General features: G+C 40.6%; 1 protein-coding gene and 1 long non-coding RNA gene across 2 annotated transcripts; one reads left to right on the top strand and one right to left on the bottom strand.

Annotated features, from left to right (window-relative positions):
• Window positions 1-342: 342 nt before the first annotated feature.
• LOC125083362 (uncharacterized) lies at window positions 343-1,053 on the top strand. Its single transcript, XR_007122251.1, has 2 exons — window positions 343-439; window positions 470-1,053. It is a non-coding gene; the product is annotated as an uncharacterized LOC125083362 (long non-coding RNA).
• UGCG (UDP-glucose ceramide glucosyltransferase) lies at window positions 550-40,645 on the bottom strand. The gene is made up of 9 exons (XM_047699766.1): window positions 40,513-40,645; window positions 20,526-20,667; window positions 12,933-13,035; window positions 11,855-11,956; window positions 9,967-10,079; window positions 6,191-6,369; window positions 4,860-4,946; window positions 3,618-3,807; window positions 550-3,112 (listed from the first exon to the last, which is right to left on the bottom strand). The coding sequence occupies exons 1-9, from the start codon at window positions 40,608-40,610 to the stop codon at window positions 2,942-2,944; spliced, it is 1,185 nt and encodes a 394-aa protein (XP_047555722.1). The 5' UTR covers window positions 40,611-40,645; the 3' UTR covers window positions 550-2,941.
• Window positions 40,646-50,584: the final 9,939 nt, after the last annotated feature.

The raw sequence follows: 50,584 nt of genomic DNA, 5'->3' as shown, positions 1-50,584 counted from the left end.
CCAGTGCTTCTCAGGTCTGCCTGCTCAGAACAAGGACAGCTCAGGCCTCACCCCAGAATAACCAGAATCTCTGTGGGCAGGGCCCAGGCATTTTTTTTTTTTTTAAAGTTCTCCAGGTGGTTCTAATGTGCAATCAATGTAGAAAAGCCCCATGTTGGGGCACCTGGGTGGCTCAGTGGGTTAAAGCCTCTGCCTTTGGCTCAAGGTCCTGGAATCGAGCCCCATATCGGGCTCTCTGCTCGGCAGGGAGCCTGCTTCCCTCTCTCTCTCTGCCTGCCTCTCTGCCTACTTGTGATCTCTGTCTGTCAAATAAATAAATAAAATCTTAAAAACAACAACAACAACTACAAAGAAAAGCCCCATGTTATGCCAAAGCATGACTGTAGCACAGGTAAAGAGGAAGATTTCAGAATCATCACTTGACAGAATTCTCCCAGTAGTTCTTTTTTTTTTTTTTTTCTCCCAGTAGTTCTGATGTGAATGGTGGAACATGTTATTTGTAAAAATACAAAAAAAAAAAAAAAAAAAAGGAACGACAGTAAACAATACATTGTTAATGTTTTGATTGTATTCAAATTTTTATTTTGAACAAAAAACTTAATACAATGATTTTAAATAATAAAACGTGGTATATTCTAGACACTTGTTGGTTTCTTTTTTAAACAGTTTATTAAATTTGGACTCCTACAGTTCTGTTGTGATGCTTTCTTCAACATTTATAGTATTTACCATATTATCACCACTCTAAACTTGCTAAACAAAGAATCACTCTAAGTGAAGCCTGAAGCTTCACTTTATCACATAAAACACACATACAGAACAGTCATTTTTTATATTTACAAAACACAAGAAGTCTGTCCAGCCATTTGGATTTGTTGTTACATTGCCCAGACTGAGATTAGCAAAAAGCTAAGGAATAAGCAAGATTTCACTACAGCCGCACAAAAGATGGCCTCAACCAGACTTCATCAAACAAACCAACAAATTACAAACATAGTCAGCAAAATTCAACTTGTGTAATAGAGATAAAAAACAAACAAAAAAAAACACAAAGTGGGTCACAACTAGACTGGTTTTCACTGTGCAACTTTCCTCAGGGAACAATACTACCCATTTCACATAGAAAGGAGTATGCATCAAAGCCTTTGTTCATGAAGAAAATGCCCTCCAAACAAATTCGTCATAAGGCGCAAAAAAAGAAAAAAAAAATTTTTTTTTAATGAAGCAGTTTGGCCCAGAGAAAAGCTTATACATAATGTGTACACATAGTATATACACATTAATAGATACATTACAATGGAAACCATGTATGTTAGTCATTAGACAAATGAACTGGCTCAGTGTAGTGAAAATGTGTCCATTTTCTAGAAATACGTAATTATTGCTGATAGGCTACACATTATGCTCGGACACGGAAACTGTAGAAACTTAGACTTTAAAGTGGCCGTATTGCCAGCGTCAGCCCTGCAGCAGGCGTTCATGAGGACAACATGCCATCCAATCCTGAAGAAAAAGCAAAAATTCCACTACAGAAAAAAGGAAAAAAAAAAAAAGGCTTATGCACTGTCCCTTACATTTTTGCCTATTAAAAAAAAAAAAAAAAAAAAAAAAAAAACTAGTCCAGTTCACCACAAGTTAAGCACAACCTGACAAGCAAGTTTAGCGGCAGGATGGGGAGAGGAGAGTAAAAGACAGCATGCATTTACAACTAGCGCTGATCTAGTCTATTCTGTCATACAAACTGGAATACAAAAATCCAATTTAAATAAGACTAGACTAACTGTAAGAGTTTAAAAAAAAAAAAAACACACACAGTAGACTTAGTTTGATACTGATTAATTTTAAGAGTAAAACTCATTCCCGTCCCCATTTAATACTCTACTGCAATTTATTTGATGGCTAGAATATTCACTTACTTAAAAAAGATATTAAATACCTGTATCATGAAATTACATTCTTTTTAACAATAAGACATACTGTGTAAGAAAATAGCTCATGTGTGAAATGTGTCTGAAATGCATTTTTCCTCACAACTATCAAAACACCCACTCACACTAAAACAAAACCACCCCAGCCCCCCCACCCCCCGGAAAAAAAAAAAGTTCGGAAAGATGGGGTGGGGCCGGGTGAGGAGCAGGGAAGGAAAGGTTTACCAGCACAGTGATTAACAATGGTTCAAGACAGAACCAACAAGAGTTGGTCAAAAGGATGCCTTCAATACATGGCTACAATTAAAAACCAAACTCAGCCACTTTTGGTTCATTGCAGTGAGACCAAAAAAATATCTCTCACAGATTCATATAAATACTAGACTCCAGCTCTTTTATTATTATTATTTTTAAAGTCTTCCCATTTGTTTTTGCAAGGCCTAGCTACCTTATTACAATTTATATTTGCTCTGCAACAACTACAAGAGGTAGGCATAGAGCATGAAAAAGTTTCTTAGTTAGTACCTCACTGTGGGCTGTTCACCGCACACCTTTCACTTTAGACGCGTAAAGGGATTACTTTCCGGTCTTTCCTAAACCCCAAAGCAAAGCTGCTGCCGTCCTGTAAATGTTCTACCAGAGTGTACTCACAAATAAGAAACTTTCTCTACTGAAGGATACTGTCATAGTGTTTGTTGCAGAGCATTCATATAGTCATATATATATATTTATTTATTTTTAAAAAATAAACGACAAAAACCAAACCCAGGTTCCTAGAACCAGTTCTCTTGATTCACTACTTCCACAAAATAAAGTGTACCATTTGGCCAAGACTACAGATGTGGTTTTTTTTTTTTTCTTCACAGATGCAATTGCCATGCAAAATAAATTAAAGAACAGATATCAAACATACATGTGATAAAACTACGGAAGGTAGATCTTTAAAAGCATTTATATAAACATAATTTATAATACTTCTCTTCTTTCCTTTATGTACAGTCACAAAGCTGTCGTTATACATCGAGAATTTCCTCCGCCGTGCCCCCACAGCGCAATCTGTAGCGACCAGTTCTCCAGCTTATGGTAGGGTCCCATAATGCCGACAAAAAAATGTATATTGTCATGGATTCACGGATGAACCAGGCTACTGCATAATCAAGTTTTGAGAAACACAGTGTGCCACCCTGGGGATTGGAAAAAAAGAAAACACACAGAACTGACTGACCAACTGTCGAACTAGACACGGTTAAAAAAAATGAAACTCTTCAATTTCACTCTTAATATAGACACTATATAAAATCAAGCCTGCTTCTTGATATAATTTAACTGGCAAGCTATAGCCATTAAAAAGTGTTAACGATGAGTAGAACAGGCACTAAAATCATGGCTAGTCTGACATAGTTTAGTTTGAATACTCGATTTTGGGGGGAGACTTAATGAGAGTCATTTTATTAACATGATTTTGGGGGGAGCCTTAAAAAAAGTCATAGTGTAACTACCAACAGAAAGTTGAAAATTATGTCAAGTTCTGCATCTGCATTCTACTAAGGGAAGTAATGTTTAAACCTGATTATTAACCTCTGGTGGGAAGCCACAGAATGGCTCAGGAAGATTGCTTCAACCCTTTCTAAATGAAAATAGTTTTAGTTCTCCAAATGACTGCCAACCTTTTCATGCCTATCCACATACCTGGACACCCCTGAGTTGAATGTAGTCAAATATAAACCATGCCAGGCAATGACACATGAAAAATACCATAATATCCCATCTGAATACATGGTGGGCCGCCCATCCGATAATTAAACTGGCAACAAAGCATTCTGAAATTGGCTCACAAATTATTGTAGCAGGAAGCATGTTAATTCGCAATTTGGTCCACCTAAAAATTTAAAAAAAAAAAAAAAAAAAAAAAAATTTTCCTTAACAGCCTGGTTACAAGACTAATCAATTTTCCCCCCCAAATGATCAGCTCTTTATCCTGTTATATAAAGGCCCTCCTCTTTAAAGAGTATTTAATGAATCTCTTTTCTGTTTGTATTTAGTATTATCAAAGAAAAAAGCCTATAAATTTATTTGTATGGCCTACACTCTACCGAATAAAAAAGTCAAAATATAGGGGTGCCTGGGTGGCTCAGAGGGTTAAGCCTCTGCCTTCAGCTCAGGTCATGATCTCGGGGTCCTGGGATCAAGACCCGCAACGGGCTCTCTGCCAGGTGGGGAGCCTGCTCCCCCACACCCTGGTCTGCCTGCTTGTGATCTCTCTCTCTCTCTCTCTAATAAATAAAGTTAGAAAATAGAGATCAGCACATTAAAGAATCAAATTCTCAACATCTCTTTATTTTTTTTTTTAAGATTTTATTTATTTATTTGACAGAGAGAGATCACAAGTAGACGGAGAGGAAGGCAGAGAGAGAGAGAGAGAGAGAGAGGGAAGCAGGCTTCTTGGTGAGCAGAGAGCCCGATGTGGGACTCGATCCCAGGACCCTGAGATCATGACCTGAGCCGAAGGCAGCGGCTTAACCCACTGAGCCACCCAGGCGCCCCTCAACATCTCTTTAATTTTTTATTTAAAATTCAATCTAGTTAACATGTACTGTATTACTGGTTTCAGGTGTAGAATTTAGTGATTCATCAGTTGCATATAATACCTGGTGCTCATTACATCATGTGCCCTCGTTAATGCCCGTCACCCAGCTACCCCACCCCCACCCACCTCAACAGCTCTTTACTGAATGCTTTCAGGGTTACACAGCAAAGAAAATAGAAAATATATTTAGACAATACATTTAATAAAGATGCTAAACTCTCTTTTCTAGAACTAAGCAAAATTTGACTTTTAGATATTTTAAATACCGAGTCAGACCATGTAAAAATCACACCCTCCCCCACCCTTTTCTTTTAGCCAAAAAAGAAGAAAACCAGCTGATTTACCTGATCATTCTGGACTGAAACTGGGAAATTGAGTAAGAGCCGGAGTTTTGCATTGCAACCTGCGTGGACATCGCAAACCTCCAGCCTCTGAAAATTAAGACAATTATAAAATGTACCAAGACGATGAACACATGCAGGCATGACTGACTATGCATTTACTCATCACTATAAAGTGAAAGCAAATGCTGGTGTTCGGCGGGAGCCTAGTTCTCAGGATTAGCACCCTTCTTGGTGTGTATCATCCTTACAGATGTTTTAGCAATTACACAGCCCGTGACAGTACCCTCTACTGCTGGAAAAACTACCACCCCTCAGTCTACAGTTTAAGAAACTTAAAACACAGACATTCTGGAAGTACTAGGTGACGTGGGTTCTGTATTTCATAGCTTAGTCCCTGATCACTACTCAACAAAACCAAAACCAAAAACCACCAACTCAATCGTGGGCTGGGGGTATGTGTGACACGTGGGCATCGACAAGGCTATTCAGTAAGAAATGAAACAGAAAGCATCCTGTAGCTCATGGGAAACACTAAGGAACTATGAGCCACGTTGAATAATATCATTTAAGAATTTTAAAAGCACACCTCAATTTTTAAAATCTTATCTTTAGTAAATTATCACACAAGGCAATGAACCCCTTTAAAAGCAAACGGTTATCTTGTAACAGAGAGATGGTGTAAGTCATTCTGTGAATTGTTAGGTGGCTTCTTAGCAAAGCATCACATAATCTACCAAGAAATTCCAAAATGTGAAATCATATTCTTTCAATTTTCACCTGCTGGCTTATGACCACACTATTATTTTCAATTCTTCTAAAACACATAGAAATTCACATCTATAATAATGTAAATTTATAATCACAGAGAAGCTTCCTTTTAATGTCAAGCCACACTAAAGAATGTGAAAGAAGGGGCCCCTGGGTGGCTCAGTGGGTTAAGCCGCTGCCTTCGGCTCAGGTCATGATCTCAGGGTCCTGGGATCGAGTCCCGCATCGGGCTCGCTGCTCAGCAGGGAGCCTGCTTCCCTCTCTCTCTCTCTCTCTCTCTGCCTGCCTCTCCATCTACTTGTGATCTCTCTGTCAAATAAATAAATAAAATCTAAAAAAAAAAAAAAAGAATGTGAAAGAATCAGAACACTTATTTTCCTCACTCATTTCTTTCATAACGTATCTATGAATAATAGGAATCACTTCCTAAAAATATTAACCTATTCTGTACTCACTAGCAAGAAATGAAACAGCCCCTTAACCCATAAGTTTAACAAATACAATAAACCAACATAAGTCAGGTACTAAAAATACTACAGCCTGATGTAATTTAGTTTGCTTACCGGTCAGCTATGGCCTTGGCCATAAAGTAATCTTCAGCAATGTACTGGGCAAAAGCTATAAGCCCTCCTGCTTGATCTAACACATCCTTTCTCATTAAACAAGACATCCCCGTCACACATTTGAAGCCAGTTACATTGGCAGAGATATACGACCTTGGATGAGAAGTCCCAAAATATACCTGCCAAAACAAAAGCAAAAACATATATGTATAATTAGAATGTTATGTTAAAAGTATGGTAGCTATAAACTTTTTTTTTCCTAACGAACTTCCTTTAAGTATGACTGAGTATCTTATTATTCTTATATAAACTACATGAATAAAAGTTATTACAAAATAATGTTTACATGTAGAGGACAATCAGTAATTTCTTACTTGATGGACTATTCCTTTTTTTTTTAAGATTTATTTGTTTATTTTAGAGAGAGCGAGCGAGAGCAAGAGAGAGAGCATGTGAGCAGGGGGCAGTGGCAGAGGGAGAGAGTATCTCAGCGCACTTCGCACAGAGCAAGGAGCCCAATGTGAGGCTTGATCCCACCACCCTGAGATCATGACCTGAGCCGAAACCAAGAGCAGAGGCTCAACCGACCGCGCCACCCAGGTGCCCCTAGACTGACTATTCTTACTAGGACCGTTACGAAGAAAAATACACTTCTGGGGAAAAAAATTGTATTCTATTCTCAAATAAACACTGTGTTCTGTAAAGCTGCAAGATTCAAAGATTTATCCAAATAAAACTTCAATGGGATATAAAGTCAGATAGAAGTATCACTCATTGACATGTCAAATGTTAACAACTATCTGATACAGATGTAACTACACACACACACACCTACACATACAGGTATATGTATGTGACTGTATGTCATGTGTACTCACACATGCACACACACATGCAAACACCACCCGTAAGTATATCGACCTACAGGACAATCCTATTTTAATTCCTTTCATAGCTAGCTGCTTTCTGCCCGAGTCACCGAGCTTTTTCCCAGCTCCCCCAGTGTTATTTTTCAATGAATTTTCCATAAACAGGGTGGAGACCAAAATTCTTTCTCCCATTTTACTCCCCCTTTCCCTAGATATGCTTTGAAGTCATGAGCTATGCAAGTTGCTAAACCAGTGGTAGAATAAAATGGTCATCACCCTAATTATGAGACATAAAACCCTATTATTTACATCTGAGATATGCTGCCTTTTCTAATTAGCTTGAAAGGAGAAGGGTGATTTTTCTCAATGGCAGTAGCTATGCGCACAGTGTGGAACAAGGGAATTATCAGGAGTAATGAAGATGATGATTCTTGCTACCTACCCTATGTCCAGACTACAATGAACCTTTGGTGTTTGTGGGACTGAACTGAACCAAGTAAGAAAGACCAGAAGCCCATATCTTAATTCCTTAAGCAGTTACTATGTGGGGCTTTAAGAATGAGGTGGAAACAGGAACTATGTCAATGGCTCGCAGGATTTCTTTACAGACTGGAATAATCCTTCTACTTCCCTTCACTCTGAGTAAGGCGAAAGGGCCCTTTAAGGATTAAATTTAACCTAAGGGACTGACCGTGATCTGGGAGAGGATTACCACTGCCATACACATCAACTTGGATATTTCTTTCTTTTTTTTTTTTAATTTTTTTATTTTTTTCAGCATAACAGTATTCATTATTTTTGCACCACACCCAGTGCTCCATGCAATCCGTGCCCTCTACAATACCCACCACCTGGTGCCCCCAACCTCCCACCCCCCACCCTCAACTTGGATATTTCTAAAACAAAAATACAATGTAGCATATAAGAATAGAAACTATTTTATTTTAAAGTACCTACTCAGAGTTTCTCTCACTAAACAAAAATTCTGGTATTTAAAGACTTAACAATTTCTTACAATAGGACAAATATATTCATGGGCAATATTAAGAGCTCCTGGGTCCAATTGCCAGAGGTTAAATTCCACTCACAATGTACTTTTACCCTCTCAGATCTGTGGTAATCACAAGACTCCAATACAAAATAATGTAAGTGCAGATATGCTTAAAAGCAAGTTGATACGTTTAAAAGACTATAACAGTATATCCTTCCCTGATGACATTAAGGCAAGCTTTTCATCCTAAACGTGTAACAACCCAGGAATGGTTAAATCAGGCACAGAACATATGTATGATAGACTGTGATACAGTAAATAAAAATCACTTTTATAAGAAGTTACTAACGATATGGAGAAAAAGCTAATGATGTGACAAAAGTCAGATACACATTGCTTTTGGAGTACCATCTCAAACTGTTTTTAAAAATGCACATAAGAGGGGCGCCTGGGTGGCTCAGTGGGTTAAGCCGCTGCCTTCGGCTCAGGTCATGATCCCAGGTCCTGGGTTCGAGCCCCACATCGGGCTTTCTGCTCAGCAGGGAGCCTGCTTCCTCCTCTCTCTCTGCCTGCTTCTCTGCCTACTTGTGATTTCTCTCTGTCAAATAAATAAATAAAATCTTAAAAAAAAAAATGCACATAAGAAAAAAAAACAGAAACTTCCTCTAACTGGTAGGGTCATGGGTTGTTTTTTATTTCTTGTTTCTTGTATTTGTCCACAATCTATAGTTTCTGTTATAGGGTGAAGAGGGGGGAAAAAAAGGAAAATGCAAAGTAAGTTTCTCATGTAACTTTTAGAAATCTCTTTAAAAGAAAATCAAATAAGGGTGTCTGGGTAGCTCAGTAGGTTAAGCACCTGTCTTTGGTTCAGATCATGACCTCAGGGTCCTGTGATCCAGGACCACCCCCATGTCACGCTTTCTAGTCAGCCGGGAGTCTGCTTCTCCCTCTTTCTCTCCTTCTGTGCCACCCCCCCCCCCCCCCCGCGCCCACTAAGTTCCAGCACGCTCTCTTCTCTCAAATTTAAAAAAAAAAAAAAAAAGGTAGGACATCAAATGGATTTTATAATGATTTGTACAAATAATTTTCCCTTTTTTGTCTATTTAAAATACTCTGGGGACGCCTTGGGTGGCTCAGTCGTTAAGCATCTGCCTTCAGTTCAGGTCATGATCCCAGGGTCCTGGGATCGAGTCCCACATCCGGTTCCCTGCTCAGTGGGGAGTCTGCTTCTCCCTCTGCCTGCTGTTTCCCCTGCCTGTGCTCTCTTTGACAACTCAATAAATAAAGTCTTTAAAAACTAAAATATTCTGTGATATTTAAAAAAAGATGATTTTCATATTGGATCTCTGAAAGGACCACAGGCCATGTGCTTTTATGTAAGTCAGTAGTCTAGAACCTGACTCTAGAACTGAGGGAGATCCGTAAGGAGAAAGAATATACTGTGTTCAGCTGGTTATGAGACCACAAGGATGCTTCCCGTGCACATCCACTCACTGCCAGAGGGCAGTAACTTCAGCTGTGATTCCAGGCGCCCAAAGAGGTCTTCATTAATAAAACAACTGCTCTCGGGGTGCCGGGGTGGCTCAGTGGGTTAAAGCCCCTGCCTTCGGCTCAGGTCCTGATCCCAGGGTCCTGGGATCGAGCCCCACATCGGGCTCTCTGCTCAGCAGGGAGCCTGCTTCCTCCTCTCTCTCTCTATTTGTGATCTCTGTCAAATAAATAAATAAAATCTTTTTTAAAAAAAAGAAAGAAAGAAAACTACTACTCTCATCTTGAGGATGCCAGCAGGTTAAAACAGACTTAATTACAGTTAACTTCAGGAAGCTCATCCCAACTCTCACACTTAAACTAGTCTCAGGTTTCTGGTAGATGAGGGATGCGACAGTAAGAATATGACACATGACCATGATACTTACCTGTTCTAATGTGGCGGCAAAGCCCTGTCTGTCTGCCACATAAGGCAGACCATGAACCAGGCCTACTTTCTCCGTCATTTGGTTAACCATGTCAGTGAGTGTGTCTGGAATTACTACAAGACAAAAAGGTGACAAGGGAAAAAGAAAAAAAAAATTCCTTTTAGTAAAGCATCCACTAACGTGAAATGTATTTGTGAGATATTACTAAAGTCTTTTTTTATATTTGGATATAATAGAACTATTCTCCATCACTTTTCTAATTAGAATACAAAATCTCAAAAAAGGCATTAACACATGATAAGCTAATTTACATGATACATTTTCAGTCTAATATATACCTAACATGTATCAGAAACAGGCTATACCCTAAAAATGTTACTCCCCCTATTTAAGAACCTCCAAACCGGACTAGAGATAATGTGTCCTAACAGAAAAGGAACAGGAGCAAAGGTCAAAGGACCTCAGTCCTCATGCTGGTTCCTGCATTCTCTAACCACAGGAAATGAGCCTCCACTTTTCGTAGAGGGTATGAGATGTCCTATCTTGTCAAACTGCTAGCGGGAACTGAACGAGATGATACTCCACAGAGATGCATACATATGTTATGAAAACGTAATATATGATAAAAATAATTTAGGATAGCAAACACGAAGAATGACTGAGTGATCTGTAACAGTCCTGATGAATCAGGCAGGACACACTTCCATTAATTTTCAAATCTGCTTTTTAAAACTAATAAAAAGAAATTAAATCATGGTCCCCTCTTCAAATAGCAAACACCTCCTGTCTTTTTACATGACTTTACTTCCCTGAAGTCTTCACCAATGAAATCTACTCTATGAAAGTGTATCTGGACCTTCAATACACATCTTCTAGAGCCTTGGTTCTCCACGGCTGCCCTGCAGCGAACAGTTAGCCATGCTTAGAGCCAGTGTTTGGTGCTCCCAGCATTCAGTGTGTACAGGCCAGGGCTGCTGGCTCACCATCCCACACGGCAGCCTCCACAGCGGAATTACCCGGCCCCGAATGCCAAGGTTGAGAAACTGGTGGTGATTGGAATATAAATGTTTAGGGGCGCCTGGGTGGCTCAGTGGGTTAAAGCCTCTGCTTTCGGCTCACGTCACGATCCCAGGGTCCTGGGATCGAGCCCCACATTGGGCTCTCTGCTCAACAGGGAGCCTCCTTACCCATCTCTCTCTGCCTGCCTCTCTGCCTACTTGTGATCTCTGTCAAATAAATTAAAAAAAAAAAAATTAGAATATAAATGTTTAAAAATGCAAAGATGCAAATTATAATTTCAGCATGTAAACACCTTCCTACTAAAATAAGCCATGTACATATCCTGGTAATCTATTCACCTATTAATTTTGTCCCTTTGTGTGAGAGAGTATATTGTTGGTGCCAAACATATTAAAGCAGAAGATAAGGGTAGCATGAACAAGGCAAAATTGACAACTACGAAAAATCTTGTAAAAGGGACTGTAAAATGGACCATAACTTTTTTTTTAATAGCTGGAATTTTCTCTTCAAAGCAAAGATATTTTTATACATCTAACAGTCTAGGTTAGCATTAAAAAGTTCCTAATCTTAGGGTGCCTGGGTGGCTCAGTGGGTTAAGCCTCTGCCTTCGGCTCAGGTCATGATTTCAGCGTCCTGGGATCGAGCCCCGCATCGGGCTCTCTGCTCAGTGGGGAGCCTGCTTCCTTCATAAAAAAAAAAAAAAAAGTTCCTAATCTTACTAAGTATAACTTGACATTTTACCATAAATTAGAAGAAATAAATTACTTCATGAGGCAAACAAAAAGGACTGATAAATATATTTTCAGATTGCTTTTGGCATTTTATCATCGAAGGAATAGTTTTATGAAATAAGTAAAAAGAGGCTCACCTCGTATTCCACTATCACAAATCCATATCAGATCATACTTTGCAACTTCATACCCTGGCATTAAATTATTAATTTTAGGGTTAATGCCAACTTTTTTGCCACCTAGAAATGTAAAGTGCAACAGTGAAAGATTCATGAAACACTGAGAATATTTTCTAGAATACAAATACAGGGTAGAGAGAAGTGAAAAGTACTTTCATACATAATAATTTAAACAAACATACTTGTAACATTATGCTGTACGTTCCTTATTATTCACAGTATGTTTAGAAAGAAATTGTTCATTCTCAAAGGGAACTAATTTCTTTGAAAATGTATTAGGTTCAGTTTTTTAATTCTTAAATTAATGCATCAGTAGTATGAATCAATGTTTAATAGCAAGTATCTCTCTACAAGTCCTCAGAATAAGCCTATAGGCTTTTGAAAAAATCCTTTATACATAATATGTATGTATATTCTTTTTGTCATATCATAAAAGCAAATTCTCTCACTCACTCTCAATTACAGTGAATAAGATATAGAAAGGCCCAGGGGGCGCCTGGGTGGCTCAGTGGGTTAAGCCGCTGCCTTCGGCTCAGGTCATGATCTCAGGGTCCTGGGATCAAGCCCCGCATCGGGCTCTCTGCTCGGCGGGGAGCCTGCTTCCCTCTCTCTCTCTCTCTCTGCCTGCCTCTCTGTCTACTTGTGATCTCTCTCTGTCAAATAAATAAATAAAATCTTAAAAAAAAAAAAAAAAGATATAGAAAGGCCCACAGGTTGAAAATATTAAAGAAACAACAACAACAAGAAAAACCAGACTCTCATATCTGACTGAGAAAAACATTAACAGGGTAATGGCAGTGGGGGTGGGGGGTGAGGCAGTAGGGTTTTTGTTGTTGTTTTGTTAATTCCAGATATGAAAAAAAACCTGTGTTTTTAGAACTTAAGTTTTTTCAAAAGGATATAAACACATCCTACTGCTACTCTTAACATGCATAAAGCAAACATGCTAGTAACTTCACTCTAGTTTAATGCAAAGATTAATGATACTTAATACTATTAAAGCAAAAGGGTTGTTGCAGAATTAATTTTTACCTACCAATAAACAATCTAGCATCAACATTTGGATATTTCCCAAGAAGCTTCTTACATACATCAATGGCAGGATCATCGTGATCTTGTACACAAAGGAGGACTTCATACTAGTCAAAGAACACATTTTATGTAAATTAGTCTCTTACCAAAATAAGCACATTATTAGTATTTACTGACTGATAAAAAGGCATGAGGAAAAACAAGCAATGGTACACACAGAGTTTAGAAGTTAAGAGAGTACTCATAGTGGATGCAAACGCTTAAGACGTCAAGTGCTGCTTTAACAGAGAGCAGCTTCCCCCTGAACAGGGGCCTATTTGCAAGCAGAAGAGATAAGGAAAGGCCCGGCAGCCCTGACAGCTGAAGTCTTGACATTCCCAGATAGGCAGGACCTCAGAATTAAACTGCATCTCGAGCTTCTCCGTGGCCTCCATCACTGCAGCTTTACCAAATACTCACAGGGTGCCCAGGAGTGTAAAAGCAACATGGAAAGCAAACAAAATAAACACCCACTCTGTTCTCCAGAAGCTCGGTCTCTGAATTTATTATTTCATGAAGGTGTTATAAATTACATATCAACTCCCATTATGATTTAAAGGGTTTCCCCAAACTCTTCACATGAAAAGGACAAAGGGAGATTCGATTTTTGCTGTATAGTGAGTTTTGAAATAAAGTAGAATTTGATTGAAAATCTATCATCCTGGGGCGCCTGGGTGGCTCGGTGGGTTAAAGCCTCTGTCTTCAGCTCCAGTCATGACCCCAGAGTCCTGGGATTGAGCCCCACATCAGGCTCTCTACTCAGCAGGGAGCCTGCTTCCCCCTCTCTCTGTCTCTGCCTGCCTCTCTGCCTACTTGTGATCAGTCTGTCAAATACATAAATAAAATCTTAAAAAAAAAAAAAAAAAAAGGAAAGAAAATCTATCATCCTGAAAAGCATGGTTAGCCTTCTAACAATGGAAATACCCACGGTTCTATTCTGCTCAGTAGGTTAGGGAGTCATTTCTTTGCACTTAGACTGCCTATGTCTGTTACCCTGGGATATTTACTTAAAGTAGAGAATACTGGGCCCCACTCTAACTTTTGAATTAGAACTCGGGGATGATTCTGACATGTAGCCAGGTTTATCAAATCTTGAGCATTTAACCTTTAAGCTACCATTTAGTAAACTACTAAGTTTTTAAAAAGTATTTGCTTGGGGCACCTGGGTGGTTCAGTGGGTTAAAGCCTCTGCCTTCGGCTCAGGTCATAATCCCAGGGTCCTGGGATGGAGCTCCGCATCGGGCTATCAGCGGGGAGCCTGCTTCCCCCCTCTCTCTCTGCCTGCTTCTCTGCCTACTTGTGATCTGTCAAATAAATAAATAAAATCTTTAAAAAAAATAAAAATAAATTTAAAAAAAAGTATTTGCTTTCACATACAAAGATGCTACTATAATATTTTATGGGCTAAGTATTCTAAGCAGTAATTTTTTTTTTTCAAGAGTGCTGCTAAATTCATGCTGACTCTGACAAATTTCCTACCAATTCTCTTTGTAATATGGGGTGGGCATTTTTAAGCAGAGGAGGGAGGTTAATTATGTCCACACACACAAAAAAATCTATGTGTCCTAAAAAATAAAAAGAGCTAAGGACATAACTTTTTAAGTGTCTAACATACAGGGACTAGCTCAGGTAAATGGGAAACCCAGCAAAAACTGGCAATATAGAAATTAGTGACTGAGTATGAAAAGGGCCAGGACTAAAGTCAAAGAAGGTAACACGATTTTTTAAGTGAAAGAAAGAAAATGTTTTCTCAATAATTAAGTAGGGGGGAAAACAATTTATACTTCCCTCATACTTTCTACCTACTATTATTATACATTCTATCAACTACCTACCTACCGGCTGATGATGACGGACCAGAACTGCCACTCAGGAGGTACTGAAAATAACTTTACAACTACCCAGTCTCCAGGGACCAGATAAAAATCTGAGTATGGGAAGGACACCACTCTGGCCACACCCTTGAACTTCCCAAAGGGTTGACTCTTAAGTCCTATAAAGCATCAGTCATCCTCCCAGCCCGACTCTCAAAACAATGTCTGGCTGAACCTCCCTAAAGACATTGACCTTAACAATGAAGATCAGAAAGATTAAGTGAACTTCCAAAGGGTAAACGTAACTATTGGCTTTCGTACTAGAGCAAGCTGTTCAGCCAGGCTCGCAGTAACGAATTCCTCGTTTTTCCAAACACCACATGGTTTCTTTAATGCTTTTATAATTTATGCTGTTTTGCAGATACGAGCGAATGCAGTGAAAGGAAATGTTCGTAAGTGATATAATTCCATAAAATATAATCAAAAAGTTAGTCTTAGCTTTTTTCCCCTAGCAAAAGAAAACTTTGAAGAATATAGTTCTAGAAATGATTTCAAAGGAGGCAGAGTTGACCTTTCTTCAAATGCAAGATTTAAAGTTTTTATTTTAGGGGCACCTGGGTGGCTCAGTCAGTTAGGTGTCAGCTCAGGTCATGACCTCAGGGTCCTGAGAGCAGGAGTTCTACACGGGGCTCCGTGCTCACGGGGAGTCCACTTGAGATTCTCTCTCTCTCCCTCTGTCCCTACACCCCCACATGCACTCTCTAAAATAAGTATCTTTAAAAAATTGAAGTTTTTATTTTTACTGATTATACCTCTTAAAATGAAAATCAAAAACCTCCTGATTAGCCAGAGTGCAAATAAAACTCAATTCACATTATCTAAGAAATGTTCAGATTCTTACTAAACATGTAACTTTTGCTTGTTTCTGATACTGAAAATCGTACCAAATAAGAGGTAAGCATTTCACATATTTTCTAAAGTATTCGATTTTAACCTGGAGTTCATTTTTCAGCTATGATAATCACCTGTGCCTTCAGTCTGATCGAACATTTATTTGCTAGGAATCTCTGTAATTGAATACTTAAGTCACTCCAACTACCCTGCAACTGGCCAGACAGAACGTATCAAATTGGTTAAAGGCTTTTTTAAAGGATACAAAAAATTTCTTCTGAAATTATTTTTAAAAGACTATCTATTTAATTTAGACAGAGAGAAGGGTGCGTGAGATGGGGGTGGGGGAGAGGAACACAGGGAGAGGGACAAAGTAGACTCTGCACGAAGAGCCTGACATGGGCTCGATCTCATGACCCCAAGATCATGACCGAGTTGAAATCAAGAGGCAGAAAGGCTTAGCTGACTGAGCCACCCAGGCGCTCTTGGATATTTTTGTATTATCTAAAGGATTGGGCAGAAGTATGTATGTTCAAAAACATGTTTATTAAAAATATTATACTTTAGGGGTGCCTGGGTGGCTCAGTGAGTTAAGCCTCTGCCTTCAGCTCAGGTCATGATCTCAGGGTTCTGGGACTGAGGCTCCACGGTGGGCTCTCTGCTCAGTGGGAAGCCTGCTTCCCCCTCTGTCTCTGCCTGCCTCTCTACCTACTTGTGATCTCTGTCAAAATAAATAAATAAAAAAATCTTAAAAATATTACTCTTTAAAAATATCTCAAGAAAACACTTACTTTATGGATTTGAAAGGGCTGTAAGATATAGTGAATTCCATTATAAATCAGTATAGTATGAATACATAAAGCCTAGTAATAAACCCCAGAGTAGTTTAAATGAGAAGGTTAGTGTTCGACAACCCTTTACTAAGGTTACTATACATATAGCTAAAGTGGCTAATTTTCCGTTTTCTTTCTCAAACAGTGCAACAACTAAAAGGCTGAGGACAGGAGAGGTGTAGGAAATCCACAAACAGGGATTCAGCCCTTTGATATTTAAGAATTGAGTATCTGAAAACAGCAATAATTATGAATGCTACTTTTCAGCTTTTACGAATAAATTCATATGCATGAATAAATTACGATGCAGGTATATAAGTAACATTAGAAAAACCCCACTGATTCAGCCCTGTAGACATTAGGAATATAAACTGTGTACTACAGCAAACAAGATAAAACATTCTCTTAACATAGAAAACTGTTTGGGGCGCCTGGGTGGCTCAGTGGTTTAAGGCCTCTGCCTTCGGCTCAGGTCATGATCCCGGGGTCCTGGGATCAAGCCCCGCATTGGGCTCTCTGCTCAGCGGGGAGCCTGCTTCCTCCTCTCTCTCTGCCTGCCTCTCTGCCTACTTGTGATCTCTGTCAAATAAAAAAAGAAAAGAAAAGAAAACTGTTTTAATGACATTAATTATATTGCATATCAAGTAGGAATATCTTGAATTGTTCTACAAATAACTACACATCTTTTTTTTTCATAAGATTTTATTTATTTATTTGACAGACAGAGATCACAAGTAGGCAGAGAGGCAGGCAGAGAGAGAGAGGAGGAAGCAGGCTCCCTGCTGAGCAGAGAGCCAGAAGCTCGATTCCAGGACCCTAAGACCATGACCTGAGCCGAAGGCAGAGGCTTAACCCACTGACTCACCCAGGTGCCCCACTACACATCACTTTTACAGAAAAATTTTATGATGCTATTTGGATGACAGCAGAATATGAATTTTCTGACATAACATATTTAGACCCCAAATGCCTCGAACATTCTCTGGCATAGAGTGATTAATACACTTATTAAGTTAATGCATTCATCCTTAGGATAACTTCTGAGTGAAAGACAGATGCCAGGAAGGAGATGTTTTGTAAGAACACAGCTCTGAATTCAAAGTCTAGACAGGTAACGTTATATACTTCTTTATTTTCAAGAAATTGTCTCTACAGTTTTCCAAATTTACTTGGCAAATTCCTATCTTGCAGATTTACTAGTTTCACCAAGTATGTTGTGCTTGGTCTTCTGAAAATGGATTTGCTTTTCTGTCTTCTCTAATTCTTTGTTTAGAAGACCATTCAGTAAGAAATAATTCCTGTTAAGGATAACTACACCACCGGCAACAAAGAGTCCAAACATGGCACCAGACTTGTAACATTTTAAACCAATTCTATATTTGCAAAAAGAAGGGGAAAAAAAAACCACCACTATTACCACAGCCTCATTCTTGTAATAACTCTGATCATTTAATTTAAAAACTCTTCATATGGCCAGAATTTACTAACGTAAAGCTGGCTGCTGCTTCTTCCCTCTGTGGCTAAATCTACCCCCAAAATGCAGTCTATACTGAGCCAAGCTAAGTGCTCAGTTTTGCAGAAAATCAATTATATGACTTTTTCATTCTTATTTTTTTTTTTTACCCCCCAAGGAATAAATATCCAAAAAAGTGGATTGGGGCTCCTGAGTGTCCCAACTCTTGGTTTTGGCTCAGGTCATGATCTCAGGGTCCTGGGATGGGGCCCCAAGTCAGGCTTCGCACTCAGTGCAGAGTCTCCTTAAGGTCCCTGCCCCCACCCCATTGATGCGTTCTCTCTCTCAAATAAATAAAATCTTAAAACAAAACAACCCGAAATAGTGGACTGACAAGATATGTCAAGTACAGAAATGTTTCAGGGCAATTAGTACAGTAACGATTCTCACCAAAATTTAAGCCCAAAAATTCAGGGCAAGTACCAGTAGTAAATCTTCTTGCACGTACCCCAAATTAAATAAAAGTTATGAACTTCAACATGTTCTTTTTCTAGAGTGGTCTATAATGTTCTGAATCAAATTAGCAGGAAAATTGTATGTCCGGACTGAAACCAGACATACTTCTGGAAAACAACGTTCGCCCTCGACAAAAAGCCAATAGTAAAGTGTGCTGGGCCTGGCAGTCACACAAATATTCGTTTCAGGACTACATGCCTCCTGGGTGACACAGCCACTTGCCTGTTCACACTCAGATTTGTGGGATTTCAGTGGTTTAACTTCAGTTTCCTGTGGAACATTTGCCACTGGGCTTGGTCTTTTTAAAAAGCCAATAAAAATGCCATGAGGTCCAAGTTTTCCTTTAGATTACAGGTCCTTAGCACTTTCCCTCCACTTTCTTTATTTTCTATTTACACAGCTAACAAACAGTACTTTTATAATTAATAAAGTTCTGAAAAAAAGAATAAAAACGATCTCTTATATATGTGGCTCTTCATTTTATAGTACGTATCAAAACCATTTTCTCCATGATCAATTTAAATACCTCAATGACAAAAATAGGAAAAGCAAAAACTAGAGCTCTTGAGATAATATCAAATTGTAATTAAAAACAAACAAACACTTCATTCAGAAGAAGAAATCAACTATTGACTTATCCCAAATGTTCAGGATTAATGGATACTATATTCCTGGGTTATTCTTAGACACTCTTTCTACAACTAAAGCCCACACTAACTTCCATGACCAATTCAATTCCATGACTATCATCTCCCAAGGACCCGAAATAAAAGGTCCATAACCAAATTCTGAGAGTGGGTGAATGGGGGAAAAGGGTGGGATGATGATTAAACAACTGAAATGTGACATTAAATTTCACAAGGACAAATATATGATTCTAGCTTATAATCAATAAAATATTTAATAATAATGAATATTTTTCAGTAGAAAAATTCTCTTTGCATTTACTTACATAAGGTTTAAAAACCTTGCATTTTTCTTATTGTAAAACTTATTTTGCAATTAATTTATTTGTATCATTCTTTCTAAATTACAAAAGGACACTTTCTCTACTTTTAGTTTGAAAAAATCAAGTATGAATCTTATTTTTAAAAAATTACATATTCAATTTATTGGATAGGTACTGCATGCATGAATCAGAGCTCTAAAATTATTAAATACATACACACACACACACACACACAAACTAGAAGAAATAACCATTTTGCTTCAAATTAGCTTCAAATACCTAGACTTCCAAAATTTAAAAGCACTAATATAAAAAACAATACTAAAAAATTAACCAAATTATACTCATGTCTACATACTTAATAAGAGTTATATTAAGGCTACATCACATCTGTGTCTTCTCTATTCTTTTTCATTGATGCTACCGAGAAAAGTACAAGCTAAAAGGAAAGAAATGAGTGTGAAAACCTGTCACCATGAGAAGTGTGGTGTGTGTATTATTTTCCTTCTCACAATTTCAGATGTCCTAAAGAAATAGGAGGGGAAGAGCCTCCACATGGCAAAAACTATGGACAAACTGAGACACTGAGGGTCAAAACAGACACAAGCAAATAGGGACCAAGGAGGAAAATTCACATGGACCGAAAAATCAAGCAGCTACCTGCTTGAAAGGTAAAGACACATTCAAAAGCAGTGTTTCAAGCAATTTTAAAAGCTGCAATAAAGCTAGATACATAATCTCTTGACTTAGTAAGTTGTCCTAAGAAACTACAGGTTGAATATTAAAGGGAAGAGATTAAAAAGAGGGAGCACCTGGGTGGCTCAGTGGGTTAAGCCTCTGCCTTTGGCTCGTTCATGATCTCAGGGTCCTGGGATCGAGCCCCGAATTGGGCTCTCTGCTCAGCAGGGAGCCTGCTTCCGCCATCTCTCTGTCTCTGCCTGCCTCTCTGCCTACTTGTGATCTCTGTCTGCCAAATAAATAAATAAAATCTTAAAAAAAAAAAAAAAAGATGCCTCTCTAAGCATTTACCACAAGAGAAAAGCCCCCCCCCCAAAAAAAAAGAGGTCTCACCCATACCTAATGAGTACAAGGTTGTACTTACTTTGGGGTAATCCAATTCGAAGAAGGTCTCCAAGTTGTTGATTAGGTTAGGATCTACTCCTTTCAGTGGCTTTAGAAGAGACACGCCTGGGAGCTTGCTGTATGGCTGTTTGTCTGTTGCCTTCTTGTTGAGGTGTAATCGGCTAAAAAGCAAAGAAAGGATGTATACATCATTTCTGGAGAACACATTAGTGCTAATTCAGCCTATCAAGCAATTACTAAATTCGGGTGTCTGGGTGGCTCAGTGGGTTAAGCCACTGCCTTCGGCTCAGGTCATAATCTCAGGGTCCTGGGATCGAGTCCCGCCGCATCAGGCTCTCTGCTCAGCAGGGAGTCTGCTTCCCGCCCCCCCCCCCCCCCCCCGTCTCTCTGTGCCGGCCTCTGTGCCTACTTGTGATCTCTGTCAAATAAATAAAATCTTTAAAAAAAAAAAAAAAAAGAAGAAGAAGAAATTACTAAATTCTCAGTTTTAAAAAGCTATCTGAAAATGAAGGAAAGTAACCAGATAAATGTCTAGTTTAGGAAAACCGGAACTAAGCAGAATGAATGTTCAGATGAAGCCTGGAGCTTAAGACTGTGGTTTATGCTTCGAGAACTATGCCCAGCAGAGAGTACGCAGCCAATAAATAAATACATGGTGAAGAAATGAATTATAGTTAGCCCACATATTAACTGCCCTTCCTCCCAGCCTGCCATCTATGTGGACCAAGAACTGCAACAGTAGTGGGGGGGGGTCCTTATCTTCCCCAGAAAGAGGGAGAAATGTAACCAGAAAAATCTGAGAAATATTTGTAAGAAGCAGTCCACACAACACACAACTGAAAGAAGCACGACACTGCCAGCATGGCAAGCTGGGATAACTAGCAGACCTCCTGATATTCACAAGATCAGAACGGCAGGAGTGGAATAGAGTGAATTTCAAAGTTAAGGGGAAAAAAAATCTCTATGGGCAAAATGTCTCTTAATGACATTGGGAGATATATCGGTGCCACCAAAACACAAGTCAGTTGGCCAAGGTTCTCTGAGCTGGTCCATCCCCAGGGTACGACAGCACAGGGCTCCTAAGGAGGGAAGCCATGCCGCTTAATGAGAGAATGTGCCCTGGTTAATGTTCGTGGCGTGAAAACAAAGAGAAGAGATGCCTTTCGGCAGAGTGGTGATGTTTCTAAAGGAAGTCACTGAAGTCTTTCCTCTTTCTTATAAGCAAGTCTCCAAGCACTCAACAGTAATTAGAGGTTAGAACAATCACGGGACCATGCGCTAGATATTTTAAGAACACGTTCTTCCACATTTTAACATCTCTGAAATCGAAGGCATCTTAACAATTGGTGGCAGCCAGATGGCAGTCCTAAATTAGTAGCATGAAAACCAACCAACGAAACCTTCTTGAAGATCAAGAAAACGCCAGCATCAATGCATCTCTGATTTGATGAAATACACTATTAATCCATGAATGACTTCTGAAAGTACACCACTAACGTCAGGCAGAGCAGTGAGCCATGTGCTCATGCTCAGCTAATTGAAGGGCAGGGATGTGCCACAGAGAACATCTGATGATTCAGATAAGGCCACAAGACATTTCACAGAAAGAAAACAGGTTACCTACAATGGAAAACATTTAAAGCAGTAAGAGATTTTTTTAAAGAACAAGATGGTATCACCATCAGATCTACAGCCCCCAAAAGCTGGAAAATAATGGGGCACCATTTTCAATAGTGCTACACGGTACAGTTAGTGCGCAAGTTGTTTTACTGGTCTGCCATGAGAAGAAATGGAAAGAAAGCGTTTAGAAACATTTACAGCAATCTGACATTTACATGCCATCCAAGCACGTGATCAGTTTTTTTTTTTTAAAGATTTTATTTATTTATTTGTCAGGGACAGAGGGAGAGAGAGCGAGCGAGCACAGGCAGACAGAGAGAGAGGCAGAGGGAGAAGCAGGTTCCCTGCCGAGCAAGGAGCCCGATGTGGGACTCGATCCCAGGACACTGGGATCATGACCTGAGCCGAAGGCAGCCGCTTAACCAACTGAGCCACCCAGGCGTCCCTCAGTATTTATTTTTATTGTAGTTTATCGAAGTATCAGTCCGTGCCAGACTGGAAAAATTTTAAAGAGCTGATCCTCTGCCATAGATAGTTTGGAAAATATTCACCTAGCAAGTTCATCGAGAGGCTGGACAGAGGTAAAAACCACGATCTAAAATTTATACAACGACTGGGGCACCTGGATGGCTCTGTTGGTTAAGCGTCCGAATCTTGATTTCAGCTCAGAGGTCATGATCTCAGGGTCATGGGATTGAGCCTGTGCTCATGAATATGGAGCCTGCTTAGGATTCTCTCTCTCCCTCCTCTAACCCCACACACATGCATGTACTCTCTTTCTCTCTCTCTCTCTAAAAAGATAAAATAAGGGGTGCCTAAGCAGCTCAGCTGGCTAAAAATCCAACTCTTGATTTTGACTCAGGTCATGATCTCAGGTTATGAGATGGAGCCTGCTTCAGATTCTCTCTCTTCCCCCTCCCCAACGCTGCCACTCTCACATGCATGCATTCTCTCTCCAAAAAAACAATAAAAATAAATAAAACGAAATTTATATAACCACAAAAATGACCACTATTCCATACCTAACAAAATGGCAGACTGGAGATATTTGGAGAAACCTATCCAATACAGAACATACAGACTGCTGGAGAAAAAAAAGTTCTATATATTTAATTGATTGACAGTAATATTCACACAGTTCAAATCACTGAAGATATTATAACAGGTCACATGAAAGAAGTCTCCCTGTCACCCCTGCCCCCCAGGCTCAGCATTATTAGTTTCTTACTCATCTTTCCACAAACTTTAAAAAACAATTGCATATACAAGCCAACACACACATACAAATTCTTCCATAATATTTATAATGTTTAACATAGATGCATTAAAAGCATGTTTTAAAATACGTAACAGAACTGTTAGGAAAATAAAGGAATCTCCCAGGTCGGAAATGAGGAGAAATCTCTGAGGGAGAGCTGGCTGCTTGGCCCAGGGCCATCTGTTGGTCCGTGATGATCCAGAGGTGGAGATAAGCCTGAGACAAGAATGAGGGAACTCTGTTCTGTCCACCTTGTGGTAATATGGAATCTCTGAAAGGCAAAGTAGAAAAATGCTGGCCCACAGTAGGAAGATGGGGATGTTGCCTTCTTAGATTCACTCCTGAATAAAGTGGAATAAAAGGAAAAAGTCTTCCAAGAGAACACCCAACCACATGGGTTTGGAACCCATAAGACAAACTACCTGCGCTGCTTGAACAAAACCCGAGAAATAAAAATTATAATCACTGACACTAGAAACTCAACAGACAGGACAGAAGAATGCATATACAGTTCAAAAGAGAACTGGAGAACTGGAATCTAGAGTCAAAGAAATTATTCAGGATGGGCCACATCCTGAAGGCACAAAGAGAATGGGACCCAAAGACACTGAAATCATGGAACAGTTTGAGACATGGAGGATAAAATAAAAAGGCCTGAAATCCCAGGAATTTTTCATCTCTTCCCACTGCATGATCATTAAGTGCTATTAAATTCATCAAAACATGCACGAGTTCATGACCGATACAGAGAAACCCAGCCTACTAACCCACTGAATTTGGCAAGTCTTCAGATTAAAAACAACAAAGGTAACTTAAACAGTGTTAAATAGTCTAGAATTGATTCCATTTCCCCTTTCCCTTCTTCTTAAGACATTTTACTTTAAATGCTAATACAGATATACCTTCTATCCTTTGGAAATCTTTTCATATCAAGAATGCAATATTTTATCAGACACATTCTGACTCACCCAACAGCAATGAAGCTGTTTCCAGGTTTATGATGAAGAGAACTGGTTAATACTGTATCAGAAATTTCTACTCAAAATAACGATAACCCAGACTGTATCATGGGACCTTTAAAAAAAATCCCCATTTGTGTTTCTCCCATATCTATCTCTCCTCTCCCACCCCCCAGTATTTCATACCCCAAGGCGTCATCTCATGGAGTGTATCCTAGGACACAGGAATCCTACTTTGGAGAATACTGTTTCGATTTACGTAACACAACTGACAAAGCCCCTTGTTACAAATTAGGTGAAATGTTTATCAAAAACAGTAAAATACCCATTAAGTCACACACAAAATCACTCGGCACTGTGCTTACCACACAGTGGTGTTCCACGACTACTTAGCAATTCCCCCTCCTGAACAATCACTTTTGAACCCCAAATGTACACCAGCCATCATCCTGTGCACTGGTGATAATGGCAATGAACAGGGGAATTCCTGACTGTCCAGGGGCTGCAGTCGTATGGGGGAGTCGCACACGTACAGAAGCTCTTCCCCATATAAAACTGTTATAGTCAACCAAGCTATGTTCTAAAGCAAGAAATAGATTAACTTGGCCTGCCACCTGGAGAAATGATGCTGGTGGGTGCCTTGGCCATAGCCAGTGTTTTGTAAACCAATCAGTATTTTTCAAAATATGATCAATAGCCTGTCTGCCCAGAGTCTCAACAAGTGGCCTGAGTGGTGGAGTCCTCCAAGTGGGGTGGCTCTGACAGGATCTACAAGGGTTACTGGTTTCAAACCAGTGTTAACTTTGGTATCTCAGGGCAGGGGGTCCGGATCACTCAGAACTGAACTTGAGCCCAACGCATCCACACGCCGGCCACGGCTTTACCATGGGTGCCCATTGCCACCACTGGCCTAAAGCAGGTGACTTGCTTTCTGTCAGGATCCTTCAGGTTCTACACTGGGAATCCAGTTCTTCCTCCCCATCATGCATTTGGCTTGCGGGCCTGTCCTTCTTTTAGAAGGTGGAGGACAGTATTTTTTATTGATGGATAACACACATACAGCAAAGACCACATGTAAGTATACAGCACAATGAATCTCCTCAGAGTGAAACACGCATGTAACCAGTGTACCCAGATCAAGAAGCAGAATATTCCCAGAACCCCAAAAGCCCTTGGCATGTCCCCAACTAACTACCCTCCTCCTCAAGGGTAACCACTATCCTGACTTCCAACACACTAATTCTACCAGCATTAAAATTTTATCTAAATGGAATCCCACAGGATGTACTCATTTGTGTCTGGTTTCTTTGACTTCAATGTTTGTGAGACTCATCTTTGCTGTTACATTTAGTTATAATTGATTCACTTTTTAAAAAAGATTTATTTATTTTCAAGAGGGAGCGTGGGCAGCGGGAGAGGGATAAAGAACCTCAAGCCAACTTTGCAGAGCATGGGGCCTGACACAGGGCTCGAGATTACGACCCCGAGATCATGACTTGAACCCAAACCAAGAGTCCGACGCTCAACCGACTGTTTCACTCAGGTGCCCCTAGTTCTTTCATTCTTATTACAGCACGTATTCCTTATATTAATACACCACACTTTATTTAGTTACCTTCCGTTGGTGGGCGTTTGGGTTATTTCCAATTTGGGCCTAATACACACATAGTCTGCAGCCTTGTCTCTGTCCTTACAAAAGTATCAAAAACCCTGGCCTAAACCCCACCCCACCCCTGGACTTAAAATTTTGGACAAGATGAAGAAACAGGGACTGGATTTGCTTGCCCACCTGAAGCAATTTTTTAAAAATCAGACGTTTGGTTTTTTTTAAGATTTTTTATTTATTTGACAGAGATCACAAGTAAGCAGAGAGGCAGGCAGAGAGAGAGGAGGAAGCAGGCCCCAATCGGAGCAGAGAGCCCAGTGTGGGGCTCAATCTCAGGACTCTGAGATCATGACTTGAGCCGAAGGCAGAGGCTTAACCCACTGAGCCACCCAGGCGCCCCTGGAAAACAATGTTTTTTTTTAGATAACTGGACATAAGTGAAGGAAGACACGGGCTCCTACGACATGGAAAACAAATGAAGTAAGCTCTCCAATTGCCCCAGCTTACTGCCTAGAAACAATTTCCAGGCCAGGGGACAAGTGTTTTTCAAAATTTACATATATAATGTCCAGAGGTAAAAGCTGCAGCTTAATGGACCAGTTGCAGAACTGCAGAATCTGTATTTTCACAAGCATCCCAAATGATTCTGACGCAGGCCAGCAGTGAGCCACATTACAGTAGACTACAAATTCTCCAGGCTCCAGCAAAAAAATAATAAACAGTACATGTATCTCAATTAAGAAAAAAAACACCTACTAAATAAGAGTAAATAAACATATACAGAGCTCAGAAGGTAAGGATAGTTCAGAGATAAAAATATGGAGCGCTCCAGAGTTTGTTAAATACATGAGCTCTCGCGGGCAGAGCGTGCCATCAGCAGTTAGCCACAGATCAATGTAGCAGAGAGAGGGCCGGTCATGCACAAAGGGGACTATAAGTGAGTAACCCAAGAAGCAGAAAGGCAGGAAGAAAGGATTTAGTAAAGAAGGCTTTATTTGACTAAGCTGTTTCTCTTTTTGAAAGTGTTCAAGGGGGGCACCTGGGTGGCTCAGTGGGTTCAGCCTCTGCCTTTGGCAGGTCATGATCTCAGGGTCCTGGGATCGAGCCCCGCATTGGGCTCTCTGCTCAGCAGGTAGCCTGCTTTCCCCTCTCTCTCTGCCTGCCTCTCTGCCTACTTGTGATCGCTCTCTCTCTTCCCCTGTCAAATAAATAAATAAAATCTTAAAAAAAAAAAAAAAAGTGTTCAAGGAAGAGCAACAGTGAATGCAGCTGAGAGGTCAAGACAAGAACTGGAATTTTCCCCTGACTGTGTGGACTTGGGGCCCTTGGAGCACCGTGGGCAGGGGCAGGTCATTGAAAACAGGCTGAGAAGCAAATGAATGAGAAGTGCAATGTGGTAACAGTTTCTCCTGAGATCTGATCTGAGTAAGTTACTCTGGCCAAAGGAACTAGATGGAGAAAGGTTTTTCAGTTTAATTTTGGAAAAATAATTTTCTTCTTTTTATTTTTTTAAAGATTTTATTTATTTATTTGAGAGAGAGAGACAGTGAGAGAGAGCATGAGCTAGGAGAAGGTCAGAGAGAGAAGCAGACTCCCCGTGGAGCTGGGAGCCCGATGCGGGACTCGATCCCGGGACTCCAGGATCATGACCTGAGCCAAAGGCAGTCGTCCAACCAACTGAGCCACCCAGGCGTCCCTAATTTTCTTCTTTAATACCTGAGCACACAGAGTAAGGGGAACAAGCCAGTCAAAGGTAAAGAGAGAGCATTTAAAATAATTCATGGCACGCTGGGACCCACGGTGTGGAGCAGGAGTCAGGAAAATCTGACAAGACTGAGGTAGAAGGGTGAAGAGTTTGAGGAGGTTCTGCCAGTAATGGGTGACAGGGGCTAAATAAAGAAAGAAAGCTCTGCCAGACAGCGCTGAAGGCTCGGCGGAGATCTGAGACCATGAATGTGTCATAGTACTAACCCACGTGGCTGTGTGCTTGCCCTCTGCGGGATTTTGAAAGTTGAGAAGCTATAAATTGTAAGATGGGCTCAGGATAACAAGGCAGACTGATAGGAGGGAAGGCGAGGGGCAAGCTGATGGAGTGATGAACTCTGAGCTCTGGCGAGAGGGAGAATCCAACAAAACCAAGAGATAACAGGTGGAGGCCGCAACTGCGGACAGACAGCCTAGGGCGGTTGTTCTCAGCCTCGACTGCACAAGAAAATCACCTGAGGCTTTATTTAAAAAAAAAAAAAAAAAAAAGCCTGCTGCTCAGACCGTTAAATCAGAATGTCTAGGGCTAAGACCCAGGTAAGCAGTTTGTTTTTTAAGGCCTCCCCTGGGGACTCCAAAGGGAAGGCCGAGCTGAGAACCATGGACCTGGGAAGACTAGGTAACTGTGCGAAGAGAAGGACGCAAGAAGGGCTGGAAGCGAAGGAAGATCAGAAGTTCCAGGACGGCGGAGAACAAGGCAGCGGCAAAGCAGCAGTTCAAGCGGCGTGAGAATGGGAAAAGCTGCAGAAAAGGAGTAGGGGGTCCCTCCACAGAACTCTCAGTGTCGCCAGTTATCAGAACCTCGAGACAAAGTCCCGCGCAGATACTCTATCCCTGTGGATTACTTCCCGGGTTATTTTTAGGTTATCACTGGCCATACAGAGCAGCACGCTGGTTTCAGAGACCGGGCTGGAGCAGGTCGCCTGGATTTTTATGCGAGTTTCACAGCAAAGTAACTGAGTATTCTTGGGTAAAATACTTATCTCATTTTTTTTTAAAGTGTGGACAATTAGTAGTGAGAAATAGAGGAGACTGAGCCACAGAGTAAGCATTCAGTGATAGCTAGTACTGTCAATTTTTTTTAAAACAGCTAATTTCAAGGACATTTCCCACTTCTCGGAGTTACCATAGTTCACTTCTCTGAGTTACCATAATTCTAGTAAGAGATTTAGAATTGTCAAACATTGATGAGGCTTATATACCAGAATGGAAGAACTGGAAACTCATATATATATTTAAAGATTCTTTCATAGATATTTAAATATTAAGCCATTATGTTGCGGTTTTTAAATATATTTTTATTTTTTTAAGATTTTGTTTTTAATTCATCTCTATACCCAATGTGGGGATCAAACTCACAACCCCAAGATCAAGACTGTCAGGCTCCATGGACTGAGCCAGCCAGGTGCCCCCATGTTGGTGTCTGGTTTTTTTTTTTTTTTTCCTTTGAGAGCGAGCGAGAGAGCATGAGCACTTGAGGGGTGTGGTGGAGACAGGTGGAGAGAGAGAGACACTCTTAAGCAGGCTCCGTGTAGCACTGAATCTTGTGACCCTGAGATCATGACCTGAGCTGAAGTCGAGTTGGACGCTTAACTGACTGAGCCACCCAAGCTCTCGGGGTGGGGTTGGGAGGGTTAAAACATAAAACAGGGCGCCTGGGTGGCTCAGTGGGTTAAGCCGCTGCCTTCGGCTCAGGTCATGATCTCAGGGTCCTGGGATCGAGTCCCGCATCGGGCTCTCTGCTCAGCAGGGAGCCTGCTTCCCTCTCTCTCTCTCTCTCTCTCTCTGCCTGCCTCTCCATCTACTTGTGATCTCTCTCTGTCAAATAAATAAATAAAATCTTTAAAAAAAAAAATAAAACATAAAACAATCCTTGTGTATTAAGAAAGATGAAAGGGGAAAGGAGAATCATCAAAAGTCCCAAATCATGGTTAAAACAAAGTAGAAAGAGGGCATAAGACAGATTTAATGCAAAGTTTAAATTATATGCAGCATTTAGGCTAAAATTATATTCAAAGTTAAAATTGTGCCCAATATTTAGGAACCAATTTAAAGTTCTACAGATGATCCAAAAGCACAGAGACAACGGAAGTACAACAGAGAACATTAAATATCACCAATGAGCCACTGAGAGTGGCCTGAGCTCTCCTTTTAAACCGCTGGAAACGTTCTCCACTGGGCAGAGGTGCTGCACAGTCCTGACTTCTCTGAATTCCTCTACCCTCAGAGCCTCACTGGAAATGTGGGATTCCAGTGCTACAAGAACCCTTCCCTTGGCTCTGCGAGAGGGAGAGCTTGCCACGCTCAGAGCAGAGAGAAGGCCAGACACAATGAGCAGAGTAACTCCCAGTTACTATGTAATCCGAGCACACTGCCTTCTAGGACGGAGACATTCTGAGGGATTCCAGATGACAGTGTTTTGTTGACCATAAAATCACCATGCCCAGGGCGGTACCCAGAGCAAACGCTACAAGGCACCCTTCTCCTGCTAGTCCAGGTCAGGGGGAGGCCCCTCCCCACCACCCCTAACACCTGGAAAGCCCTCAATCCAATGGCAGCATGTCCCAGGCCTCGGGCCCAGCAGAACCATTAATTTGGGACTTCGATAATAATCTTAGTTCTTTAAGAAACAGAATCTCCCCTAACACCTATGTCCATTTGATTTTCAGAAATTTGATTGTATTATATTTTCAGTAACACACTGGATATAAAAGGAATGCACCTCCTCTACATCCAGTAATGTTTTTGATTTATTTCATTTTTAAAGACTAAAATGATCCTGAAATGTGACTAAGCAACGCTGGGGAGAGAGAAAACACAGGAAAAGTTCCTTATGTCACTCCCGAGGAATGATTTCTGAATTAAAGTCTCAATCAGAAGGTAGTCACTCTGTCACAAAACTCGCATTCCTGTAATTAAGACCCATCACCATGGGGGGGGGGGGTGCTCACAGCAGGCACCAGCACCTGCAGGGGTGCCCCTGCCACCAGGGTGCCGGGAGCAGGGGTGCTTCCTCAGAGTAAGTGAAGTCCGAAAGGTCGTGAGGGATGAATCACAGGCAAAAAAGAGAGAGGCCTTCAGGGCCCTGCTTTCCACTGTGAGCTAGAAGGACATCTATTCAGGGAACACTTCAAAGAACGCCAAGCGCCTGTTAAGAAATATTCAAATATTCGGAGGTTCTGCTGGATTTTATAGCAGCTTTAGCTTGATGAGATCTAATCACCTCTTGGCACTAGGGTTTTCAACTTCTGAGCTGCTGGAATGGCCTTCTTTTATCTTAGGTGATTTTTATTTCCAAAGAGCTCAGTCTCTAAAATTGTTACTCTTTCTATGGCTTACTGTTTCATCCGTCTAAGCTTGTAGTTCCCCCTCCCTGCTTCCTCTCAAGTTTTTGATTTGATAGGGCGTACCATTTCAAATGATTTATTTTACCGGCTCCTATTCTAATTTCATTCAGGAGGCAAGCCTGGTGCGAAGGGAAAGTCCCTGGAGGGAGGGCAGACTGTGCCCCTTCCGTGGGTGGGCAGAGCGTCTACAGCAAAGCAACACCTCCGGGAGAGGCAGCCCAAGATCCTCCCACAAGGCTTCCAAGGAAAACGTGGATTCCTTGAGAGCAAAGTTCACCTTGCTTACCAGCCCCATACAGTTCTGCTCGGTGGCTCCCATGAACCACTTTATCTGATTCTCAGAATTTATCTTCTCTGCTCCAAGCTTGCTAATATGTGAAATGAGGCTGACTGCTGTATCAGCAGGTCCCCTACTTCAGAGTCCCTGCCTGCGATTTCCCATGATTAAAGGTTTCTGTTGTTGTTACTTGTGACTGTGCCCTGCAAGGCTGTTACCGTGTGTTTATGATCAGTATGTGTCATGACTCATGGTACTTCCGTAATGCACCGATCTTTTCAACAACAGCACTGCATCAAAATGGGATTCTTCAGCAACATAAAGCACACCTTCTGGTACAACCTGAACTCGGCAGACACAAGCTTCCCCACGGAACACATCACAGCCAACAGTGAGTTAGTGTTACGGGAAAACACAAACTATTTCCACTGGACAGGAGACTTACAAAACACAGAATACAAAAGATTCCGTTACCACTGAAAACAAGTAACAGATCTTTATTAATTTTACCCAAAACACCCCAACTCACTAATTCTTTTTTTTTTTTTTTTAAGATTTTACTTATTTATTTGTGAGAGAAAGCGCACAAGTGGCAGGCAGAGGCAGAGAGAGAAGCAGGCCCCCTGTCGAGCAAGGAGCCCATGCGGGACTCGATCCCAGGACCCTGGAGTCATGACCTGAGCCAAAGGCAGAGGCTTAACCCACTGAGCCACCCAGGCGCCCCACTAATTCTTTTTTTTTTTTTTAAGATTTTATTTATTTATTTTAAAAACAGAGATCACAAGTAGGCAGAAAGGCAGACAGACAGAGAGAGAGAGGTGAGGAAGCAGGCTCCCCGCTGAGCAGAGAGTCCAATGCAGGGTTTGATCCCAGGACCCTGGAGTCATGACCTGAGCCGAAGGCAGAGGTTTTAACCCACTGAGCCACCCAGGTGCCCCCCCCAACTCACTAATTCTTTGGGGACAAAAGAGCTGGCCCTAGTGTAGGGAAAATAGGTAAGAGCACAGAGCTTTGCTAATAGTAACTAAGCAAGCCAGGAGCCCAGCAGAAGCTATGGTCCCAGTACACAGTGCTCAGAAACACAGGAGACCCTCAAACATACCATATGCTTACACTCTTTTCAAATAAAAGGAAACTAATGGGACTATCCCAAAGCTCTTCTACAAAATTCCCTAAAGCAGAATGTGATGTTTGAATTATTCTGTATATAAAATAAAATTCTGTGGATGGAGGAAAAGCGGGAGCACATATGATTTGCACACCAACTGAGGAGAGCACTGGGTTCTGCACCCTCTGAAAGTCAGATCTTAGCGTAAAGATTATTTATCACCAGACAGGCATTCCCATAGGAAAACCCTGGGGAGGGGGAGGGATTCAGATTTGTAAGTAAACATTAACAGAACCCTGTTTCCTATTTTAACGTGCTATTCATTAGAAATAGTGAAATAAAGATTCCATTTGGTCCAATAAATTTCACTGAAGCCCATCACCGCTGAAAACATCCCCACATCTGACCATCTACCTCAGATCACAAGGACCAAATGACACTAAACTAATGACACTGAAAAATCCACCATTACTACTGGAAAAAATTCAGAGTTCATTCATTCAACCAGCAGTAACTGAGTGCCTAGTACACACTGGACACATAACAGTTAATAAGACACTGCCCCTACCCTCAAGAGCTTACAACCTAATTGAGAAAAAGAGACAACTGAGCACACATTTCCAATTTAGATGCGTAAATTCAAAACACTAAAATATCAGAAGAGGTGCCTGGGACGCCTGAGTGGCTCAGTCGTTTGAGTATCTGCCTTTGGCTCCAGTCATGATCCGGGGGGTCCTGGGATGGAGTCCCACATCAGGCTCCCTACTCAGCAGGGAGTGTGCTTCTCCCTCTCCCTCTGCCTGCTGCTCCCCCTGCTTGCCCACACTTCCCCTCTCAGTCTCTGATTACTAAAATCTTAAAAAAGAAGAAGAAAAAGAAGAGGAGGAGGAGGAGAAGGAAGAAGAGCCACTTAACACAGTAAAAAGCTAAAGCCTAGGGGCGCCTGGGTGGCTCAGTGAGTTAAAGCCTCTGCCTTTGGCTCAGGTCATGATCCCAGTGTCCTGGAATCCATCCCTGCATCAGGCTCTCTGCTCAGCAGGGAGCCTGCTTCCTCCTCTCTCTCTCTGCCTTGCCTGTGATCTCTGTCAAATAAAAAATAAAAATTTAAAAAAAAAAAAGCTAAAGTGTAAACAAACTTGAATGAGTAGAAGTTAAACAAAAAAGGCGGGGAGAGGAAAGAACAGAAAGAGAATTCTAAAGAAAACACACAGCATATTCAGGGGAATTTCAGTAATTCAATATTGCTAAAGAATTGGGGCACCTGTGTGGCTCAGTGGGTTAAGCCTCTGCCTTCGGCTCAGGTCTCAGGATCTCAGGATCCTGGGATGGAGCCCCGCATTGGGCTCTCTGCTCAGCAGGAAGCCTGCTTCCCCCTCTCTCTGCCAGCCTCTCTGCCTACTTGTGATCTCTCTCTGTCAAATAAATAAATAAAATCTTAAAACACACACACACACATACACCTAGGTACAAGGGCTCAGTTCTCAAAGAACTATGCATGTCTCTTGTTAAGGAGCCTAAATGTTAATCTGAAGGCAGTGGGGGAACCATGGTAAAATTTTAAGCACATGGTCTAATATTAGTGCTCCAGGAGGATAAGGCTGCATTAAGAAAAATAAAGTAGAAACAGAGCATGGCTGTGGATAGATATACCAGTGAATAGAGACAGTTTCACTTATCTAGAGTAGAAATAAAGGGTACTGCACTCCTCATGTAGGAAAACGGTGGGATGATGGAGTTAACAGAACCATCACGGAATATTAATCACTGAATTACAACTGTCATTTTGCTTTTTAAAGTGATCACACTATCGTCTAAATTTGGTATCTTCCCAGGCTCAGGTTAAAGGGGTTCAAGCGCCAACGTGGATGGAACTAGAGGGTATTATGCTTAGCAAAATAAGTCAATTGTAGGAAGACAGCTATCATATCATCTCCCTGATATGAGGAAGTGGAGATGCAACATGGGGGGGTTTGAGGGGTAGGAAAAGAATAAATGAAACAAGATGGGATCGGGAGGGAGACAAACCATAAGAGACTCTCAATGTCACAAACCAAACTGAGGGTGGAGGGGGGGGGGTAGGGAAAGGGAGGTGGGGTAATGGCCATTGGGGAGGGTGTGTGCTGTGAAGTGTGTAAACCTGGCGATTCACAGACCTGTATCCCTGGGGCTAATAATACATTATATGTTTATAAAATAATTTTTAAAAAGTGGGGGGTGGGGGTTTGCTTCATTCATTCTCCCACAAGTTGTCCTGGCAGCAATGACCCTGACAGAGCACATGACCAGAAGTCCAAGAGCATCCTCAGAACTGAACCTAGAAAAGAAACTCTCAACACAGGTTCCACTATGGCTCAGAACACCAATGTATTAATGAATTTAAGGCAAAGATCATACTATCTAAAAATAACATTTGAAATGCTAAAATTTACATTAAAAACAATTAGTTTCTGATAGGATGTTCACAGACAACCTGATACAATAACTATTTAAATTCCACTAAAAAGCTAGGCAGCAAGTATAAAAGCTGCTGTGCTAAGAAGGTTTGAAAAGGTAGTATGAACTTGAAAGGAAACTCCAGGGAAAGACCTCTGCTCTACTAGAGGGCAGTTAATATTTACAGATACAAGAAGTATTTCCACACTAGCCTGGCACCTCCTGTCACTTAAAAGATAAAGCCTAGCACTGACCATTAGAACTTTACAAACAGAGAACAAAAAATTATAATCCAATGAGAAGGAGAAATGGAAAGAGAGGGAGAAAAGAAAAAATAGGGAAAAAGGCAAGGTGCCTCGCTCAGATACTCTTATCATGAAGCAATATGGCTCCCAAGAGCTAAAAAGAGAAGAAAATTACTGGTTCCAGACTTCTGTAGGACTTCACTGATGCTCCCAAGCTATCAAACCACACTAGCTCTCAAAAAGGAAAAAACTCAAAGATCACTTAACCAACTCTGCCTGAGGTTAGAATCATTAGTTATTTTTAGGGGAAAAAAAAATCTTGGGAATAAGAGCCCTGAATTTTAGGCTCTAATCTGACTATTATCTTGAATGCTATAGGCAGTAATCCCACAAAAATCTGTCATCTAGAATATATTACAAAATGACTAAGCATCAGTTCAATATGAAAATTGGAAAGGAAGGCTGCCTCAGTGGACTGGCAACCCACTCTTGATTTTGGCTCAGGTCATGATTTCAGGGTAATGGGATGGAACCCCACATTGGGTTCCCTGATCAGCAAGAAGTTTGCTTCCTTCTCTCCCTCTGCCCTACCCCCGCCACTCATGGTCGCATTTCTCAAATAAATAAAATCTTTTTTTAGAAAGAAAAGAGTGGTTTTCTAGCTTATAAATTATCTCAATTTAAACTTTTTTTTTTTTTATTTAAGATTTTACTTATACAACAGAAACAGAGAGGACGAGGCGGCAAAATGGCAGGCAGACAGAGAGGGAGAAGCAGGCTTCCCGTGGAGGAGGAGCCCCAAGAAAGGCTTGATCCCAGAAGTCCTAGGATCATAACCTGAACCAAAGGCAGAGGCTTAACCAACTAAGCCACCAGGGCGCCCCTCATTTTTTTTTTTTTTAAATTGCAGGCTTACAGAAATTGTGAGACATTTGTGAAATCTGAGTAACTTGAGCAAGAACTATTTATTGTATTAATCATATTGAGCTCCTTTTTTTTTTTAAGTTTCTTTTTTTTTTTTTTTTTTTAGTAATCTGTACACTCAATATGGGGCTCAAATTCTCAACTCTGACATCAAGAGTTGCATGCTTGGGGCGCCTGGGTGGCTCAGTGGTTAAAGCCTCTGCCTTCGGCTCAGGTCATGATCCCAGGGTCCTGGGATCGAGCCTCACATCGGGCTCTCTGCTCAGCAGGGAGCCTGCCTCCTCCTCCTCTCTCTCTCTGCCTGCCTCTCTGCCTACTTGTGATCTGTCTGTCAAATAAATAAAAATATTTAAAAAAAAAAAAAAAAAAAAGAGTTGCATGCTCTACCAACAGAGCCAGCCAGGTGCCCCTGAACTCCATTTTTTAACACAGGCCAATACTTAGCTCTGTCTCTTTCTAAGGGGACACAATTCAATAGAACGCTGAATCTAAATTAACTAGATACCATTAAACACTGTATTTAATTTTATTAACCAATTCATTTTTTAAAGTTTTTAGCTTTCCTTAGCCATCTACTATAATATTTCCATGACTTAATAGCTTTTAACAATTAGGGGTCCGTGATTCATCTCTTTAATGTGACAACCAGATAATGGTGCAATGTAAGTTTTTGAAATAGGTTCCATTTCCACCAGTTACAAGCGCAAAGTAGAAGAGTTTCAATATTTGCTTATTTTATGTATACTTTACCTTATTTCAAAAAAGATTTGAGACAAGGAACACGTGTTCAGAAAATATATTTTTCAATAAAATACAGAATGTCGGCACACTGTTTTAACCAAAATATTGTTGCCAGCGTTCTTTAGCTTTCCTCATCAAAATGTTAAGCTAACTACTTTGCAATTTCACTTAAGACATTTTGGGGGGTGGGCCACAAACCGTACTTCTCTGCCGAAAATAACTCATTAAACTGGGATGTATTTTTATTTCAGTAAGAAAGTAATCAGACCAAACACCTAAGTAATTTTGAAGGTGGTACCTGAAGAAAGGAACCTATCCAAAAAAAGGAGGGGGGGATCAGGATTTAATTTATACATAAATTAAGCTGCTATTTGCTCTATGTTGAATTACCCATTTCAGAAAGGTATTCACAAGACTCCTTTAATTAGCTGTTCACCATAATCTCTTATAAACTAATTGCATTTTCTTCTTCTGTTTTCAGGATCCTGTTACTATCAGTCACGAAGGTAACTACATGAGGTATTAGAAAATAAATACAAAGCCTCTCTATAGTATTTTAACTACCTAGGTGTTTGCACTATTCTCAAACAAAAAATATTTAAAGAAAACTCTGCTGTGCATCATTAGGCACAAAATAAATAAAACAACTATGGAGTTGTCTCAGTCTAACAGCACAGGTTACTTGGAATATTAGGCTACATCGCTAGCGTTCATTTTAATTAAAGAAGTATGACTTTATCATTATGTATATATAATTGAGGAAGGGATATACAATAGTCCTATGTTGAAAGAAGTCAAATTTTCCCAAACTGAGCTGTAAATTTAACAATTCCAATTTAAAAACAAGATTTAAAAATTGCAGTTAAAAAAACAAGATTACTTAGGGTCTTGAAAAAAATTTTAAACTATACCTTTAAGTAAAAAATGTGTAAAAGCCAATAAAGTTTGGAAAAGAATGAGAGGTGTGCCTCACCAGTAGTAAGATAATAAACTTAATTAAAACAGTGGATACTAGTACAGGAACAGATCAATGAAATAGCACTGGGAGCACTAGGAGCCTTGAGACATATGTAAGTATACAGAAGAATTTAGTCTATAATAAAAACAGTATTTCAAAACCATGGAACAAATAATCATCAATCAAATAATAATCAAATAATAATCCACTAAGTGATTTGAGGACAAGTGCTAAATATTTAGGTGAACCTAAAATTAAGGGTCTGGCTCTCATCATACCACGAAGTAAAATGAGTACATCACATGATAAAATGCAAAAACAATACAAAGAAAATGCAAGAAAAAACAGATGTTAACTATATAATAATTGGAGAAATAGATATAAAATTACACAAATCATAAACATTTTTTAAAAAGCCCTGCAAACCCAAAACACAGGCACACATATTTTTCTCCATGTTAAATATATGAACATAGTTGAGAGACCAAAAAAAAAAAAAAAAAGCTAGGGAAAAAAACTTGCAACCTATCACAGAAAAACAATCTTCATATCAAGATTAATGGGGCAATGGATTGCAGCACAAAGGATTATGAGTATATAATTTACAACTAAATGTAACTAGCATGACAATATATGAAAAACATTCAATGGAACCAGTAATTAAAGGAATGAAAATAAAAGACAGAAAACAGCGAGGAGCCTGATATTTTAGTAAGGGGAAATGGGTACCATCATACATTGTTACCAGGACTATGAACAGATACAACTTTCTAGAGGGCAGTATGTATCAAAGTTTAAAATGCACAGGCTTCTGGCCCAGTAATTCCTCCTCAGGGACATAAACTAAGGACATCCTCTCTCAAAATATACACAAATGAATCCACCACAGTGTTGTTTGTAATCTCTATGAATTGACAACCTACATGCCAACTAATAACAACAAATACATATTAGTACCTCCTAAACAAAAATGTCACCATCTATTTAAAATGATGCAGAGATCATACATTTATTGACATGGGAAAAAATGGTCATAACACTTTACATGAAAACTCCATGTGAACAGGTTGGGCAAACCCTGGATGTCTTGTTCTGCAACCTTACTTCAAATACCTAAACAGTGCCTTGTACAAAAGAGCTTCCCAAAAAGCATTTACCAAATAGATTAATTTTAAAAGCAAGCTAAAGAACAATAATCATGTCGACTCCCCTTTCTTCTCTCTCCCTCCCTTCTCTCTCTCTCTACAGGCGCGTGCACATAGACACACACAAACACACACACACACACACACACACACACACGGAAGGGCAGTCACAAAAGGTTAACAAGGTAATGGAGTTTTGGTGTGTGTGTTTAACTTTCTTCTTTATTCCCCTCTGTATTGTCTAAATTCCTTACATAGTAAGCATTTTTTTTTTTAATTTTTATGATTGGAAAAAAAGTAACAAAATTGATTTTTAAGAACTCATACATTAAAAAAGAACTCCACAAAGTGTCCAGCGACAACAGCTCACAAACTACAAAAACTAGTATCAGCAATATCCAAATTGATGTCTTCTACAATGTAGCATGTTTTCTCTAATACCAGGAAATGCCACTCCGTACTAACAAAATGCAGAATTTCCAAAAGAAAAAGCACATTTTTTTCTGTAGTAAGAAAGGGGGGTAAAGCAACAAATTTCTTAAACTTCCTTCCATCCCCTCTATTAACACATACCCTCTTCTAGTTGGTGATAAAGATTACTACGTACAGTCATTTTTTTTCTTTTTCAGGATAAAATGCCAGTAAGTCCACATCAAAAAAGTGCTCTATGCAATTCTTCCATTTCTTCAGAAAAACAGATTTTAAAGACATTTAAAAAACTGAAATATCAAACCAGCTACATACCCTCTGTCATTATTCATCCCACCACCCTGTTTTATATTATTCACAGACTTTATCACGATATGAAATAACCTTTTTCGAATTTTTATTATCTTTCTCTCCCTTCTAGAATGTAAGCTCTATGAGGCCAAGAATTCTCTCCTCCTCACCACTGTGTCCCCAGTGAATGGCATCTAGTAGGCCTCAGGAGTTATTTGTTGAATAACGAAAAAGGGGTGTGTGTGCGGAGGGGACAAATTAAATAACACTATAAATAAGGAATTGGAGGAAAGGAAAGAAAACCACAATGAAATGTACAAGCTGACATGACTCAAGGCTGTAACATCAGCCTGGAGGTTTGGTGGACATTTTTAAGCTGGACAGGTGCTCCACACCTTATCTAAAAGCATAGCGCTCTTCCAGGAAGAAGAAAATCCACAGGGAGGTCTCCGGGTAGCTCTGTGCAGCTCCCAGTAGAGTGGGAACGATCATCATCGTAATAGAAATGTCGTCCAGGTCGAAAAAACACCAACAGCAACAACATACTATACATCTTGGCCCAGATGAAAAATCAAACGAATCCCAACACAATGAAACCAAGCAAGCAACCTTCCGCCCGACACGTAGAAAGAGCACAGTCTCCTTCCCCCCTGGCCGTGCAGTCTCCCGCAGCCCAGCAAAACGTTTGTCTCACTCATCACTTTTCCCCCTCAAGGACCCCCGCCCCAGCTGGTCCAAGGGGAAAGGGAATGGAGGGAACCGTAGGAGAATTGGCTTTCTCCACCCCCACCCGAACCCAATGCTCTCCAAAGCTCAATGCTTCCCACCTTCCCACCCTCCCACCCCGTGGCCCTGGCCCCGGCCCCCGGGCCAACGGCTCCTCCAGCAGCCCCTCACTCACGTGTAGATGATGGCCATGAAATGCATCAGCCACAGCACCAAGAAGAGGATGAACCCGAAGACGGCCATTCCCTCCAAGGCCAGGTCCAGCAGCGCCATCCCCCGGCCCGGCCCGGCCCGCTCCGGCCGCCGCCGCGGACCGCGCTCCCGCAGGAAGACAGGGTGGGCGCCCGGCGCGGGGGCGCAGGAGGGGAGAGGAAGGTGGGGAAAGGAAGGGGCGGAGGGGGGTGGGGACGGAAGGGGCGGGCAGGGCCTGCGCGCCCCGCCCGCGCGCACTCGTTCGCGCTCGGTCCTGGGCGCGCTCGCGACTGCGGGCGCTGCGGTGGCCGGGCTCCGTGGTCAGAGCGGCCGCGGCCCGCGCTCAGGTTCGCCTCTCCACACCCTCGCGGTCGCCGGCCGGACCCTGCGCGCCTGCGCCCCCGATGCCAACGCCCCGCCGCCTCGCCGCCTCGCCGTCCGGCCCCGGGCCGCACAACTCCGCACCCTGCTCCGCCGCCGCAGCTCCGCGCACTAATCGAAACCGGCGGCCAGCGCTCGGACTCCCCGGCGCGCCCCGCCCCGCCTCCGCCCACCGGAACGGCGGCGCCCGTCCCTCTAAGGGGCGGTGCGCGCCGCGGCTCCCCGCCCACCCCGGCCGCCCGCGCGCCCGCTGCGTCACCGTCACTGTCGGGAGCGCGCCCCCGGGAGGCTTCTGCTGGACGCGAGCCTGCTTTCCCCGCGGGCTCCAGTCTCCGGCCGCGCCTAACCTTCGGAGTCGGGCGGCGGCGCCCCGGGGCGGCCAGCACTGCGGCGCCGCGCCGGCCTCCCTCGGCGGTGGCTGCACGTGACCCTGTGTCCGGCCCGAAGGCTGCTTGCCCTCTGTCGGGCTCCACTGTTTCCGGGCGCCCCGCAGAAAGACACGGAGTTCTAGGCGGCCGCCCCAGTTGTCTCGAAATGCAGCTTCGAAAGCTGTGTCTGCCGCTTCTCCGGCCCGCACTGCTCGGAGAGGCTTCGGCCGTCCTCCAAGCCACGTTCCTGGGCGCTTGGCTGTCCCATTGCCTTCCTCCCTCACTGCTTTTAATGCTGTGTTGTCTTGGATCGCAACCGACCCGAGAGCACAGATCTGTAAGCACCATGGAGACAGTGTGTGGTGTAAGAGAAATTCTCAACTCGGAATGTAAGGAATCAGTTAATATCAAAGTCCCCTAAGGCTACTGTCCTATACGGTTGCCATACGGGGCTATTGAGCCCCTGAAGTGTGGCCGGTAGGTATTGAGGCGCCCTGTGCGTCTAAACCATACACAGGATGTCAAAGACCACCTCCTGAATAAATTTTGTTTTGATGACATGTCGAAACAATATTTTTGATATATTGGGTTAAATTAAAAAGTATTAATTTCAGTTTTTGTTGTTTTACTTCTTAAATGCGGCTAGTTACAGAAAATTTTAAATTACACATGTGGACAGCTCTGCTCTAAAATGTAAAGAAGCGGTGGCGCTTTGGATAGAAAGTTAACTTAGCCTTTATCTTAATTTTAAATCAGTTCAGGGAGATGTTTTAATCTCGTACTAAATGTTTCTGTTTGTTTCTTTAGCCTGGATGAGTTTATATTGTTTCTTGATTGTTTTATGTTTAGACAGTGTTTATTATTTCAAGTGATTTCCTTTAAATAATCCATGACCTCCCTTGAGAGATTTCAGAATTGAATTCAATTTTGAAAAGAAGTTGGTTACTTTATCCTTGCTATTTATTGTGTTTGATATTGATTAAATGAACTACCTTAATTTACAGTTAAACAGTAAGCTAGAATCAGAGAAGAGTTTAAATTAATGTCTGTACTGAGAAATATACTGCATTCACTATACTCTGTTTTACTGGGGTAAAGTCAGTAAGAAAGAACAATGTTTACAAATGAAACTTCTGTTCAGAGTTACTGGTTAATGAACTAAAGTTACAGCAGGATAGAATGCTACCAGCAAACTAACTACAAATGGAAATTTTCAAAACATCAGCATTGTAGTTCATTAATTCTAGGATGCACTTTAAAAAGAAAAAGATGTTAGTTAGTTAGTTATGTATGTATGTATGTATGTATGAGAGAGAGAGTGCCCATGCCAGTAGGGGGAGGGACAGAAGGGGAAGAGAGAATCTCAAGCAGACCCCACAATGAGTGCAGCAGACTCCTACCCCCTATGCAGGGCCTTGATCCCACAACCCTAAAATCTGAAGCTTAATCTGAATTTGAAGCTTAACCACTGAGCAACCCACATATCCCTAGGGCTCACTTTAAAAAATACTTTAGCATAGGGCACCTGAATGGCTCAATTGATTATGTCCCACTTTTGGTTTCAGCTCAGGTCATGATCTCAGGGTTGTGAGATTGAGCACCACCTCCTTAAGATTCTCTCTCCCTCCTCCCCTCTCCCTTCTTAAAAAAAAAAAAAAAAGCAAAAAACACCACTTTAGGGGTACCTGGGTGGCTCAGTCAGTTAAGAGTCTGCCTTTGGCTCAGGTCATGATCTCAGGGTCCTGGGATCAAGCCCAGCATCGGGCTTCTCCCTCTGTCCATGCCCCCCAACCTACGCTCGTTCACTCTCTCTCAAAGAAATAAATAATTTTTGAAAAAAGAAAAAAACCAATTTAACACATTTTAACATTTCTTTTTTCTTTTTAAGATTTTATTTATTTGACAGACAGATCACAAATAGGCAGAGAGGCAGGTTGAGAGAGAGGGGGAAGCAGGCTCCCCACTCAGCAGAGAACCCAATGCAGGGCTCAATCCCAGGACCCTGAGACCATGACCTGAGTCTAAGGCAGAGGGTTAACCCACTGAGCCACCCAGGTGCCCCTATTTTAACATTTCTGAAAAGGAAATGTATCTCATAGTAACACTAACTGGTGGATGTTTTTTTCTTGATCATATGTAAATAACAATGCCTCTTACAATGAATGCCCTCTTAGATTCAGTGAACTGTATCAATTTGGTCAATTAAAGCATTGTGTTATATTCTGCTTTTCTCCAAAATGTTTCTTTTGGAAACTTACAACAAAAGATTTTATACAGTATGAATAACATGGAAAATGAAGCCAAGAAAGGCGAAAGCAGCACATATTCTTATGACTTAACACAACTGGTATGCTTGAGTATAATCAGTAGATTAAAGATCAGCTATATTGTACTTAGGCCTAGTTAAACTCTGTCTTATTCAAATCATTCTATAGTATCTATAGAATATTAGGATTACGTATTCTAAAATGAATATGCATGAATATGTAACCCTAACAGTCCACAGATACTGTAAAGGTGTACATTTCTTCCACATAGCTCAGCAGCATAGGAATCTAACAAAGACCCTGTCCAATGGTCTTACTTTTTGGCAGTTAACTTTTTTCTTTTTTTTTGGTCGTCTAAAGAGTCCTCCTCTCTTTTAGAAAACTAATTTCACCAAGGTCAGGGCTTCTGATTCTCTCCAGGGACAAACCAGTAGCATTAGCATGTATTAGAATTCACGTACTTTGAGGAGCAATATTTTCAGAGACAAAATTCAAATATGACTGTCATTTAATGGCCCTAGATATTTTAGTTTATAAAACCTTAACAAGAAAAGAATTCAAAATAGCTCGTTAAAACCAAGTACTTAGAACACATTTTTGGCTTGAACCAAACCCAAACCAAAATATTTAGCTGATTAGAAACTGAAACTGAAATGAAATTGTATTGGTTCTAGCTCCATGTCCCAGAAGAGATAGTGCAGAAGGCTGGGAGAACACAGGTACACAAATTACTCCAGAGAAACAAAACAGTTTATCTTTGGCAAGTTGATACTTAGTTACATTTTATCCCCACAGCCTGTATTTAAAAGTTGGTGTTACATTTTTTTTAAGTTACATTTTCAACAATCAGGATTCCTGGTTTGGGTTGTATCTAAGAAAACACCATCTTTGGTGAGACTCTAGATAAATCAAGTGTAAAATGTGGCACTGAAATGCTATGCACAAAAAAAAAAAAGACAAAGAAATCACACCAGACGATTATAAGTATTTGTCTTTGAAGAATGAAACGTGTTAATATTTTTACCTGTCTTTTTATGTTGTTGATTTCCTATAATGAGCATTATTGATTTTATGGTGAAAAATGGCCATTTTTCTGTTTTACAAAGGAGTTGATAAAAACCAAGTAGAAATTTCTCTCTCTCTCTCTCTCTCTTTTTTTTTTTTTTCAAATTATGAGTGGCACAGTCACTTTGGAAGATAGTTTGGCAGTTACTTACAAAACTAAACATACTCTTACCCTACGATCCAGCAATCACATCCTTGGTATTTACCCAAATGAGCTGAAAACATAACCACACGAAAACCTGATCACAAATGTTTATAACAGCTTTAGTCATAATGGACAAAATGTGGCAGGAGCCATGTCCTTTGGTAGATGAATGGATAAACTGTGTTATGTCCAAACAATGGAATATCACTCAGCACCAAGAAGAAATGAGCTATCAAGCCATGAAAGACATGAAGAAAGCTTAACTGTTTATGACTAAGTGAAAGAATCTTTCTAATTATATGACATTTTGGGAAAGGCAAACCTATGAAGACAGTAAAAAGATCAATGGTTGTCCAGGGAGGAGGCTAGGGATAAAGAGGCAGATCACAGAAGATTTTTAAAGCAGTGAAACTATTCTGTACAATTCTGTAATGGTAGATACACGCATTATACATTTGTCAAAACCCACAGAATTTACAACACCAGGAGTGAATTCTAATATAAACTGTGGACTTTGGGTGATAATGATGTGTCAGTGGAGGTTCATCAGCTGTAACAAATGCACCATTCTGGTGGTGGTGTTGATAGTGGCGGAGATGGTGCATGTGTTCGGGCAGGGAGTATATGAGAACTGTCTGTAATTTCTGCTCAATTTTTTTTTTAAGATTTTATTTATTGATTTGACAGAGAGAGATCACAAGTAGACAGAGAGGCAGGCAGAGAGAGAGAGAGAGAAGCAGGCTCCCTGCTGAGCAGAGAGCCCGACTCAGGACTCGATCCCAGGACCCTGAGATCATGACCTGAGCCTAAGGCAGCGGCTTAACCCACTGAGCCAACCAGGCACCCCCTGCTCAATTTTGTTGTAAGCCTAAAACTCCAGTAAATAAAATCTATCTTCTAAAAAATCACTAAGTACTCTGCTTCTCCCGCTGACCTCTCTCCTCCCTCTCTCTCTCTCAAATAAATGAATAAAATCTTTAAAAAAAATTCTTTGTGGAAAAAATACACCTGTACACATTAACTACTGTAACCCCTCCTTCATATTATACAATTAGATCACAGAGTGAGAGTAACTACCCATTAATTTCCCTAATCACAACCTGAAGACCTATTCCAGCGCCCATGCTCTACTTGACAGTCAACAGCATGATTTTATGTCAGCATTGGACATATTTTCCATCTTTGTCATTATTACAAAGAATCTTTCATAGAAACATTTTTAAAATCACAATTCGGTTCCCTATGGTTAATGTGTTATTTTTAAAGGACAGATATACTGTAAATTTTCAGCCTTGTTAAAAAAAAAGTTTTTAAATAAGATTAATTGAAACAAACAAAAAAAGGTGATCCTCCAGAAATTGAGTAAATCTGAAGTTTCAAAAACAAAGTTAGAATCAATTGGTTTGAGATTTGTGGTGCTAATAACAAAAGAAACAATTTAATTCTTGTTCCTTTTTCCCCCCCTAAGCATGTTTGCAATTAGTTAGAAAAATGCCTTATCTACTTATTAGCTCAGGTGCTAAACTTACGCTGGTTTTGTTACCCATGAAATGGGTAGCAACAAATCCTGAGATTCTATACATTATTGTGAATAGCCTTCAAACGCACAAAGGTTCTAGGCAAACTCTCAGTTCGGAGCCTGATCCTGCCAATGCACAGGTTGAGTGTGTTTGTATGTATGGGTGTGGTCGGGGGAGTGCCCAGAGGGCACTAGAGTTCATTTCATTCACAGGTGTTTTGCTAACTTATATCCAAACGGCTAATTAAAAAGATTTACCTCATACTCATTTTTCTTTTCTTTTCAAATTTTGTATCTGATTTTTAATCCATAGTGTGCTAGTGTGCTAGGTTGCAGAGTTAATGTTTATTCTTAAAGGAGGCTAAATTTAAAATATTTGCAAAAATGTCTCTATACGAGACATTTTAAAACATTATGAAAGACAATTGTTGACATTTATACAATGTCAACAATTGTCTTTTTCATAATGTTTTAAAAATTGCTTTAAATTTGGTTTAACTTTTAAAGAATTTATTGATTTACTTTCTTTAGGCTATTTTTGGTTTGTTTGTTTTTTTAAAGATTTTATTTATTTATCTGACAGAGAGAGAGAACACAAGTAGACAGAGTAGCAAGCAAAGGGAGAGGAAGAAGCAGGCTCTCCACCGAGCAGGGAGCCCGATGTGGGGCTCAATCCCAGGACCCTGGGACCATGACTTGAGCCAAAGACAGCTGCTTAACTGACTGAGCTACCCAGGCCCCCCTAGGCTATTTTTGTTTTTAAAGTAATCTCCAACCCCAAGTTGGGGCTTGCACTCATGACCCTGAGATCAAGAATCACATGCTCCATTGGCTAAGCCAGCCAGGTACCCCTAAAATTGCTTTCTTTTTAGTTAGACTCAATTCAATTTATTTATTAAAGTTTATAATGTTAAAAACTTCACCTAAGCTGCGTGTGTGTGTGTGTGTGTGTGTGTGTAAACAAACTTGGTAGTTTATTGAAAGAGACACTAATATTTATTGAACTGAGGATGAGACTCCAATGTTTTCTGAACACAAGAACATAACAAACACCTGGTAAGTGAGGGAGCTGGAGTAGACCTACTTCTATCAGACTTCAAAACCAATAGTCTTTGTATAAGCAAGAAAATATTAAGTTATTTTAAACAATATATAGTAGTTGATCAATCCTCAGTTCAGGTTGCAAAGGAGATTTTTGTTTAGCATTATTTAGTTTGGAAACCAATGTTCTGTAAGGGTCAATTTCACCATCAGAGATATAGAAAAATATATTAAGAATAGATCATATACTTTTGCTGATACACTCGCCATTTAAACACCTTGCTCTTTTCTTTTTACATTTTTTGTTTCAGTTAAGAGGAATTTCATAAAATATGCTGTCATTTCAGAACAATTCATCTAAGAGAGTACAACAAGTAGAAGAATTAAAAAGAATAGTCTTGGGCGCCTGGTGGCTCAGTCATTAGGCGTCTGCCTTCGGCTCGGGTCATGATCCCAGTGTCCTGGGATGGAGCCCCACATCGAGCCCCACATCGGGCTCTCTGCTCGGCAGGGAGCCTGCTTCTCCCTCCCCCAGTTCCCCTGCTTGTGTTCCCTCTCTCTCTGCATCTCTCTCTGTCAAATAAATAAGTAAAACCTTAAAAAAAAAAAAAAACCTTAAAAAAAAAAAGAATAGTCTTTTTCATAATTGCTTTCTTCCCATAAAATAATTCAGGGAAATGCCAATCAAATCTGCTTCTTCTGCTAATAGTTCATAGTATTAACAATATAATTCAAGTGTGAATTTAACTTTTACTAAGTAGCGAAGGCTGTTGAGATAACCTATATCACCTGAGCTTAGGATCTACAAAATACCTTTTATCTTAAGAATGCTTTGTCGGGGCGCCCGGGTGGCTCAGTGGGTTAAGCCTCTGCCTTCGGCTCAGGTCATGATCTCAGGGTCCTGGGATCGAGACCCACATCAGGCTCTCTGCTCGGCAGGGGCCCTGCTTCTCCCTCTCTGCCTACCTGTGGTCTCTTTCTCGCTTTGTCAAATAAATTTAAAAATCTTAAAAAAAAAAAAAAGAATGCTTTGTTTTAGAATTTAGTGTAGACTATGATTTAAACACATCCACTGTGAAGGTCAAAGTGACTGGGTTTGAATCCCAGTTCTACCATTTACTAGCTATATGTTGTGAGGCATAAAGTTAACATATTTTAAATATTCAAAACAGTTTCAAGCACATGTAAATTCATTGAAAGTTTTATTACTATCCCTTAATAGAGTTCATTCATTCTAATTTCATCTACATCACTTGTTTCCTCCACTTCTCCCTCTACTGTTTTTACCTATAAAAAATAAAATTATAAGGATTTTTTTTAGCAAATCAGTCTATCTGTAATAGAAGCATGTAATATTCCCTAAGTCTTGCATTTTACACAAATAAGAATATCCTATAGATATCATTTTCTTGCCAACATAACTGCTTTAGTCAATCAGAAACAAGTGCAATTCGATGACAATGGTATGGAATAGGAAAAATATAATTAAATAGTAAAGAACAAACAAAGATACTTTTATTCCATGAATAAATTCCTTTAATTCAGGCCTTGAAATATAATATTATACCAAGCAAAGAGTAAGATTAAGAAGGTATTTAGATATATAGGGGGTTTTCTGACATGTAAGAAACAGTGATATTAAATAAGTGTTCATATTATTTGGTGTAATAATACCTTAAAATACTCAGAATAAAATGCATCAGGTTATCAGGATTAATAGAAGGCAAAGCTTCCAGAGTCTGGTTTAAATGACAATATATATACACTTTTTTTTTTAAAGCTCAGACTTGGTTTAAAAAAAAAAAAAAGATTACAATGGGAGACCTGGGTGGCTCAGTCAGTTAAGCATCTGCCTTTGGCTCAGGTCATGTTCCCATGGTCCTGGGATGGAGTACCACTTCAGGCTCCCTACTCAGCGGGGAACCTGCTTCTCCCTCTTCCTGTGCCTCGCCCCTGCTTGTGCTCTATCCCCCACCCCCGCGTGCTCCCCCAAATAAATAAATAAATAAATAAATCTTAAAAAAAAAAGATTACAACATTTGCATAGCGCCAAACTAAGAATGAATGTGTGAAGATGAGCCCTCCAACCAGCCTAGCAATTTTGTGGTTCAAAAATCCTATCAGATTATTTTTAAACCTTTATTTTCTTGTGGGCATAAATTCGAAGTGTTATCTCAATTGTGAAGAAGCATGAAACAGTCCATTGTTCAATTCCAGGAAATAGAAACAACTATTGGGGCCTTTTTTATACTAAGCTGATCCCTAAACTCAATAGCCCATTGTAATTATTTTGTAATCATTTGGGTTTGGGAGACATCATTAAGAGCCAGTCACTGTACAATGGTTAATAGTGAGCAGAATTATAGGAACAAGACTGTTCAGATAACAAGGTAAACAAATGGCTTTCCTATTCAGTTATTCCTTTTCCTTTACTCCTCAACAAATTTCAAAAAAAAGAAAAAACTATGCTGCAGGAGAACTTTGTTCTCATGCTTTGAATATAAAGTTAAAGTTGATGAAATCATTTTTTTTTTCCCCAGAAGTTTGCAGGGGACTATGGAAGATAAACATGAAAACAGATCACTGTATGAAATTTATAAGTGTTGATAAAGAGGCATGAGGGAAATTGTTTGGGATTGGGAATGATTATTTTTATTTAGTAAAGTCTAAAAAGACTTCATGGAGAAGTCCTGGGTCCTGAAGAAAGAGTAAAGTGGGGTAAGGTGAGAGGAAAGCAAGATGTCTCATGTGGTTCCTTTGTGACTCCCAGTATTTTAAACTGAATAATCTGAGGGAGCACGCCAGGAGTCAGTCAGAAAACAGTCTGAATGGACACAACCTGAGAAACAGTGGCCTTGGTTAACTAAGAATTGAATTGATAGGTAATTGAAAATCCAGTTATAGGGAATTTGACCGTATAAGTGATTTGTCTATCTAAATCGGTACCCTTTCAAGCAAGCAAGTGGGCACAATTACCAATCAGGCCAGGAGAATTGGTGTAAACTGAGACTACCTTAGGCAAATTAGTCATGTGGCCACACACAATTTAAAAGACACAGGAGAGGGCGCCTGGGTGGCTCGGTGGGTTAAAGCCTCTGCCTTCCACTCAGATCATGATCCCCGTGTCCTGGGATCGAGCCCTGCATTGGGCTCTCTGCTCAGCAGGGAGCCTGCTTCTCCCCTTCCCCTCTCTCTGCCTGCCTCTCTGCCTACTTATGATCTCTGTCTGTCAAATAAATAAGTAAAATCTTTTTTAAAATAAATAAAAG

This window comes from Lutra lutra, chromosome 13 (genome assembly GCF_902655055.1).
Source record: "Lutra lutra chromosome 13, mLutLut1.2, whole genome shotgun sequence".
Classification (NCBI taxonomy): Eukaryota; Metazoa; Chordata; class Mammalia; order Carnivora; family Mustelidae; genus Lutra; species Lutra lutra.
The sequence above is the reverse complement of the archived record's forward strand: the minus strand, read 5'-3'. Positions and strand labels throughout refer to the sequence as shown.

Excerpts from the sequence above, each read along its gene's own strand:
- UGCG (XM_047699766.1), bottom strand. The coding sequence starts at position 40,610 with ATGGCGCTGCTGGACCTGGCCTTGGAGGGAATGGCCGTCTTCGGGTTC. Across the intron at positions 20,668-40,512 it reads TTCATGGCCATCATCTACAC|CCGATTACACCTCAACAAGA; the intron begins GTGAGTGAGGGG and ends TTTGCTTTTTAG. Across the intron at positions 3,808-4,859 it reads TTTCAGTCCAGAATGATCAG|GTGGACCAAATTGCGAATTA; the intron begins GTAAATCAGCTG and ends TTAAATTTTTAG.